This window comes from Mobula birostris, chromosome 6 (genome assembly GCF_030028105.1).
Source record: "Mobula birostris isolate sMobBir1 chromosome 6, sMobBir1.hap1, whole genome shotgun sequence".
Lineage (NCBI taxonomy): Eukaryota > Metazoa > Chordata > Chondrichthyes > Myliobatiformes > Myliobatidae > Mobula > Mobula birostris.
In genome coordinates, this window is record NC_092375.1 from 149058657 (window position 1) to 149130745 (window position 72089).

General features: G+C 41.9%; 1 protein-coding gene and 1 long non-coding RNA gene across 5 annotated transcripts; both read left to right on the forward strand.

Moving 5' to 3' along the window:
- Positions 1–3652: 3652 nt before the first annotated feature.
- Positions 3653–24961, forward strand: ftcdnl1 (formiminotransferase cyclodeaminase N-terminal like 1). Of its 4 annotated transcripts, none has more exons than XM_072259612.1 (6): positions 3653–3739; positions 9007–9148; positions 9220–9333; positions 11382–11537; positions 21479–21670; positions 23863–24961. In XM_072259612.1, exons 2-6 carry the CDS (start codon positions 9034–9036, stop codon positions 24300–24302), a joined length of 1017 nt encoding a protein of 338 aa, XP_072115713.1. In that variant the 5' UTR covers positions 3653–3739; positions 9007–9033; the 3' UTR covers positions 24303–24961. The 4 variants fall into 4 exon arrangements, with proteins under 4 accessions (XP_072115713.1, XP_072115714.1, XP_072115716.1 ...); XM_072259613.1 differs by having other exon boundaries at positions 9238–9333; XM_072259615.1 differs by lacking the exon at positions 11382–11537.
- Positions 24962–36047: 11086 nt separating this feature from the next.
- On the forward strand, positions 36048–48329 carry LOC140198615 (uncharacterized). The gene is made up of 3 exons (XR_011886222.1): positions 36048–36076; positions 46922–47145; positions 47824–48329. It is a non-coding gene; the product is annotated as an uncharacterized lncRNA (long non-coding RNA).
- The last annotated feature ends 23760 nt before the right edge of the window (positions 48330–72089 follow it).

Genomic DNA, 72089 nt, shown 5'->3' on the forward strand with positions numbered 1-72089 from the left:
TGAAAATGATAGGGAAACACCAGACAGGATTGTGTGAGGAATGTCAGGAAGAGGAGTCAGTAGAACATGTAGTTCTGAGTTGCAGGAAGTATGGGATACAGAGAGAGATGATGAGAAATAAATTAAGGGAGTTGGGGATGCAGGAATTCACATTAAAAGGGTTGCTGGGCATGGGTGAGAGAGCACAAGTCCGGGTATTTTTAGCGTTTTTAAGGGGTACAGGGGTTTTTTATAGAATATGACGAATAAACAGGAATAGGATACTAGGATGGTCAAAGATGGGAGGGTGAAGTGTAGGTGTGTGTGTGTGTGTGTGTGTGTGTGTGTAGGTGTGTGTGTGTGTGTGTGTGTGTGTGTGTAGGTGTGTGTGTGTGTGTGTGTGTGTGTGTGTGTGATTGGGTGAAGTGATTTAGAATGTATGTCTAGTGCACATTCTGGAGCAGAGGGTGGCGGTAATGCACCATTAAGCTGGATGCCAACCGCCGTAAAACAAGATACAGACAGAAGGTAAGACCAAGGCGGTCATTCACCCTCATTGAGGTTTTCTCACTACCTGACATAGGTTGGGAACAATGACCCCAGAGATCAGCAATGGTTGCACTCCATTGAAGATCCCTTCCCAGGGCTTGCACTTCCCGTGCACCTTGGGATTTCGCACAAGTAACAGTGTACGCTTCATTGGTGGAGAGAGTGCAGTAAATAGTAACCAAACAGAGTTTTTTATGTCTATCTTTGGTCCAATGCCATAAGTTCATAGAAACATAAACATAGAAATATAGAAAATAGGTGCAGGAGTAGGCCATTTGGCCCTTCAAGCCTGCACCGCCATTCAGTATGATCATGGCTGATCATCCAACTCAGAACCCTGTACCAGCCTTCCCTCCATACCCCCGATCCCTTTAGCCACAAGGGCCATATCTAACTCCCTCTTAAATATAGCCAATGAACTGGCCTCAACTGTTTCCTGTGGCAGAGAATTCCACAGATTCACCACTCTCTGTGTGAAGAAGTTTTTCCTCATCTTGGTCCTAAAAGGCTTCCCTTTTATCCTTAAACTGTGACCCCTCATTCTGGACTTCCCCAACATCGGGAACAATCTTCCTGCATCTAGCCTGTCTAATCCCTTTAGAATTTTATACGTTTCAATAAGATCCCCCCTCAATCTTCTAAATTCAAGCGAGTATAAGCCCAGTTCATCCAGTCTTTCATCATATGGAAGTCCTGCCATCCCAGGAATCAATCTGGTGAACCTTCTTTGTACTCCCCCTATGGCAAGAATGTCTTTCCTCAGATTAGGGGACCAAAACTGCACACAATACTCCAGGTGTGGTCTCACCAAGGCCTTGTACTACTGCAGTAGTACCTCCCTGCTCCTGTACTCGAATCCGCTTGCTATGAATGCCAGCATACCATTCACCTTTTTCACCACCTGCTGTACTTGCATGCCCACTTTCAATGACTGGTGGATAATGACACCCAGGTCTCGTTGCACCTCCCCTTTTCCTAATCGGCCACCATTCAGATAATAATCCGTTTTCCTGTTCTTGCCACCAAAGTGGATAATCTCACATTTATCCACATTAAATTGTATCTGCCATGAATTTGACCTATCCAAGTCACCCTGCATCCTCTTAGCATCCTCCTCACAGCTAACACTGCCGCCCAGCTTCGTGTCATCCGCAAACTTGGAGATGCTGTATTTAATTCCCTCATCTAAGTCATTAATATATATTGTAAACAACTGGGGTCCAGTGACAATGGTAAGGACTTCCATCCTCCCATCACCACAATATAACCTCTGGTGGACATGATGGTCTTGATACCTGCTAATCCAGTGGGGGGTGGGGGATGTTAAAGAGTGACAAAGTGTCATGGTGCTGGAGACATACAAAGGTCAGGCAAAAAAGGAAGAGTGGGCTTCCTTCCCTAAAAAAAAACAGCTGGAGTTTCATGACAATCCAATAATTAGTAACCAGCCTTCTTCAGAGTATTTTTTATTTATATTCTCACAACAGTAGGCCTCGAATTCATGATTCCAAGATTGTTGGTCAGCTACCTAGCCAATGTACCCACCTTCCAAGTGTCAGGAGATTGGATGGAAGCCATGGTGATCTTGATATTTGAAATGGAAATGGCAGTAAGTAACTAAGATATTTTAAAGTAGGTTCTTTTTGCATTTATTGTGACTGTAGAATTAAATTAAAAGCAGCAAGTGCTGCAGCTACTCACCTGCTCAGGTACATCCTGTTTCGGGGGTGATGTCCTTTCATCATAAGTGCTGATGAAACGAGAAGCAAACCCGGGACACGACAGGGTTCCGTTCCTGAGAAATGTTCATAACGTGAGATATATGTAAGTTGGAAATGAACAAAAACAGTGGGAGAGGATCACAGAAAGAGATATAACGGGAGAGCGAACAGGTGCGGGAGAAGCTGCCGCACTGACCCGGTGTCTGAGTGAGACTGTACAGCGCTCCCTCCTCGGCCGCGACTCAGTGATGAGGTGGCCAATGAAGACATACTGAAATGCACCGGTACGATCCACCAGAAGATGCCGGCAGCCCTATAGCTGTTGGCAAGTCCATCCCGCCGGTCTCCCAAACGCTTATTCGGATGTACAGGTGGTTGTGCACAAGTCAGGTGTTCCGCACCCGGGAAGGTCCTCTAAGATACTGTTTCTCCCTTGTAGAGGCCTCCAAAATGACCTGCTAAGTATTGTCATTACTTTGTACTTTTGTTTCAATCTTTCTGTATTTGCAGTATTTTGTAGAATTGTGAACAAATGGAAGAAGGAATACAGCCAGTGAACACACACTGGCTTTGCAAGTTCAGCCCTGTCAGTTCCATTCTATAGGCTCGGATTTTATTTCTTCTCCCATCTTTCTATCCACGTTCTTGTATGCAACAACTGAATCTGCTTCCTTTCGTACCACACGAAGACGACTTTCCTCAAAGTTGCCACTGGCTCTTTTCCAATCACTTCAAGTCTAGGTCCTCTGGCTCCTGAACCCCCTGCGATGGGAACTGTTTCTCCTTTTTATTACTATCTTGTCTAAACTCTTTTGAACATTGCTATAAAATTCTTCCTCAAAGTCCTTGGCTCTGAAGAGAACAATCCTGGGTTCTCCCCGCTATCCGTATTCCGCGTTATCAGGACTATCAAATAAATCCTTTATTCACTTTCTCTGGACTCTTCACCTGCAATACCCGAGTTGCCAGGAAAGATTCAACATAACTTCCTTGCTTCTGTACTCGGCAATGTAAATCTTGCTGTTTCAAAAATGTTTCTAAGCCTATCTGTCAATTTCTTCCATTTGTACTGTATATATTCAGCTCCGTTTCTGCAACCGCTTTCAAATTGTACCCTTTCATCATTTGCTTTTCCCTGTTCTTCCTACCCTTTTACTAACAAAGTAACCGTGCCATTTTGAATTGTGTATTGTGAATTTACCAAATTAGTAATTGCTATTATTGTTGTGTACCATTTCGCGAGGTTATTTAGTTATGAGAAGGTTTCCAGATTCCGTCCTAGATGTCCAAGTACTGTATTTATTCCACATCTGTCCGGAGCCTATAATTTCGAAAAGCAATGCTTTATCAATGCCAGACGGGGGCACCATTTGCTAAAGTTTGGATTGCGTTGCTTGCCATATTCGAAGTCCTGTCTCAGTGGCCAAAGGTCCAGTGCTTGTTTCCACTCTGAAAGTTTTAGTAACTAATTGGTCCTTCTGGACTTGAAGGTGGGTGTGTTAACTTTTTTATTTAAAAATAGCCAGTGTGCATATATGCAAAAGTGTTGGTGTAGTTTCCCCCTCCCCTCAAAAAATAGTTGCAGAAAAACTAAATTAAGCCTATGCACTCTAAAGTGAGTATGAAACCTTTGTCTGGAAGTTAACGATAAATGATCAGTGCGAATGGAATAGTAGGTGTGAAGAGTATTTGAAGATACACGGCTACCTTCTGCGCCGTTCCAGTGGCGAACGCGTTTTATGACATCACCGGCCCGGGACAGATTAATTGACAAGGAGGGGAAAGTCGCAATTCTTCTTGTGAGTGTAATTTCCTCCTCTGCAGAAAGAGGTCCTCGGAAACTGCTCTTTGAAGCAACAAAAGCTGGATACCAAGTGTGTATAGGTCAGCAGCTGTACAAAGTCGAGCTAAAGTTTGGGCTTTCGTGGGGATTCTTGCACTGGACTGTATTAATGATTGACGGTTCGTTAACTTTCAGGGTGCACATGTCAGTACTGTAATCTGTTATTATTTCAGAGTTCTCGTAATTGCGGTCTGTATTTCCTAAATTACAGAAGGCAGAAAAACAAATGGGAAGGGAGGATATTTAAAATTTATTATTTTTTTAAAACATATTTGGGTTCATAGTTCCCATTTTTTGTAGTAGACCAACATTGCCCAATTAAATTAGAAGTTTTTTTTTTGAAAAAAAACCTGTACTGCTGTCACCTGTGGATAATTATTTCTGCTGGTGTTGAAATAAATACTGTACAATGCTTCCACAGGTGTTGTGATCTGACTCCCAACACTGAGGGGTTAACATATTTTTTTAAAATCCACAGGTGGCTTCATAGTGGCCAATATCGTAATTAGTTATTGCAGAGCATGATATTTAGAAAGAAAAGGCAAAAGGGAGACGCTGGGGGCTCTAGCCAGGACAGTAAAGTAAGGAATGACGCTGGTGCAGTATAAGTGGAGATAAAGGACAAAAGCACTAAAGGCAGTCACTTACTGGCTCCTTGATAGCGGTGACAGAGACAGATCAAAATGTGATTGGCAGCAACAAAAATGCAGTAACTGTGGGGAAACTTTAATCCTGCACAGACTGGGCCAGTCAAATTGTAAAATGTAATTTGGATCAAATGAAATGGGTGCATTTTTGAGGAGCAGTATATTAGAGAACAAGCTAAGGGACAGGCAGTTTTAAGCCCTAATGAGACAAAGATAGTTAGTAATCTTGTATCGAGGGATATTCTTGGGAAATAATAGGAATAAAATGGCATGTTATGTTCAGTCCAGGAGGAACACAAAGAGTCTGAAGTGGAGTCTTGAATTTAAATAAAATCAATTACATGGGTATGAGTAGTGAATAGGTCTGGATCTGAAAATTAGATTAAGAAGTTTGCCAATAGATAAAGAACAGGAACAGCAAGCAGCTGAGAATGAAGAGCTGCACGGCAAAAGTGATCTGACTGTGTAACCAATTAAGGATATAGCTAGAATAAAGGATGAAATTTGTGTTGATGAGAAAGTACTAAGCCTGAGGATTCATAATTTTGTGACCTGCGGGTTCACAAAAGAAAAAGTAGAAAAATGTGAAATAAACTAGCAATAAATAGAAACTAGAAACTGCAATTTTATAAGTAAGAAAGAGTGATCAGAATCTGGTTTAATATCACTGGAACATGTCATGAAATGTGTTGTTTTGCTCCACCTTTATATTGCAATACATAACTATAAATTACAATAAGTATTAAAAGATAAGTAGTGCAGAAAGAGAGGGAAAAAAGTGAGGAAGTGTTAATGGATTCTTCGTCCATTCAGAAATCTGATGGCAGAGGGGAAGAAGCTGTTGCTAAAATGTTGAATGTGTATCTTCAGTAACATAAGTTAAGAGAAAAAAAATTCAGAAAGTCTGCATTTTCTCTAGGCAAATTAAACTAATATTCCTATGGGGGGGGGGTTGGAAGGAGAGGATGGGGGGAGGGGGAGGGGGAGAAACCAAAAATATAGGAAATTCTAGATTAGTTAGCCTGATATGGGTTGTTAGAAAAACAGTGCAGTTTATTTTAAGGATGTGTCAATTGAACACTTAGGAAATCATAATGTAATTAGTGAAAGCCAATGTGGTTACATGAAAAGGGAAGTTTATCTGACAAATCTAATAAGAGTTTTTTTTCTGAGAAAGTGAGAAGTAGATGAGCTGAGGGAAAATAGTGAATGTGGTGTTTCTTAAATTTAATAAGGTACAACAATAAAAGTAGTTATTATGAAACTGGGACTCATGGATTTGGGGGTAACAGAGTTGCTTAAAGGTCAAAAGAGTCTGGAGATAACTTTCAAGTTGGCAGGTTGCTGCGCAAAGGGAAATTTCTACTAGGCTTTCTGCTTTCCCAAGTATATTAATAACTTAAATGGAGCAACAGAGTAACACTGCAACACTGAGCGTCATAGGAAGTCATTCCTGTCTGTGGCCATCAAACTTTACAACTCCTCCCTTGGAGGGTCAGACACCCTGAGCCAATAGGCTGGTCCTGCACTTATTTCCTGCATAATTTATATATTACTATTTAATTATTTATGGTTTTATTACATTTAATTATTTATGGTTTTATTACTATTTAATTATTTATGGTTTAACTGTAACGAAAACCAATTTCCCTCGGGATCAATAAAGTATGACTATGACTATACTATGACTATGACTATGATGTATACAAAGCTTGCTGGGAAATTTAGCTGTGAAGAGTCTAAAATGTCTGCAAGCGGTATAGGTGTTTAAGTGGGTAAGAATGCAGGTTTGGTCTGGAAAAATGTGATGAAGAATAAAGAGATTTCAATTGTAAGAGGTATTGAATATTGGTGCACATGGAGACCTTGATTTACTGCTTCACAAAACACAGAGAATGACCATGTTAGCACCACAAGGATTTAAGAAGGCAAAATGTGGGCTGGCATTTGTTGCTAGGCAGCCAGGAGTTCAAGAATAAGGAAGTCTGCTGCTACTCCATGTGACTCTGGTGACTGCACATTTGGAGTCCTCTACAATTATGGTCTCTGTACCTAATCAAGGGTATGCTGGGCCAGGAGGTTGTTCACTTGACACTTGTCAGATTTGTTCCTGGGAGAGATTGATTGATTAAGAATTGGATGATACTTACCAAAGTTGAGAAGAATGTGAGGTGATGTTATTTAAACGTGGATCTTTCTAGAATTGAATGGCAAGGATGACAGGAGAGAACTGATGTGGAAACTACAGACTCGTGAAGAGTCTGCACCAGTTATTCTCAAACCCTACAGACCTTGTACCCCAGGAAGCCGAGTTTGATTGATGGAGAAGCATCTATGATTTAAGAAGACCATAGGAGATACCAGCCTCGTTAAGAGGAGTGTGAGAGACAGCGATCCTGGGAGAGGATAAAGTGTGTAGGAGATAGAGGCTCAGTGAGTTTAGAGCGATGATCATAGCCAGCTGAAAGGCTTCTTCTGGATGAATTCACCTCTGTCAGTACTGTGGGGACCATCATCCCACCCTCGGATCATTGTGGAACACCACACACAACTTTGTGAGTGGCTGGAAGTTCAGCTGCGGTTTTCTGGTTTGAATTTCTGCGTTGTGTCACAAGCTTCAGCAGCACCAGTTGCAGGGACCTGGGCTGGTGGCATGAGGGTGATGACTGATGGCTGGTGATGTTGAGTCCTCACTCGTGGGGAGAATGAGGAGCCAGCAGCTTGCAGAGGGCAGAGGAGAATGGGTGATTCAAGGGGACAAAGAGAAGGTGGGAAATGAAGTTGAGAGGGAGCAGAAAGGGATGGAAGCCAAGAGGTAATAGGGTGGGTCTAGGTAGGGCTTGAAAGGCCTAGACAGAGTAGACATGAAAAGGATATTTCTGACAGTAGGGGAGTCTCGAATCAGAGTGCACTGCCTCAGAATACAAGAACATTCCTTTAGAACAAAGATGAGAAGGAATTTCTTTAGCCAGAGTGTGGTGAATTTGTAGAATTCAGAGCCAAATCATTGGATATATTTAAAGCAGAGATTGATAGGTTCTTTATTAGTAAGGTTACTGGGAGAAGACAAGAGAATGTGGTTGAGAGGGATAATAAATCAGCCATAGTGGAGCAGATCTCCTGTCAAGACAATCTTCCGCGTGCAAGGTCAACCTCTCATTGTAAGAATTCCTACACAGGCAACTTCCATCCTAACAAGATGAAGAGGATTTGAGTCATCCAGAGTCCTGAAGGACTGTCCAAGAGGATTACAAAGAGTAGCTCAGGAAATTAGTCAGGTGTTTGCATTGAGATAGATCTTCCAGGAGTTTCAGATAAATTTCATATTTGAACTACAAAATGGAATGTGCCAGAATGTTTTTTAATTGCATTCTTATTACAGTCAGTTTATTAGTTTGATGCAAAGCAAGAAGATAGATAATAAAGAGCTTGTTCTATGACCTCCTGAGCAACAAAAAAATTCCAATATTCTATTTCCAAAGGTCATCCTCAATCAATGTGAAACCTTTTGTGTACTGATAAAAAGTAACAGCCCTCATCACTTAATTTACTGCCATTTATTGTCTCAGAGTCATTGTTACTTCTGAAATATTTGCAAACAATCTGCGTAGCCGCCAAATATTATTTCTGAAAAATGTGATAGAACTGACGTCACCATGTATCAAAAGCAAAATCTGTAGTCTTTATTCTTCTGTTTTTGTGAAACAAAGTAAGTTCTTTGCCTCTTTCAGTTGTAGGAGTTGGAGTATTGGCAGAGTCAAATGCTCTAAAAGTAGAGTTGGCTTTGTATCCTTTTCTTCCTATGAGAGGTTTTTGACCTGAAATGTTCTACCTTTATTTGTTTCTGTGCTGAATGTTTCCAGGATTATTTAGTTTCATTTTATATCTCAAGCATTCATTAACATGTATTTTCTTGCAATGAGGCAGTGTCTTGGTTTTAAGTTCATTTGCATTTAGATTTGCACTTTGTTGCGCACGCCATGGAAAGTAAACCATGCTGCAGCGAAACAGATGCATCTGACGTAAATGTCTGAAGTCTGCAGAGCTGCAGGGAACAATGCAGAGCAGAATTGTTGCTATTTCCCAGAGTCAAGAGAGAAAATGGCAGAGCAAATCAACTGAATTTGCTCTGTGCTCCTCTATGCAATATGTTATTTGGAGTGAGTGAGGAAGAAGCCCTTCATTTGCTTGGAAAGTTATGAGGATCATCAGGGCAAATTATCTTGTAAAATGTTAGAAAACAAAACTTCCTTTATATTTCATTCAGTTTTAGGCTTCCTCTTTGAGCCAAAGAATGGCGTCGCAAAGGTTAAACCTCCGCTTGGCTGTGTGTTTGCTGAATATCTCTGAAGCCAGAAAGAAAGACATTGTGCAAAGTGTTGCTAAGGCTGCACTCAGTGATAAACAAGGTAGATTTAATTTATTTTATTACCAGTACAATTCTGAGAAAAAGTTCCTTCTTGAAATTCTTATGGATCAGCTTTTGCTTTGATTACAGGACAGAAGAAAATGCAAACAACTGTACTGAACATATTTTCAGATTATGACTACAACAGATCAGTTCTAACTCTTGCAGGTTCAGTTGAGACATTAGGTAAGATTTCATTTCATTTGGCTCTTAAAGTTATATTTTTATTAACTCTAGAAGCAATAAAGTGATTTCTGGGTCGAGGTAAATTCTTGAATGCAGAATTCAAGTTTGAAGCTCAGATCTGATTTCTCCGTGGGATTTAGGTTTAGTATTTACAAATTGGATAACAAAGGGGAAATTTGTTTGGGGCTGTCATGTTCATGAGATGAGAGAAGAAAAAAATGGTCCTGCTGAGTTGATTCTGGGACTCATTATTGACTTTCTGATTGTCATGGGACTATTTCAGTGGATTTCTGAGGGAAGCGTTGTGATTGGAATTCATGAACAAACATCTATAAACTAAACTTAGTCACCTCTTCCAAGAATATGAGAAAATAAGACATAGAGTAAATATCTGGCCTTTGTGCCTCTCAGTCAGATTATAGACAATCTTTACCTGTGGGCAACTTTCTGGCATTAACTCTATATCCTCAAATCACTTAGAATCAAAATCTATCAATTATTATTTTACGTAAACTCAGCTTTCCTGAGTAGACAACTTCTTTTGAAAGAAGAAATTCTTTCTCATCTCTGTTCTGGATGGATGACCTCATATTTTGAGATGGTGTCCCTGGTTCTGGGAAACGCAAACAGGAGAAACATCATCTCTGTATCTAACCTGTCAAGCATCACAAGAATTCCTATCCTCATTCCTGTTCTGACATTTTGGTCCATGGCCTCCTCTTTTGCCACGATGAGCCCACTTTCAGATTGGAGGAGCAACACCTCATATTCCGTCTAGATAGCCTCCAGACTAATGGCATGAACATTGATTTCTCTAGCTTCCAGCAATTATTTCCTCTGCCCTTTACCTCTTCTTCATTTCTCCACTCTGCCCTCTTACCTCTTCCTCACACCTGCCCTTCACCTCCCCCCGGTGCCCCTTCTCCTTCCTTTTCTTTGAGGATCCACTCTCCTCGCCTCTCAGATTCCTCCTTCTTCAGCCCTTTGCCTTTTCCAGTCATCACCTTCCAGGGGGTTACTTCATTACCCCCTCCCCCCACCCCCCTGGTTTCACCTGTCACCTTCCAGCCTGTCCTCCTTCCCCTCCCCACACCTTCTTATTCCTTTCCACTTCTGATGCAGGGTTCTCAGTCTGAAATGTCAACTGCTTATTAATCTCCGTAGCAGCTGCCTGACCTGCTGAGTTCCTCCAGAATTTTGCGTGTGTCACCATAAGAATTTAATGAGAATTGGATCTGTTGGCTAAATGTTTCTTTAAAGGATACTGACACTCCATGCTGGGAATCAGTCTGTTAACCCTTTGTAGCTTTCCTTCTGTTGGGCAAGTCTGTCCCTTGGGTAGGGACACCATGTCAGTAGGCTTTCTGTGTTGTCCTGATTCTAATGAAGGTGAGATGGGATGGAGCAGAGTGTGGAAATATGGCTGCACTTCTGCATTTTGCTTGAGGGACAATGAAAAAACACAAGAAACTTTCAGGGTATAAATAAGGAGCTTATCAGTAATAGAAAACACACAGGAAAAGTGATAGAGAATATATTCTGCCTTAAATATGGGCTTGTGGTATTAAGATTAAGTTGACAAACATTTCAGACATGCCATTCACCAGCCGAACTGCTTGTTTGACATCTTATGCATTGTCAGGGAGTGAGCATCAGGCACCAGGACAATACAGTCAATGGAATGGAATTTTAAAGTCTTTCTTAATTATATCAGTGATTTTTTTTTATTCAAGGAGAAGTTAGTAGTATTCTGTCATTTTTAGTTAAAAAATAAGTTAATTTGCCACTACTAACCCAATCCTTTATAAAAAAAAAGGATTTCTTCAATCTCCAGCCCAGTCAGGTCAATGGGTGAAAACTTTAATTAGCTGATGCATTTATTTTGCAGAACTTTTGACTGTCACTTTAACCAATAAAAGAGAAGGGAGAGGTGCTTGCAAACTGATCCAAAGATTTGAGGGTGGGTCTGTGAAAATTGTTAAGGTGCCTTAAGTCAAAAGAGACAGCCATTGATGTATCTGAAGTTCAAGGCACTTTTCCTCTTACAGGTAACTCCATTTTGTCAGCATGCGTTGAAGCATTTAACTTAATTGACATGAAAGCTCATATTGGCATTCATCCCTGTCTTGGAGCTGTGGACCTTGTCCCCATTTACCCTCTCTCGGAGTCTGTTAGTCTGGAGGAGTGTGGTAGAGTGGCTCGTGGTGAGTTAAGTTCAGCACATGCTTCTTTTTATTCACACTTGAATGAAAGCTCTGTTGCCGTCTTATTATCTGCTTTGATTCAGCAGTAATACTGTCATCTCTCAATTTGGAGCATATAAAAATAGAGTGCAAGAAAGATTTGGCAGGTCAGGCAGCATCTGTGGAGAGAGAAGCAGTTAATGTTTCAAGCTGATCTTTAAACAAAACTTTCCCAAGAGGTGTATAATGTAGGCTGATACATTTTTGCAATACCGAGGAGTCAGGGGTACCACCTTTTGAATGAGATAGAAAACTGAAGTAATGACTGCTGGTGAAACAGACACTAGACATTATATTATACAGGAGGGGGGAATTTCTTTTTGGAGGCCTGGCTAACATTTATCCCTCAACCAGCATCGGTTAAATCATTGCTGTATGTAGGAACATCTTCTGTACGTATTGGATGCTACATTTCTTGCATTAAACAAAACTTCATAAGAACTTCATTTTTTGTAAGGACTTTGGAAAATCCAGTGGTTATGGAAGATGCCATGAACATCACAAAATCATGCAGTTTTGCCGTCTAGGAGAAGCAAATCTGACCCATTAGCTCTGGTTTGCTAAAGTACCAATAGAGTTTGCTCTACTTCCCAATTCTTTTCTTATATTCCCTCATTTTCTGCACCTTGTATATTTATCTGTTTGTCTTTGAACACTTTATTGAACGTTTCCACCACCCGTATCAACTTAGGCTAATCCTAATCATAGATAAGGAAGTTTCCCTTTAGGAATTTCAGATCTGCAGCCTCTAGGTATCAATCACCCAGCCTTTGAAAATGGGTTCTCATTGTCCATTCTCACTGAACTTCTCAAGTCATTTCATGCTGCAGGAACTTGATTAGTCAAGTAGCAACTGTGCAGGCAAAGGAATGGCACCCCACACCCACCTTCATGCAGGGTCTTGATCCAAAACATCAATCATCCTCTTATCTGCACAGATGCTGCTGGACCTATTGAGTTCTCCCAGCAAAAACTAAGCAGAACAAGCTCAGCTTCTACAGATAGAACTTGTATCTGTGATCTATCAGAATCAGGTTTTATATCACAGGCATATGTTGTGAAATTTGCTGTTTTGTGGCAGCGGTACATTGTACAGCATAATAGATATAATAATTAAAAGTTCCAAATAAACCTATTCTCAAAGTACATACACAGTATGTCACCATACACAATCCTGAGATTCATTTTCCTGCGGGCATACACAGTAAGTCCAAGAAACTCAAAAGAATCAGTGAAAGACCACACCCATCAGGATGGACAAGCAACCAGTGTGTAAATACAAAAGAAATATTAATAATAATAAATGAACAATAAATATCGAGAGCATGAGATGAAGAGTCTTTGAAAGTGAGTCCATAGGTTGTGGGAACAATTCAGTGATGGGTGAGTGAAGTTATCCCCTCTGGTTCAAGAGCCCGATGGTTGAGGGGTAATAACTGTTCCTTAACCGGGTGGTGTGAGTCCTGAGGCTCCTATACCTTCTTCCTGATAGCAGCTGTGAGAAGAGAGCATAGCCTAGGTGGTGGGGTCCTTGATGATGTATGTTGTATCCTTGCAACAACTTTCTGTGTAAATATGCTCAATGTTGGGAAGGGCTTTGTTTATCTGTGATGGACTAGGCTATATCCACCTGCTATTTCTCGGCTTTTTCGTTCAAGTGCATATGTAGGCATTTCCATGTCAGGCCATGGTGCAATCAGTAATACACTCTACACCACAGAACATTAGAAGTTTGTCAGAATTTTAGATGACATGCTGAATCTTCACAAACTCCCACGAGATGGAGGCACTGCCGTGCTTTCTGACTGCACTTGCGTGCTGGTCCCAGGACAGGTCCTCCAAAATGATAACACTGAGGAATTTTAAAGTTGCTGAACCTCTCCACCTCTGATCCCCCGATGGGGATTGGTTCATGGGCACCCAGCTTCCTCCCCCATGTCCTGGGTGATGGGGGTCCTTAATGATGAATACCACTGTTTTGAGTCATCACCTTTTGAAGATGTCCTTGATGCTGGGGAGGCTTGTGCCCATGATAGAACTGGCTGAGTTTGCAACTTAAAGCAGCTTTTTCTGATCCTATGCAGTGGCCCCTCCACACCAAACGGTGAGACAACCAGTTTATGTGCTCTCCACAGTACATCTGTAGAAATTTGCTAGAGTCTTTTGTTAACATACCAAATCTCTTCAAACTCCTAATGAATTATAGCTGTTGATGTGCCTTCTTTGTAATTGCATCAATATGTTGGGTCCAGGATAGATCTTCAAAGTTGTGGACATCCAGGAACTTGAAACTGTACAGCCTTTCCACTTCTGATGCCTCAATGAGGTCTGGTGTGTATGTTCTCTCGATGCGCCCTTCCTGAAGTCCACAGTTAATTCCTTGGTCTTGCTGACACTGAGTGCAGGACTGTTATTGCACCTCTGGAACCATTATAGTAAAACTTTCATGTCCATTGTGTGGTGCCCATCATTGGAAAGTACACTAGCTAAGCTCAAAGTATTGTTTTATACAAGTTTAGTATAACTTCCTGGTGTTTGTACTTACCACCTTTGTATAGCAAACCCAACACCTAATTTGCTTTTGTAATTTCTTTCATAAGCCTTATCCTTGCACCTTTGAAACCATTTACTATTTCACCAAGGTGACAATGCAGAAAACAACAATAATTGACCACCATAGATTAATAATCAAACCTTTCTTGGGCTGAAAGTGAAAAAGAAATTGTTTCGTAAGTGATGAGTCTGCAGAAGGGAATGGGCACTGGGAATGTATTCTGCACTAGAGTAGCGTCTGCACAGCCAGTGATTCGGCCACAGGATATTTGGTTTTTATTCATTCTTGTGATGTGGAAATGCTGGAATTTGTAGTCTGTCCCTAATTGCCCCTGAACTGGGGAGGCATGTAAGAAATTTGCACGCGTAGGAATCATACACAGGCCAGGTTGTTGATCCAGCAACTTAACCACTGTGCCTCTGAACACATCTTTGCCTTTGTGAATGCCTGAAAGCATGTTTAGAGCAGAGATCTGCAATATTGATTTGAGAAAGTAAGCCTGAGTCTAAGTTTGCAGGAAGAATTGTTTTAGCTTCACACAGAGGAATTTGTAGCCCACACCTTTGGCATTCTGAAAGAACCCTTACAGATCCAAGACACAAGAAATTCTGCAGATGTTAGAAATCTTGAGCAGCACACACACAACGCTGAAAGAGCTCAGCAGGTCAGGCAGCATCTATGGAGGGAAATGGGCAGCTGAAAGTTTGTGCTATGACACTTGGGGGGGAAATCTGCAGTAAAGTGGGAACCCCAACACCTCTGTTTAAAGGAATTATTAACTATTTGCTGATTAACGATTGGTTAATTTCTTTCTTGTTTTGACAATTCTACAGTAGGTTAGTGTCTTCTAAGTTTAGCTTAAACTGCACAGGTCTACAGGGAATGCTGAGACAGTTACTGAATCACTTCTTGCTGAATTAATTCTGCACCAATTGCTCTCAGCGATGGATGTAGCAGTAGACACTTTCTTTATAATGTTGTGTGACTGCATGAATAACCAGGGAGCTGCAGGCAAGACTTGCTGCTGGAAAAGGAGAAAGAGGAGAAGCTCTCAGCAGGAGGCTGTTGAACAAGAGCTTTGGGTAGCACTCTTCAACTTAAATTCCAGTAAGGAACAATATACTGTATGAGATGTGTGTGCTTCCATGCAGATGATTTCACTGCCATCTTCTGTAGCCAAGACTGTAACGATAGAGCAGGGCAAGGACTGTATTGCCATTGACATTCATAAGCTGATGCTGGAGATACTGGCAATGTATCACATTTTGCCATCCATCTTTTTATGAGGGTTCATTGTGATTGTTTATTTAATGAGAGCTCACTACATTTCATTGTCTTTGCTGGCCAGCAGGTGGATATCCTTCAAAGTTCAAAGTAAATTTATTACCAAAGTATGTATATGCCATCATATCTTGCCCTGAGATTCATTAGAATATAGTAGAAACAATGAAAAACTGCACAAAGACTGAAAAACAACCAGTGTGCAAAAGAAGACGATCAGTGCAAATACAAGAAAATGGTAATATTTATAAATAAGTAAATAAATAATACTGAGAACATGAGTTGTAGAGTCCTTGAAAGTGAGTCCATAGGTTATGGAATCAGTTCAGTGTTGAGGTGAGTGTATTTATCCACACTGGTTCAGGAGCCTGATGGTTGAAGGGTAATAACTATTCCTGAACCTGACGGTGTGGGACCTAAAGCTTTTACTAAGGTTCTTAGGAAGTTTTCAGAGATTTCAAGCTTTACCAAAGGGGCTAGTGGTGTGACTATGGGATATGCACCTTTGTGGTAACATATTTCTGCCCCGTTGTAATCTGGAATGGCAATGGATTCCATTTTCTCAATGTTTATCAGATTTGTAACCATCGATGGAGAATTCCTGGTATCCTGACTTCCGTTACAATGCATTTATTCTGGACCAGGCCATGGTACATATTGTACTTGACCCTTTGCCACAAACCAGAGGGTGGCTACAGGACAACAAGCTGTATCTGCTGACAGACTGGATGAGGCCTCCAGTAGACAACACACACACGCACACTAGAATGCATACAATGGACACCAAGTTTCACACAAATTGTCTGGCTACCCTCTAATCTGATGGTATGAATATTGATTTTTCTTTCCAGTGAACGAAATTAACCCCCCCCCCACATTCCTTTAGTCCCCTCTCTGGCCTTTTACTTTTCATCTACCTATTACTTCCCCTGGGTCCCCTCCTTCCCCTTCTCCGATTGTCCGCTCTCCACTGTCCTCTCCTGTCAGCTTCTTTCTTCTCCAGTCCTTGACCTCCCTCCTCCCCCCCCCCCCCCCCATCTGGCTGGCTTCCTCTTTACCCTCTCCCCACCTTGTAATTCAGGCATCTCCCCCCTTCCCTATCAGCCCTCTCAGTTTAGCGGCCCATTTCAAGTGGCATAGCACCATCATCATGAAGGCCCTACCCTTGGGACAGTTGTGTTCTGAGCAGCTGAAGATGGGAGGAGGAGTGGAGAAAAGAAGGAAGGGAGGAAAGAAGCTAGAGATTTTTTTTCTTCCAAGGCTGTCTTGTGAGGAGTTCATGCATGCATAACCAGCAAATGCAATCCAAACCCCTTGTTCATCTACAATTCAGTACTTCCTCATCTGTCTGTCAAAGATTGCTGCTTGTTTTCTCGATCAGAAGGTAAAAACTAAAGTCTTCTTAAAGTATACGTTTCAAGCCAAATGTGTATGGTAAGTTGTGCTGTATTCCTAACAGAACATGCAATTATCCACAGTGATGTCCTCCTGGTTTAGTGCTCCTGAGCGGCAACATCAATATTGCTGGTGGAAAATTTCTCTTTTCAGCAAGAGGTTAGGCTCCAGATGGCCTTGGATAATGACTCAAGGAACTTGACTTGCTGACAGCACGGCTGGGCATGAATAGCAGAAGTCCAGCTGGTTGCCGTTCCCTGTAGAGTAGCAGGGTGGGAGAATGATTGGCTCCTGCCTGAAAGACAGCGGTAGGTTTGAGCTTCAGAGAGTCATCGCAACTTTTCAGAGCATTACCTCGTAACCCATATTTTCTGTTTGATGCTTTCTACCCCAACATATCAAAAGCTCAGTCATACTAACAGCATGGGTCCTACCTATGTTATGGATGTCTGACTAGCAGTATGAACAGCCTATGCATTTGGGGAACGGTGGGGATGAATTTGTCAGCTGCTGCAGAGCAGCTGGCATCATCTGCCTTGAGGAAGCTCCATTCCTGGTGGCATTTCTGACTTGCAAACTACTTGGGTTATAGCTTTCAGTAACGGAACCTTGCTGTAACCTGGGAATGATGCATATAATTAATTTAATACTTCAGAACACAGCTTTCTCATCCAGGATGACTTGATATAATTACTATTTAATATTTACCTGTTTAATAAGGAAACCGAAACAGAGATTGCAAATGCTGGAGTTCTGGAGCAACAGACAAAGGAGCTAGAGGAACTCAGCAGGTCAGGCAGCATCTATGGAGGGAAATAGACCGTTAACATTATGGTGAACACTCTTCATCAGCACTTCATCACCATGTCACCCAGGATTCAGAAAGCTGTGTTTAGGGACATAAAATCCATTATACAGGTTGTCCTCAGGTTAAGACAGGATTCCCACATGGCAGAAGATGCCTACAGCCCTGTAACAGGACTAAAAAGGAAGCATACTGTATACGTTGTCATTGTAGTGTGTAGTCATAAGTCTTGACTATGGCATCCATGTGAACATACTGGGGCAGGTGTAGCTTGCAGGGCTAAGTGCCAGAGGGAGATCAGTAGGGAGGGATAAGTGGGCAAGGGAGTCAATTGGAGAGCAATCCCTTTAGACAGTGGAGCAGGGGAGAGGGAAGCGGGAATAGTTGTGTGAATGGCATTGCCTTAAGGCTGCCTTGGACTTCTGGGACTAACTGGGTGGACAACTTAGTGGGTATAGATTGGTTGGGCTGAAGGACCTATATTGCTCTTTTGTTTTCCATCCATTTAAATAGAATGCGTTATTGACATAAACTCAATGGCTAGTTTATTAGGTACCTCCTTTACCTAATAATGAGGCCAGAGTGTATGTTCATAGCCTTCTGCTGCTGTAACCCATCCACTTCAAGGTCTTCTGCACACCATTGTTGTAACGTGTGGTTATTTGAGTTACTGTCGCCTTCCTGTCAGCTTGAACCATTCTGGCTATTCTCCTCTGACCTCTCTCATTAACAAGGTACTTTCATCCACAAAACTGCTGCTCACTGGATGCTTTTTGTTTTGCACACTATTCTCTGTAAACTATATAAATCTCAGATCAGCAGTTTCTGAGATAGTCAAACCACCTCTCGGGTATTGACAGTAACTTAGATCACATTTCTTCTCCATTCTGATGTTTGATGTGAACAACAACTGAACTTTTTGACATTGTATGTATGAGTTAGTGCATTGAGTTGCACCACGTGATTGGCGGATTAGATAATTGCATTAATGAGCAGGTGTACTGATGTACCTAATATACTGGCCACCGGCTGTAATGTACAATAATCAATCAAGTCGTCCAGCAACTTGAATTAAATGGATAATTGATAACCTGTAGGCGTGAGGTCACTTTGTCTGTGTCTACCAGCTTGGTTTTGCATACAACATCCTGGTTACAATGCAGATCACCAAGACCATCATTGAAGATGTTCTTGGCAGATCTGCATAGGGGAATTTATTCTGCTTGATGCACAGAGGAAGTTGGTTACTCTGGTTGCTATTATTGTAAATGACACCCTTTATAACCATGATTAAGGCAAGGTATCCAGGCATCTTGACCTGCCTTGTACGGCCTTTGACATGGTTGATCACACCATTATCTGTCCTCTGTCTTCTGACTGGGAGGCATTCTTCCACTGTTATCTGTTTACTCATAGACAGAGAATTAATTGCAATGGCTTATCTTCCTGCATTTACATCATTTCCTCTGCAGTGCCTCGTTTTCCTCCTACAGATCTAACCGTAGTTCCTTCCTCTTGTTTAACTACAAGCTGCCCCTTGCTATCAGAATCTGGAATCTAGATGCCCAATTCTCACCGCTATCATCTTTCCCAATCCTCCAGTGTCAGAGTTGGAATCAGGTTTAACATCACTGGCATATAGTATATCGTGAAATTTAATATTTTGTGGCAGCAGTACATTGCAAATCATAATAAAACAATTATAAATTACCATATAAGGTATATTTTAAAAATAAGTAAGTAGTGCAAAGTGAGGGAAATAAATAGTGAGGTAGTACTCATGGATTTATTGTCCATTCATTCATCTGATTGTGGAGGGGAAGAAGCTGCTCCTGAAACGTTGAGCATGTGTCTTCAGTCTCCTGTACCACCTCCTTGATGGTAGCAGTGAGAAGAGGGTATGTCCTGGGTGATGAAGAAGAAAGCCCTTAACTCCAAGTGGAGTCATCAGGATGCCGTCATGATGGCGATTTTTTAGCAGGCTTTCTTATTTTTATGAGGCCAACCCAGCACGGATGGAAAACATGCAAGGGAGCTGGCTGGATTCGAACTCGGGAGCCCTCGCTCCGAAATCCAGCACTGATGCCACTACACCACCAGCCAGCCTATGTCCTGGGTGATGGGGGTCCTTAATGATGGATGCTGGCTTTTTGAGGCATTGCCTTTTGAAGGTGTCCTCCATTGGGAAGACTAGTTCCTATGGTAGAGCTGACTGAGTTTACAACTTTCTACAGCTTTTTCCAATCCATTGCAGTGGCCCCTCCATACCAAACGGTGATGGAACCAGTTAGAACCCTCTCCATGGCATAGCTGTAGAAATTTATGGGTGACTTTGGTGACATACGAAGTCTCCTCAAACTCCTAATTAAATATAGCTGTTTTCGTGCCTTTGTTGCAATTGCATTACTATGTTGGGCCCTGGATCAATCTTCAAAAATGTTGACACCCAGGAACTTCAAACTGCTCACCCTTTTTACTGCTGATCCCTCAATGAGAATTGGTGTGTGTTCCCTCAACTCCCTCTTCCTGAAGTCTTCCTGAGTCTTCCTCAAGTCTTCCTGAAGATTAATTCCTTGTCATTGAGTGCTAGGTTGTCTGATCTGTCACACGTTTTGTCTGATAGGAAGGCACTTGCTCTAATGAAGCCCTTGTATTTGAATCTTGGTGCAATCTCAGTTCTTTAGCCACTGGCTCCATCCTTCTCCCTCCCTGTGTGTTGTCTATGGGTGAATCATGCTGGTTGCAACTTCAATGTTACATTAGTCCTTCAGTGGGCTTCCAACTGTTATCAAGGTCCATAATTTACAGCTCCATAATATCAACCAAAACCTGTGCTTCAGTTACTTTCTACTGCAGCCCTCATCCATGCCTTAGTAATGCGAGATTCCAATGCTCTTCTGTCTGATTCTACACCAGCACTCAGCCGTCCGTATCCCATCTTGCACACAGTTCTGATTGTCCATCAGGCCTGTGATCACTTGCAAATATTGGATCTTGTATAATAATGACTTGACCTTAAAATATATGATTTAGGATTCTCTTAGGCAGGTTGCTTTGACCAAGTTTTATGCTATTTTCTAAGTTTACTTGCGTGATCCATCTCATGTCCAACTTTGTTCAATAACTCTGCTGTCAAGTACCTTGAGTCACCTCACTACTTTAAATTGCCCTCAGGAACCTTATTCCTGTTATGACGGTGAGAAGAAGGGGTGAGGGCAGATGTGTGGGAAATCGAGATGCAGGTGGGGGCAGCATCGATGGTGGTGGAAGGGAAACTCTGCTGTTTGAAAGAAGAGGACATCTCAGATGTTCTCGAACAACCACTTGGGTGAGGTATCTAATATAGATAACTAGCAAAGATTTATTATGTTAGGAGTGAAAAGGTACAAACGTAATGTGCTCAGCATATGTAATGAGCAGCGTTCAGTGGTACTCTCCTGAGGCAAACTCCCGTGGTGGTAAACAAAGCACCAGAGTGCGAAAAGGGAAGACCTTTTATCTAAAAGCTGCAGAAAATTAATCTTCCTCTGACCATTTTTGTGGATTCTGTTTTACTTTGATTGAGAGCAGAACCTTCTTCATTTAATTAGCACATTGGTGCAAGAGTTAGATACCAGAGCAGGCTCTGTGAGTCGAGGATTTACTTATGTTTTTTTATATGCTCTGGTTTTTACATGCCAGGTCTTCTCTTACATACCAAATATGTACCAGTTAGCAGGTTAATTGGTCCTTGTAAATTGACCTGTGATTCGGCTAGCGTTAAGTAGGTGGGTTGCTGGGCATTGCATTTCGTTGGACTAGATGGGCCTGTTCTGTACTATATCTCTCAATAAAAATATATAAATAAAATACATCTCTTCCTCACAGATATTGCTGAAAAGTTAATAGTCGATGTGCCAGATTGTAGTCTCTTTTATTTTGGATACGCTGATCAACCTCTCAAACGAACTCTGGTCCAGCGCAGGAAAGAACTGAACTGGTTTAACAGGAGCAGCTTAAAGGTGAAGGAAAGAATGCCAGATGTGGGAGCTGCAATTTCTCCCAGATGTGGTTTAACAGGTGGGTTTTCTGAACTGAAATCTACAATTATGTGATTGAAGTGAATAAGTGAGTGTCAGGATTACAGTCAGAAAAACTCTAGGTTCCCAGATGCACAAACACTGTCTTTATCTCCACTGTTCCATCTTGGCATAGCATTATTATGACTTCTATTCATCCCTGCCTCAGTTGATACAAATTGCACCATCTGTCTCTGAGTTGCTTAACTATATTGTTAATGTTCCTGTTCCTTTAAGTCAGGTGGGCTTTACTGTTGCTGATTTTAGCATTTGATTTTAAAATGCTACTTTTTACATCAGAGCTGCACTTTCATCTAGATTTGGAGCTTGCCTGGAAAGTTCTTTGGTTCATATACTACTTTCCCATGACCCAAATAATATCACTGATGTTGAGTATTATCTATTTTATTTGGTAACAGAGACCAGCTTATCAATTGAAAAGGAGTGAAGACTGAATTTCTGCCAGTATAAACTTGAACTTCATGACATCTGAATTCCAAAATATGTTAGATCTATATAACTGAAGTGCTTATAGTTTCTTTTAATGAATGAATTTGCATCACATTCAGCCTTTGAGAACATTTGGGACAATGTGCTGCAAGTGTGGATAGTTGTGTGTTTATAGTTTCATTTTCAGCTTTTGATAAGATTTCAAAGTTCAAAGTTAGAGATATATTTTATTTTCAACGTACATCTATGTCACCATATACAACTTTGAGATTCATTTTCACGTGGGCAAGCTCCACAAACCTACAGAATAGTAACTATAACAGAATCAGTGAATGACTGCCAAACTAGGGCTTTCAACCAGAGTGCAGAAAACACAAACTGCGCACATGCAAAAAAAAGAAACAATAATATAAATAAACAAGCAATAAATATCAAGAACGAGAGATGAAGAGTCCCTGAAAGTGTGTCCATTGGTTATGGGAACATTTCAATGATGGAGCAAGTGAAGTTGAGGATTTAGTCAAGGGAAAGTTGATGCTCATTGTAAGTACTATGTGAATGACAAATCTGTTTAGGATCCCAGGCAAAAATAAAGTGGAATAAGAAAGGAAATTGAGTTTTTTAGGTAATAGTTAGACAGCATACATGGTCATAATCCTGGAATACTCACCCTAAGGGAGGAAAAGAGGAATCTGAGGAATTGGCATCCTATGCCCATCTTCTCTCAAAGTTTGCCTTCCTGCTTTGTTTAGCTACTGTATCTGACCATTTGTATCTCATAAGCTTCCGACCCCCTCATTGGTCCATCACCAATTCTGCAATTTCGTCTTTTCTGTTTCCTCCCCGTTCGCTGTTGAAATTCACAATCATGTCTCTGCCACTTTTAGACAAGCCTGTTGTACTTCACATTGCTTTGATCTCCTATTCTGCGTACTTCGTCAGCCAGACATTATTCATCACATGGCTTGTATTTCAACCTGCTTCTAACCTGTCTTATGTGCATGACTTTTAAAGTCATTTTTAGTGTTTTCAGATCATATGCTTTAACTTTCTCTATCATGACCATTTTCTTTGAAATTCTCCAGCTTTTTAATGACAGTATCCTGAGCATTCTTGACTCTTTTTCTTTGCTACTGGTGACGCTAACCCTTGTTACCCCAAAGTTCCCTCTCTATGTTTTTACACTACTCTACATCTCTTTCCTCTTATCATTTGCAAGAGAAAATAGAAAATGCTAGAAAAAGTTTGCAGTTTAGGTAAAATTTATAGACAACAAAACTGATTTAGTATTTCGAATTGATGAGTTTTTGTAAAAACTCTTTGCAAGTTGTTAATTTTATAACATATCAGGTAATTGCCGTCTTCCAATAGAACAATCCCTGCAGTCCTGTTCCTCTTTTTATATCTCTATACCTCTTCAGCTTGTGTTCTCTCACTCATGCCCATCAATTCCCCTTGAATCCTTTTTGCTATAAACCCACACCTGGGAGTAATCTACCATAGCCAATAAACCTACAAGCACAATTTTGGCTTGCAGGAAAAAATTGGTACACCTGTGAGGACCCAACAGAGTCATGTAGAGGATGTGCACAGGCAATGCCAGAGGTCAGGATCAGTACAGCAGTGGCACTAACTGCTGCACCGCTGTGAACCTGGGAAAGATGAAGATGTAGTTTTAAACCAAACTAATTACCATTTCTGAAAAGTGGCATCCATTAAGAATGTTTTTTTTTGCCCTTTTAGGTATTGGTGCCAGCCCATATGTTATGAACTGCAATGTGACCATAGACACACAGGATCTGAATGTTGGACAACAGATTGCTAGTGCCATCCGTGGAGCAAATGTTGGTGGCCTTAAGGGCATCCAGGCAATGGCCTTTCCTCATGAGGGTACCGTGGAGATAGCCTGTAATGTGGAGAGCTTTAAGGATGAGCCTTTACCACCGCTGGCGGAAGAAAGGGAGAAATATATTTCTTATCGCATTCAGGGTGAAGAATACCCATACTTTTCTCCAAGTTCCATTGAGAAGCAGATTAAAGGACTGGCTAAAAACCTCGGAGTTGCAACAGTGGGCACTGCATTGGTTGGTTTCACACCTGAACATTGCAAGAGTTTGGCAGAACAAGCTTTACGGGAAGGGACTGGAGAGTTCTGGAAAAAGTGCAAGGTCATTACAATGTAAGGGAGGCTTGTTAGTGTGAGGAGCAATGCTGAGCTCATCACATAGACGATCCTCTGTACAATAAAATTGATATTATCAGTCTGGTAATCATGTTCTTGGAAAATGAATAAGAAGATCAATGAGTGGGAACAAATGCTTGCAAAAGTTTGGCATCTGCAATTGATATTGAAAATTTTTTTATAAATGCTGTGAGCTGGAAGATGGATAACCAATTTCCAAAGAAAGCCTGTGCCACTGTTGACACTCTGTGGTTGTTGGGAGGATATGCTTATTTGTTGACCCAGATTTGGTGTTAGTAATGGCAGTAGGACTATCAAGTGTCACAATCGTGGAAAATCCATGCTCAGATTTTGGAATCGGCTTAGGTAAATGTGGAAATCTGAAGATGCTGTCCGTGATTCTGTCTTCCTGGCAAGCAGGATTGTGTGTGGCCTTTTCCAGTGGTATCAAGGGAAATCACTTAACAGAAGCGACATTCAAACAACTCTTGCTGTTACGCAGCCTGCAAATGCTATGCTCTTTTCCCTGAGGACTAATTAAACTTTTAATAATTTATTATAGTTATTAAGAATTCTTAACTTACTGCCAAACAAATTATTTTGCCTTAAATAAAACTGTACTACAATGTGGATTTTAATTAACTCACAAACATTTCTAATATTGTGACTGTTTTTCAAAATTAAATCTTTAAAAGAATTTCAGGTTCTACGTTAATTCTGTGTGTTTATATTTACAATCTGTCACAGGTGTAAAATTTCCCTTCTGATTTACTGTGAGAACTCCTCAATGCCATTGATTTTTTTTAACAAGCTTGATGGTGCAATAATTGATGAACACCATTGATAAATGTGGATAAAGGCCTTACTGGGATGGAAAAGAAGTTCTTGTGACAGATCTTTTGATCTTGTTTTATGGGAAGCTTCCTATGAATTCAGTGCCAAGCACCATTGCTTCACCACTGACCGGAGATTCTGTGCTATGATCTTTTGGAACAAATTTCCTCTTTGCCTGAAGACAGTGGCTCATGATTACTTGGATATTTACAGGTCATTAGAGTCGTAGAGAGTTACAGTTCCAAAATAGATCCATGAGATCATTGAATCCATACCAACCATTAGGAACCCGTATCTGCAGAAATTGTTTTCTGTCTGATTTTTCCTCACTCTATTCTCATCAACCTTCCCATCCCCAAGTTCTACCACTCACCCATACAATAGGGACAGTTTATGATGATCATTTAAACTACCATCCTGCACATCTTTGGGATGTGGGAGGAAATTGGAGCACCTGGGGAAACCCATGCAATCACATGCCAACTCCACGCAGCACCAGAGGTTCACTTTGATCCCAGGTCACTATGCCATGACATTGTGGCTCCACAAGCTACTCCACTGGTCCATACAAATGGTTTTGAAAACTCTTGGATCTCACCAGTGTGTGGCTTGGCAGTTCCATCTGCCGGAGGTTTTACCCAGGATAAAGAGTGTCATTTCCAGTTGCTGAAGAGAATAACAAGTTGTTCAGCTGTTAAATACATTCCTTGACACAGAGAAATTTCATGGAGTAGGTAAAGTGGAGAATCCTTGCCATAAAATGGGTAGGAGAAATGTCTGGGTAGCACCTTGTTTCTTTCAACCCACCCATTATTGAGGCTCTCCAATGGTTGCACTTGCCTTTGAGCACTGTGCTGCTTGGGTGAAGATTTAGTAATAAAATTCCTAGCCCCACAACTCCAAGTTGTAACAATGCAATGCCATGTGTAAGCTTTAGAAACACAGAAAACCTACAGCACAATACAGGCCCTTTGGCCCACAAAGCTGTGCCGAACATTTCCTTACCTTAGAAATTACCCAGGGTTACCCATAGCCCTCTATTTTTCTAAGCTCCATGTACCTATCCAGGAGCCTCCTAAAAGACCCTATCGTATCCGCCTCCACCACTGTCACCGGCAACCCATTCCATGCACTCACCACTCTCTGCATAAAAAAACTTACCCCTGGCATCTCTTCTGTACCGACTTCCAAGCACGTTAAAACTGTGCCCTCTCGTGCTAGCCATTTTACCCCGGGAAAAAGCCTCTGACTATCCACACGATCAATGCCTCTCATCATCTTATACACCTCTATCAGGTCACCTCTCATCCTTCGTTGCTCCAAGGAGAAAAGCCAAATTCACTCAACCTATTCTCATAAGGCACGCTCCCGAGTCCAGGCAACATCCTTGTAAATCTCCTCTGCACCCTTTCTGTGGTTTCCACATCCTTCCTGTAATGAGGCAACCAGAACTGAGCACAGTACTCCAAGTGGGGTCTGACCAGGGTCCTATATCGCTGCAACATTACCTCTCGGCTCCTAAACTCAACCCCACAATTGATGACGGCCAATGCACCGTATGCCTTCTTAACCCCACAGTCATCTTGCGCATCAGCTTCGCGTGTCCTATGGATATTGATTCCAAGATCCCTCTGATCCTCCACACTGCCAAGAGTCTTACCATTAATACTATATCCTTCCATCATATTTGACCTACCAAAATGAACCAGCTCACACTTAGCTGGGTTGAATGCCATCTGCCAATTCTCAGCCCAGTTTTGCATCCTATCAATGTCCCGCTGTAACCTCTGACAGCCCTCCACACTATCCACAACACTTCCAATATTTGTGTCATCAGCAAATTTACTAACCCATCCCTCCACTTCCTCATCCAGGTCATTTATAAAACTCACGAAGAGTAGTGGTCCCAGAACAGATCTCTGAAGCACACCACTGGTCACCAATTGCCATGCAGAATATGATATAATATCCATACAACCACTTTTTGTCCTCTGTGGGCAAGTCAGTTCTGGATACACAAAGCGGTGTCTCCTTAGATCCCATGCCTTCTTACTTTCTCAATAAGCCTTGCATGGGGTACCATATCAAATGCCTTGCTGAAATCCATATACATTACATCTACTGCTCTACCTTCACCAATGTGTTTAGTCACATCCTCAAAAAAATTCAATCAGGCTCATAAGGCATGACCTGCCTTTGACAAAGCCATGCTGACTATTCCTAATCATATTATGCCTCTCCAAACGTTCATAAATCTTGCCTCTTCAGGATCTTCTCTATCAACTTACCAACCACTGAAGTAAGACTCACTGGTCTATAATCTCCTGGGGTCTCTCTACTCCCTTTCTTGAATAAGGGAACAACATCCACAACCTTCCAAACCTCTGGAACCTCTCCCGTCCCCATTGATGATGCAAAGATCATCACCAGAGACTCAGCAATCTCCTCCCTCGCCTCCCACAGTAGCCTGGAGTACATCTCGTCCAGTCCCGGTGACTTATCCAACTTTAACGTACTAAATCTCATGTTAATCACTAGTAGTCTTGTAGACTCATCAGCAAGGTACAGATAATTTATCAAACAGAATTGCACAGATTTCTCTTTTAGAAAGCTTATGAGATGCAGAAGTCAAGACTAAAACAGGAATTTTAGAAGTCGCGAGTGCTCCTTGATGCAGCTCTCTGTTAAAGCATTTGTTTCATGTTAGAATGTTTTGTGCCTTTCAAAGGAATTTTGATGGGGGATTGGTCCCAGCATCACTTCTGTGCGAATTGTTAATTGGCTGATCCATTTCCTTCTCAGGACTCCAGATTGCATCATTAAGGTACAGAAGTTCTCTCCTTTTTTATTAAACCCAAGAGAAGTTAAGTAATTTGATTTCATAAAATTAATTTTATGGAAACCATATTAAATTCACACACCCTACATAATCCCCATAAAATGGCAATATGATTATGCTAATGTGGCAAATATTATTGAAAACCACTAGTGTGTACTTACTTTCCCCATTTTCTCCTGTGTTCTAAACATTCTGACTTTCCAGCGATATGAATCCAGGGATGCCTGGCATCCATTGATAGCTCATCCTGTGGCCATTGTTTATGAATAAACTTGAACACTATCAATAGGTTGTACTATCCTGAAGGGAGTCTCAGCAAGGCCAGAGCTTGTGCTCATATGACATCAACATTTTATACAAAGTCACTGACAATTATCAGGACAAGTGCTGCTGATTTTGTTTTTTTAAATATTCCAACCCCGAGCTGCATAGCTCAGTTGTAGAATTTTCGCTTAGGATCAACAAAGATCTGCTCAGAGCAGGCCGTAAACCCAGGATATTCTCCACCGCACTTCCAGTTAGACCAGTCATTAACTCTTCTTGCTGGGAAAGTAGTTGAACTCAAGAACTGTTGAAGGAAATTGGGATTACCAAGATGCATCCTACTGGACTATAGTACTGTCTGTCAAATGAATGCATTTAATTTGAAACTGTCTAAATGATGTTCTATTACATATTTAAACAACCTTTGTATATTTTAAAATTCTACAATTATAACTTTATTACAACTATCTGAACAAAAGCAGGGATGTAATCGGGACTGGTGGGCTTGGGTTGTAAGGAAAGTCTGGATACTCTGGGACGCTTTTCCCTGGAGCTTTTAATAACCACATAACTGATTTTCAGATTTTTAATTGTGAAGATTTAGTGATATTAATATTTGAAGCTGCAACCTTTTGCACTATACTCCTGCTACGCAGAATACTTCCTGGGTAAAATTCAACTTTAGCAAGGGTGCACAATGGCCAACAGTGGAGTGGCTGGTCTTTTCTTGCTGATGTCACTAAGGTTTGCTGTGTTGCAGATGGTCAATCCAATGTTGTGCATTTTGGAGAGACTGAAATTCTGGAAGTTGCCTAACGTTCACTGTATTATCATTACAAACATATTTGAGTATTGCTAATATTAGCAGAAGTTTGACAGATCAAAGCTGATGTGCAAATTTGCATTTTGGTATGTAGAACTCTGCTTTAGCATGAATGTACCTGTCTCCCTGTTTATAGTAATGCAGAGTTAACAAAATACATCAGACCTTTAAATGTTTACCCTTTGTATGCCCTGACCCAAACCTGATCACTGAAGTATAGCAATCCAGGATAGCAATCTCAGGATTGCTACCAGTGCCATGTGCAGGCAGGCTTAGAAATAGTAAGATAGCACAGATCAACACGTGGCTGAAGACATGGTACAGGAGGGAGGGCTTCAGATTTATAGATAATTGGGCAGTTTTCCAGGGAAGGTAGGACCTGTTCTGGTGGGACGGTTTACATCTGAACTGGAGGGGGACAAATATTCTTGCAGGTAGGTTTGCTGGAGAGGCTTCCATGGATTTAAACTAGATACAGGAGGGAGGGAACCAGAGTGTAGGAACAGATGTAGGGGAGAAGGAAGAAAAAGAAAATAGTAAAGTTGTTTGCACCATTAGTGATGAACAGAGAGTAAGAGGTGGAAAATTTCTTAAATGCATTTATTTTAATGCTAGGAGCATTGTAAGAAAGGTGGATGGGCTTACGGCAAGGATTGATACCTGGAAGTATGATGTTGTAGCTATTAGTGAAACATGGTTGCAGGAGGGGTGTAATTGGCAACTAAATATTCCTGGATTTCGTTGCTTCAGGTGTGATAGAATTGGAGGGACAAGAGGAGGAGGTGTTGCATTGCTTGTCAGAGAAAATATTACAGTGGTGCTCTGGCAGGATAGATTAGAGGGCTCGTCTAGGGAGACTATTTGGGTGGAACTGAGGAATGGGAAAGGGGTAGTAACACTTATAGGGGTGTATTATAGGCCACATAATGGGGAGCGAGAAGTGGAGGAGCAAATTTGTAAGGAGATAGCAGATATTTGTAGTAAGCACAAGATTGTCATTGTGGGAGGTTTTAATTTTCCACACATAGACTGGGAAGCCCATATTGTAAAAGGGCTGGCTGGTTTGGAGTTTGTAAAATGTGTGCAGGATAGTTTTTTTTTGCAGCAATACATAGGGGTACCAACTAGAGAAGGGGCAGTGTTGGATATCCTGTTAGGAAATGAGATAGGTCAGGTGACGGAGGTATGTGTTGGGGAGCACTTCGGGTCCAGTGATCACAATGCCATTAGTTTCAATATAATTATGGAGAAGGATAGGTCTGGACCCAGGGTTGAGATTTTTGATTGGAGAAAGGCTAACTTTGAGAAGATGCGAAAGGATTTAGAAGGAATGGATTGGGACAATTAGTTTTATGGGAAGGATGTAATAGAGAAATGGAGGTTCTTTAAAGGTGAAATTTTGAGGGTACAGAATCTTTATGTTCCTGTTAGGTTGAAAGGAAAGGTTAAAAGTTTGAGAGAGCCATGATTTTCAAGGGATATTGGAAACTTGGTTTGGAAAAAGAGACATATCTACAGTAAATATGTTGTCGTTCGTCCATCGTTGACGTCGATGAGGACCTCGACACCATAATGATGGTGTCGAGACTAGCGCGTGATTTGGATATAAGTGAGGGAGAGTTGCGCAGCGTCAGCCTCTCTCTCTCTTCCCAATTCCCATCTGGGTCCAGTGGCAAGACAGAGTCTAGACAGCTGGAGATGGGACTAGGCACAGTGGATGACCAGGACATCTTCTGTGTCTTGTCCTGCTCTACACGTTCCATGACGCTTGCGGAGACCACCTTCTTGACCGTTGAACCTTCCATTGGTCTCGTCCGCTCAATCTGCCGGAGTCTGTCTTCACAGTAAATATAGGCAGCTTGGAGTAAATGAGGTGCACGAGGAATATAAAGAATGTAAGAAGAATCTTAGGGAAGAAATTAGAAAAGCTAAAAGAAGATATGAAGTTGCTTTGGCAAGTAAGGTGAAAATAAATCCAAAGGGTTTCTACAGTTATATCAATAGCAAAAGGATAGTGAAGGATAAAATTGGTCCCTTAGAGAATCAGAGTGGACAGCTATGTGTGGAACCAAAAGAGATGGGGAGATTTTGAACAATTTCTTTTCTTCGGTATTCACTAAGGAGAAGGATATTGAATTGTGCAGGGTAAGGGAAACAGGTAGGGAAGTTATGGAAACTACGATGATTAAAGAAGAGGAAGTACTGGCGCTTTTAAGGCATATAAAGGTGGATAAGTCTCCAGGTCCTGACAGGATATTCCCTAGGACCTTGAGAGAAGTTAGTGTGGAAATAGCAGGGGCTCTGACAGAAATATTTCAAATGTCATTAGAAAGGGGAATGGTGCCGGAGGATTGGTGTATTGCTCATGTGGTTCCATTGTTTAAAATGGGTTCTAAGAGTAAATCTAGCAAATATCGACCTGTGAGTTTGATGTCACCGGTGGGTAAATTGATGGAAAGTATTCTTAGAGATGGTATATATAATTATCTGGATAGACAGGGTCTGATTAGGAACAGTCAACATGGATTTGTGTGTGTGGAAGGTCATGTTTGACAAATCTTATAGAACTTTTTGAAGAGGTTACTAGGAAAGTTGACAAGGGTAAAGTGGTGGATGTTGTCTATATGGACTTCATTAAGGCCTTTGACAAGGTTCCACATGGAAGGTTAGTTAGGAAGGTTCAATCATTAGGTATTAATATTGAAGTAGTAAAATGGATTCAGCAGTGGCTGGATGGGAGACACCAGAGAGTAGTGGTGGATAACTGTTTGTCAGGTTGGAGGCCAGTGACTAGTGGTGTGCCTCAGGGATCTGTACTGGGTCCAGTGTTGTTTGTCATATACATTAATGATCTGGATGATGGGGTGGTAAATTGGATTAGTAAGTATGCAGATGATACTAAGATTGGTGGCGTTGTGTATAATGAAGTAGGTTTTCAAAGCTTGCAGTGAGATTTAGGCCAGTTAGTAGAGTGGGCTGAAAGATGGCAGATGGAGTTTAATGCTGATAAATGTGAGGTGCTACATTTTGGTAGGACTAATCAAAATAGGACATACATGGTAAACGGTAGGGCATTGAAGAATGCAATAGAACAGAGGGATCTAGGAATAATGGTGCATAGTTCCCTGAAGGTGAAATCTCATGTGGATAGGGTGGTGAAGAAAGCTTTTGGTATGCTGGCCTTTATAAATCAGAACTGAGTATAGGAGTTGGGATGTAATGTTAAAATTGTACAAGGCATTGGTAAGGCCAAATTTGGAGTATTGTGTACAGTTCTGGTCACCGAATTATAGGAAAGATGTCAACAAAATAGAGAGAGTACAGAGAAGATTTACTAGAATGTTACCTGGATTTTAGCACCTAAGTTACAGAGAAAGGTTGAGCAAGTCAGATCTTCATTCATTGGAGCGTAGAAGGTTGAGGGGTGACTTACAGGGGTATTTAAAATTATGAGGGGAATAGATAGAGTTGATGTGGATAGGCTTTTTCCATTGAGAGTAGGGGAGATTCACACAAGAGGACATGAGTTGAGAGGGGGCAAAAGTTTAGGGGTAACATGAGGGGGAACTTCTTTACTCAGTGAGTGGTAGCTGTGTGGAATGAGCTTCCAGCAGAAGTGGTAGAGGCAGGTTCGATATTGTCATTTAAAGTAAAATTGGAAAGCTATATGGACAGGAAAAGAATGGAGGGTTATGAGTTGAGTGCAGGTCGATGGGACCAGGTGAGAGTAAGTGTTTGTCACAGACTAAAAGGGCTGAGATGGCCTGTTTCCCTGCTGTAATTGTTATATGGTTATAATGCTTCCCTAATTCTCTGAATGTGCAGGATTACTTAATGGAATTGTATTTCATATTTTTGTTCTGTTAAACAATATCTGAATGTAAACTGGAAAATTGTGTATCTGTTAAACTCATTAATAGATGCATAGGGCATATTCTGGTTAAAGCAAGTTTAACTCTACTTCCTGACACATATAATAATTAACTGGCTTTATGGTGTGCATGACTATCATGTGGTCCATATCCACCTTCAATCTATAACCTTCCTTAAACAAGGGCATTCAGTTTTAAAAAGTGTTCTTTTTCACTTTTTAAGTTTTGTTTGGTATTTTTGCTGCAATTTAGTCCCGTGGCAACTCTACTAATTGCCAAATGTAAACACAAAATACTCTGCAGATGCTGGGTTAGTGTTGCTACTAACAGCCAAGGTGGAAATGTGTAGGAGCATCAGTGGGCCTCCATGCCCCTCAAGTCTGGCCTGCTGTTCAATTTGATCGTAGATAATCCATGCTGGCCTCAACTCCTCTTCAGCACCTGTTTTCCATAACTCTGATTTCTTCGATCACTCCAATGTATATGCATCTTTAACAACACACACAAAATGCTGGAGGAACTCAGTAGGTCAGGTAGCACCTATGGAAATGAAAAAACAGTCAATATTTCAGGCCGAGACCCTCCTTCAGGAGTGGAAAGGAAGGGAGAAGACACTAGAATAAAAAGGTGGGTGGAGGAGGGGAAGACAGATAGCTAGAAGGTGATAGGTGAAGCCAGGTGGGGAGGAAAGGTAAACGGCTGGAGGGAAAGGAATCTGATGGGAGAGGAGAGTGGATCATAGGAGAAAAGGAAGGAGGAAGGGACCCAGGGGAAGGTGATAAGCAAGAGAGAAGAGCTGAGAGGCCAGAGTGAGGAATAGAAAAAGAGGGGAGAGGGAGGCAAAACATTTTTACCATAAGGACAAATTGATATTCATGCCATCAGGTTGGAGGCTATCAGATGGAATATAAGGTGTTGCTCCTCCACCCTGAGGGTGGCCACTGTGGCACACGAGGAGGCCATGGACTGACAAGTCGGAATAGGAGTGGGAATTGGAATTGAAGTGTTTGGCTACTGGGAAGTTCTCCTTTTGGCGGATGGAGCAGAGATGCTCCATAAAGCAGTCCCCCAGTTTACGACTGGTTTCAGCAATGTAGAAGAGGTTGCATTGGGAGAACCACACACAATAGATGACCCCAGCTGATTTGCATGTGAATTGTGTTGCCTCACCTGGGAGGACTGCTTAGGAACTGAATGGAGGTGGGGGAGCTGGTGGATAGGCAGGTGTAGCACTTTTAGCCGCTTGCAGGGATAAGTGCCTGGAGGGAAATTAGTGGGGAGGGAAGAATGTGCAAGGAAATTATGGAGGGGGCCACCTCTGTAGAAAGTAGGGTGGGGGGGTAAAGATATGTTTGGTGGTAGGATCTCATTGGAGATGGCGGAATGTGGAGAATTATGTTTTGGATCCGGAGGCCCATGGAGTGGTAGGTAAGGATGTTGTTAAGGTGGCAGGAAGATGAGGTGAACATAGATGTTTGGGAAATGGAGGAGATGCAGGTGAGGGCAGCATCAATGGTGGAGGAAGGGAAACCCTGTTCTTTGAAAAAGGTAGACACCTCTGATGTCCTGGAATGAGAAGCCACATTCTGGGACCAGATGTGGTGGAGATGAAGGAACTGAAGATAGGGAATAGCGTTTTTACAGGAGACAGGGTGGGAAGAGGCATAGTCAAGATATCAGTGGGAATCGGTAGGTTTCTAAAAGATGCCATTTGACAGTTTGCCTCCAGAGATCGGGGGAAAGAAATGGACCAAGTGAATTTAAGGGCAGGGTGGAATTTGGAGGGAAAGTTGATGAAATTGACGAGCTCAGCATGGGTGCATGAAGCTGCACCAATACCGTTGTCAATGTGGCAGAGGACGAGCTGGGGAGCATTATCAGGAAAGGCTTGGAACATGGACTGTTCTATGTAGCCATCAAAAAGGCAGGCATAGATGGGAACCATGTGGGTGCCCATGGCCTCACCTCGAGTCTGGAGAATGTGGGAGGAAGCAAAGGAAAAATTGTCGAGAATGAGGAGCAGGTCTGCAGGGGGGGGGGGTGGTTGAAGGGGAACTGGTTGGTACTTCTTTTGAGAAAGAAGCAGAGGGCTTTAAGACATTCTTGATGGGGGACAGAATAGGGATTGGACATCCATGGTGAAAATGAGGCAATCAGTGGTTGAGGAGATCAAGAGCATGAGAAGTGTCATGGATGTAGGTGGGAAGGGACTGAGCCAAGGGGAATAGAATGGAGTTGGGGTATGGGGACACATGTTCAGTGGGGCAGGAGCAGGCAGAGACAATGGGTATACATGGACAATCAAGTCTGTGTATCTTGGGTAGGAGCTAGAAGGGAGCAGTGTGGGGTAAGGGAACTGTGAGTTTGGTGGTGGTGGATGGGAGTTCTCCAGAGTTGGTGAGGTCAGTGATGATGTCATTTTTCTGATGGGGCAGGAGTGGGGTCCCCTTCAAGGGTAGGTATGAGGAGGTGTCTGAGAACTGCCGCTTGCCTTCAGCAAGGTAGAGGTCAGTCTGCCACACTACAACAACACCTTTTTGTCTGCGGGTTTGATAGTGCGGAGAGGGTGGAGGGCAGTGCATTCAAGGGTAAGATTCGAGGGGGAGAGAGGAGTTCAGAAGGGGTAAGGTTTGAGGAGGAGAGAGGAGAGATCCATCTTTACCTCCTATGTATCTACTGATCTGGTCTCCAGCATTCTTACTGAAGGCTATTGGAGTAGTAAAGTCTAATAGCTAGGACGAAGGGATGTGGATTCTTGTGATGTGGTTACAGAGAACCACAGACAAAGCCTAGAACTAGAGACATGGAACTTCACTAATTATATTATAGTCTGCACCCATTGTTGTAACAGAAAATTGAATTTACTGTTAGATCTGTGGATAATCATTTTATTCTGTAATCAGTACCTAATCTGTTACTTAATTAAGTCTTCCTGTAGCCACCATTCTGTTATCAAAGTGTAATTTACTGGTTATCTCATTAACTGAGAATGTAAAAACTGTACCAAATTCATGCTCAGGTAGATAAGCTTTGATTGGTCTCCTGGTACACACCAGTTTTTAACAAATCACCGATTATTTTGAATGCCAACTCTGTGTGTCCTTTCAGTTTGCTCCTACGATGGGAAGGATGTGAGGACTACGGTAAGGATTCAGAAGCAAGTTACCAGGATGCTGCCTCAATTAGAGGGTATGAGTAGAAGGGAAGGTTAGACAAACTTGGGGTTTTCTCCCTAGAGTGTTAGAGGCTAAGGGGAACACACACAACATGCTGGAGGAACTCAGCAATTCAGGTAGCACCTATGGAGAGGAATAAAGAGTTGATGTTTCAGGCTGAAACCCTTCATCAGGGCTGGAGAGGAAGGGGAAAATGTCCCGAATAGAAGGTGGGGGAGGGGGAGGAATACCATCTAGCAGGTGACAGGTGAAACCAGGTGAGGGTGAAGGTGGGTGGGTGGAGAAGCAGAAGGTTGAAGTAAGAAGCAGGCGGGTGTCCAGTAAGAAGCAGGAAGCTGTCCAGTGCTGTATTGTTCTATGTTCTGTTTTATTTTCAACTGTGCGATGTTCTGTTGGGTGATGTGAAAACATTTCTCACCCACAACTGAAGCAGAACAAGGTTTATTTTTATATTTCTAATATCCTGGTCCTTTCATCAATGTCAGTAAAAATATGATCTGATGATTATTTGATGACTGTTACAGGGAATTTGCTAAATGCAGTCTGTAGCTGCGCTGGAACAGCCCTCGTGCAATTTTCTTTCTGAATTGTCATTGCAAATCAATAATTTTAACTTGTAGCTGAAATTATCAGCCTGTTATGACAACTCAGAAGCAAGATGTTCATGTTGTAAATGGTTTCATGATGCAGCCTCTATTTATTTTTAACATTATTTTTGCTTGATAAGCCCTTCCTATGATATACTACAGCTTTCCATTTCACAACATGGACAAATTCTGCTTTCACCCCCAACCCCCCCCCCCCCCGAAACTCTGAGTATCCATTGGACACGGTTAATGGAGCTGATTGTCAGAATGGTTCAGAGGCTCACTCAGACGTTTCACCTGCCGGTCAGCTTTTGCTCCACATATTGGGCATAGTTCTCGATTTGCCTCCATTAAAATTCAGTCCAGTGGCCTTCTGCATCATCTCGAGTTCTCAATAGGAAGGGTGAATAAGGAGCAAACAAAACAAAAAGTTGAAGAAATATAAAAGAAAATTAGAGAGTATTAAATTTGTGAACTGAGCAAAATAAAGGTAACAGTAAAATATTGGAACCTTGCCTTCATTTTTTCCCTCACATGCTTCTAAATAAGTTTTCCTTTAGATTCAGATTCTCCATTGTGGCTTTACATATAACCAGTTGGATTAACTGTTAAAGAATCTAGTACAGTCATAAGTAAAATACAGAGGCTAGCACACAATATAGGGTTAGGTACATATTACTATTTAACTATTTATGGTTTTATTACTATTTATTATTTATGGTGCAACTGTAACGAAAACCGATTTCCCCCAGGATCAATAAAGTGAGACTATGACTATGACTATGACTAAGTGAGAGATAAAATAAACTCAAAGCAATGCTTCTAAATGATCCTCAGAATAAAGTAGGAGGCTGAAATTCCAAAGTTTGGTCTGTGACACAGGCCAAGAAATAGAACATAAAGAAAGACCAGGAACAGTATAGCACAGTACAGGACCTTTGGCCCACGTTATTGTGTCAACCTTTTAAACAGTTCCAAGATCAATCTCATACTTCCCTCTCACCTAGCCCTCCATTTTTCTTTCACCCATGTGTTTAAGAGACTCTTAAATGTCCTTAATATATCTGCCTCTATCATCAACACATGTACCTACCACTCTCTGTGTAAAACACCTATCTTGCCATCCCCCTTATAATATTCTCCAACCACCTTACAATTCTGCCCTGGGCAAAATGTGCAGGCTGTCCACTCTATCTATACCTCTTATCATCTAATACACCTCTTATAAGTCACCTCTTAGCCTCCTTCACTCCAAAGAGAAAAGCCATTGCCTTTCCACATAAAACATGCTCTCCAATCCAGGCAGTATCCTGGTAAATCTCCTTTGCATCCTTTCTAAGGCTTCCACGTCCTTCCTATGATGAGGCAACAAGAAATGAACACAATACTCCAAGTGGTCCAGCTATAGTTTTATAGAGTTGCAACATTACCTCACAGCTCTTAAACTCAATCCCAAAACTAATGAATGCCAACACACCACACACCTGCTAACCCCCCAATCAACTTTGAATGATTTATGGATATCAACCCGAAAATCCCTCTTGTCCTCCACGTTGCTAATAATCCTGCCATTAACCTTGTACCTGCCTTCGTCCGACCTTCCGAAGTGGTTCACTTCATAGTGATCCGGGTTGAATTCCATCTGCACTTTGCATCCTGTCGATATCCCGCTGCAACTTATGTCAACCTTCTAGTGTCCGCAATACCGCCAACCTTTGTGTCATCTGCATGCTTACTAATCCACCCTTCCACTTCTTCATCCAATTCATTTATAAAAATCACAAAGAGAAGGTGTTCCTGAACAGATCCTTGTGAAACACCACTGGTTACCACTTCCAGGCAAGATATGCTCCACCTACTACCGTCATCTTCCTTCTGTAGTCAAGTCAATTCTGAATCCATTCTGATATTCTGAATGAGCCTACCATGGGGAACTTTCTCAAATGCTTTATTTCATAAGTGGTGTTTAATCTATATACATTCAGCAATTTGTTTTGTCACTCCTTCGAGGAATTCAGTCAGGCTCATGAGGCACAACCTGCCCCTCACAAAGCCATGCTGACTATTCTTCTCCAAATGCTCGAAACCCTTTCCAATACCTTACCCACCTCTGATGTCAGGTTCAACTGGTCTATAATTTCCAGGATTATCCCTATTACCTTTCTTCGGCAAGGGAATAATATTTGCCATCATCCAATCTTCTGGTACTACTACTGTTGGCCAGTGAGATCATCGCCAATCTCTTGCCTCACTTCCCATAGTAACCTGGGATATATTCTGCCAGGCCCCAGGGACTTACCTATCCTAATGTTTTTCAAAAATTTCAGCACATCCTCTTTCTTAACGTCAACATCTTCCAGCATATTCGCCTGTTCTACGTTGTTCTCACATTTCTCGAGGCCCTTCTCACTGGTGAATACTGAAGCAAAGTATTCATTAAGGACTTCCCCTATCTCCTCTGACTCCAGGCACATTTTCTCTTTTATCCCTAATTGGTCCTACCCTCACTGTAGTCATCCTCCTGTTCTTCATGTACCTTTAGAATGCCTTGGGGGTTTTCCTTAACCCTACCTGCCAGGGCCTTCCAATTCTCAGCTTTTCTTCAGTTCCATCCTGGCTACTTTGAAACTATCTGGAGGCCTGTCTGATCCTTGCTGCCTAAACCTTCAGTAAGCTTCTTTCTTCACCTGTCCCCTAAACCGCTTCTTAACCTCCTTTCTGAGTACCTTATAGCTCTCAATAGCCCTGCAAAGAGAAAAACACAAGAAAAATATTTTTCTATGCAAAAGCCGAGTAATAGAGGTAAGGTCTTCCCTTGAAAGGTGTCTGAAGCTGGGCTATTAACCACATTTACCAAATGGGTGCAAATTCAACAAGCAATTGTAAAGTTGTTTTTCAAAATTCTGAAATTAAGTAAGTTATTATTTTAAGTGAAATTATCTGGAGATTTCTGTGTTTCTAAATGAACTGGGCACACAATATGTTTAAAGATCAAAGTCCTCACCTAATTGCCGACCGAGATGTCCAATCTACCACAGTAATAAGTAAAATATAGAGGCAAAAATGCTTATAAAAGGATAGACATTTCATGGTTAGAGAAAAAGTAAACTCAAAGCAGTTGTCCTAGATGTTCCACGACAGAGATTAAGAAGCCACAGTTCCAGGAACCAGTCACAAATTGAATACTCTCAAACTGTGAATGTAACAGTTCATGTGTGAATAGGAACTGGTCTTTCACTTAGCAATGTAAACATCCAACAATCAATTCCTAAGTGATCAAATCTAAAGGAGCATATCCTATGAAGAATCCAACTGGTGTAAAAATTATCTCTTGGACACGGGTCTTACACTTCTTATCTTTAGTGCAGTCAGAGTCAGATCATCAATTTGAGACCAAAGATTTATTGCTGCTATTGTGTTAAAGGAGTTTCACCATCACAGGGAGAGGTAGTCGTATGGTTGAGGCACTGAGATATTAAATGACTGAAGAGACTGCAGTACATTAAAAAAGGAAATGTTTTCTGTTACTCTGTCCTATGTATGCTGCATCTGACAATGGGAAGGTCCTCCACTGTCAGGGCCCATCATGTATGTTGCATTCCAGCTGCCCAGATACGCAACCCTGGGCAGTACAATATGGAGAGTAAGCTGTCGCCAATGTAGCAAGCCCCCCCCCACCCCGCCCACCACCACACATGAATCCAAAGGTACAGCAGAGACCAATACAGTTTGGCAACAGCAGCATCGCAGGAGTTGCCAGTCAGCATTAAACTCAGCGTAGGACTGCCTTATATTTTTTTTAATTGAGATATTGCACGGAACAGGCTCTTCCGCCCCTTCAAGTCTCTCAATTTAACCCTAGCCTAATCACGGGACAATTTACAATGATCAATTAACCTATCAAAGAGTATGTCTTTGGACTGTGGTAGGAAACCGGAGCACCCGGAGAAACCCCATGCAGTCAAGGGGAGAACGTACACACTCCATATAGGCAGTGACAGGAATTGAACCCAGTTTGCCTGTACTGTGCTGTGTTGTGCTAACCAGTATGCTACCAGCTCTGCATTTTATTTCCTCAGGGTTTACTCCCAAAGCCTTCCCCGTGAGTGAGTGGGCATAGCCACAAGGCAGCAGAGGTTTGAGATCGGAGTTTTCCTTCTCCTAGATGAGCTGCCAAACATGGACGAGCCCCATCTACCAAAACAATTGATTTAAAGACATCAGTAACCCCTCTTTGCCCCTTCTCCTGTCAGTGGAAACAATTCCGCCCGGCTTAGTAGCTAAGCCACTCTTGAAGGCCAGGAGCTGGACTTGATTGTCAGAAGCTATTTGAGGTACATGCCATTGGGAGCATTTGGTAGGTAGTGGGAATTTGTTCCCACTAACTCCCCAGGCTATAACACCCTTAAGGACAATAGAGAAGTTAGGTGGATGTTAACAAAAGCCAAATAGTAAATATTTGAATTAAAACAATGAACACTGGAAATAATGGAACTGATCAGGGCAGCATGAGCGGAGGGTGAAACAGAGTTGACGTTAAAACAAAGTCAATGACCTTTCATCAGGACGTGTGTTGTTTGTTGGTTAGTTTGACCATCATCCTCCTCTCTGCCACTAATTACATGTTAGGTTAACCAGGAAAGATCAGCAACCATAATGCACAATTAAATGGGTCTTTCTGGTCAGTAACATACTTTTCATTTTTAAAATAATTTTCATGGTGGACACAAATGTAGCCTACCATGAATACAGGGTCAAGCAAATATATTTTTTTCGTTCCATGGTTATAATTTTCATTCCTGATTTAGGTATGCTAATTAATATGTGCTGCTGCTTCTTATTTTTGCACTAGTGTTTGCTTTTAGTTTAGTTGAAAAATATATGTCTATGGTGTTTTGTATCCTTCTCAGATCCTACCCACTTACAAAAACAGGATTCTGTAATTAAAGCCCTGAAAAATACAACAAAATAGTAATCAGATTGTATGCTTGATATTCACTGGATATAAAGTAAGTAGAATAGTTCATTTTAAACTGGAAATGAGATCAGCATTTTATAATGGTCATATTGCTAAAAGGTATTTAGTGCGGTTAAGAAATAGAGTTCAACAGCTAGTCATCTATTCAGGTCAGATTCAATAGATCCCATGAGCACTGGAGATTTTAGTTTGTAGGTCACTTAACATTTTCATTGATGTTGCTTAATGGTGTCTGGCATTGCTGTGTTCAGTGGATGACCAATATTCTAAAGTATCAACAAGCTCCTGAAAAAGTCATCGTTGCCTTGTGCAATTGGGAGAACACTACTTGCAACCATTGACTGGAGGAGCCAGGTAAAGCATGGTGCAACTACAAAAGACAGAGCCACTAAATGGCCCAGAAGTGAGCTGGGAAGCAGAATGTGCTCCACCATCCATCTAGTAAGCAGACATTGCCATTTCAGGAAGGTCTGAGGGGGAGGCCTTTGAGGCAAGAATAGAGAATCATGATTTGCTTTGAAAAGAGTCAGGGATATCATTGGAATATTCATCTTCTTTGGCTTCCTAGATTGTCTCTAGAAGTCCCTTCAGAGACTCTATTTGGCCCAAGAATGACTGTCAAATAATTAATTCTGCGTTCCACACCTCGCATCCGGTCTCTGTTAGCAGACTGAAAAATATTCCTCCAGGTAGCCTGCATGTGTGGTATGTTTTGAACCATGATTTTGGAAATTGTTCAGCATCACGTTCCAGAGCAAGGAACCGTCATCACTGGGTCTAGATGGTGAAAGTATAAATACTATACGCCTGCCAGGCAGCTCTTGATGCATTGACCATCCAGGACAAAATGTTCTGGGAACTATCTAATTGAAGAAGATGTCATTTGTAACTAGATAAATTTCTATATTTGTGTTCTCCTCTAGTACCATGTTGGGCCTGATCCACTTCAACAAGAACCCAAATATCTCCTTCTATTGTTGAGGGAGATTGAGGAGCACGTGACACTCCCCATTCATTTCCTGAGAGGTTCTTTTCTCTGTGCCCTGTGCCAAGTGATATATAGCTATTAATTCAGATACTTATTTAAAGCTGGAATGGAAACTAATGACCTGTCTTATATTCATTCATATTATTATCACATTAGTGCCCATAACGACTTCCTTGTTACATTACTATCCAGTGACAGGTTCATTTGTACTGGAAGTTTTAGACACCAATGATCATACTTATTAAAGACAGTAATCAGAGTGTATTTAATACTGTCATTTTACAGGGAACACTATTAATCTGTTTATTGTTATTTGATTAAAATTGAAATTGTGGTCTAAATTGATCTAATTAAGGAGATAAGTGATTTACCCGACATCAGATTTGCACTTCATTGCCACATTTATGTTGATTAATCCAAGTTATTTGCTAAATTGAGCTAATGCATTACATTGAATTAGAGCAAAAGCGTCAATGTAGTTTGTAGCACCAGAGGTCATTGGGCCTATTGCAGCTGTGTTGTTATTTTGTTTGTATAACTTCAAACTAATCCCACTCGAGCCCCTCCGTTCCATCCACCAAAAGAGGAATTTCCCGGTGCAAAACTTTTAAATCTCATTTCCCAGTCCATGGCCTCCTCTTGTGCCACAACGAGGCCACCCGCAGGCTGGAAGAGCAACACCTTATATTGCGTCTGGGTAGCCTCCAACTTGATGGAATGAATATCAATTTCTCCTTCTGGTAACTTCCCTCCCCCCTTTTTCTATTCCCCACTCTGTCCTCTTACCTCTTCTTACCTGCCTATCATCTCCCTTGGGTCCCCTCCTCCTTTCCTTTTTCCTATGGTCCACTCTTATCTCCTATCAGACTCCTTCCTCTCCAGCCCTTTACCTTTCCCACCCACATGGCTTCACCTATCACCTTCTAGCCATCCTCCTTCCCATCCCCCAACTTTTTATTCTGGCATCTTCCCCCTTTCTTTCCAGTCCTGAAGAAGGGCCTGGGTCAGAAATGTTGATGGTTTATTGATTTCCATGGATGCTGCATGACCTGCTGAGTTGCTCCAGTATTGTGTGTGCATTGCTTTGGATTTCCAGCAACTGCAGAGTTTCTTGTGGTTATGATTAACTAATTCCACTGCCTTTCTGTATTTAGACATTTTGCTTATATTATGAATAGTTCTAAAATTTGGAAGTAAATATGCGATATATGCCCTAACAAAAACCAAAACTATTCCTCATGTCCACTTCTCTCCTCATGCTGAAGTAATTAACCCCCGTAGACACACATTGCATGTTAATAGCAATTGCTTATGTCAAAAAGAAATACAGAAATGATTGATTATCAGTTTAAATAAAAAAACATAGTGCTGGAAATAGACAATGTATGTGTCAGCATCTGTAAAGTAAAAAAATAAGTTAATGTTTCAGACTTAGACCATTCATCAGAACTGATTGAATGGTCTACACCTGGCATATTAAATTGCCTCTTTACAGATTTTTAAAATCTGCTATTTAGTTCTAGATTTTCCTATTTTTGTTGGGAGACTTGAAGTATTTTTATCTTCTTTCTTCTATTGATGTGTGCTTATTCAGTTTTCCAAACTAAAATATAATTTATATCTGTAAATGGATTTTTTGAGAATTGGCTTTCACCTTTACACAAGGTAGTTTTGCAAGTATTTAGGGGAAAAAAAGTGAAACGTCCAGGTATTTACTGGAGATTAAAATTTTGAAGCAAGAAAACTCATTATACTAACTCTGAAGAGGGTAGACTTCGGGCTGTAATGATCGTATTGAAATAAATTGACAGACATGTTTTATTTCTGGTTTAAAGTGTGATCAGGACAGAAGGGTATAAGCAAATTGTCTGATAAGAGGTTTTATCACAATATTATCAATGCATGCATGAAATATAACACTTAAAAGTTTTTTTAACATGAAACTGCATGTCAGAAATCATCTTGCAATCTAAATTGTCTGGAGCTATTTCCCATTGTCACTGACCTACTGCCAATGTTTGGGGAATGCCACAGGATTGCTGTAATAACCAGAAAGTAGTAACCTGTAGTAACCAGAAATAAGTACTTTAGAAAAATATCTGTAAGAATTCTCTTTCACTTTTTTCCAAAGGATTTGAACGTTCTGATAAAATTAGAGAATATTGATTTTGAAGGATTTCAAAGGATTCAAAGATTCAAGGTAGATTTATTATCAAAGAATGTATAAAGCACACAACTTTAAGATTCGTCGGCTTGCAGGCAAACACAAGGCTTGCATGGGATTGAGTTTAAGAGTCAAGAGGTAATATTACAGCTATATAGGACCCTAGTCAGACCTCACTTGGAGTACTGTGCTCAATTCTGGTCACTTTTAACCAATTTCCCCCGGGATCAATGAAGTATAAGTATGACTATGACTATGACTCACTACAGGAAGGATGTAGAAGCTATAGAAAGGGTGCAGAGGAGATTTACAAGGATGTTGAGGAGCATGCCTTATGAGAATAGGTTGAGTGAACTTGGCCTTTTCTCCTTGGAGTGGCAGAAGATGAGAGGTGACCTGATAGAGGTGTTTAAGATGCTGAGAGGCATTGATTGTGTGGATAGTCAGAGGCTTTTTCCCAGAGCTGAAATGGCTAACATGAGAGGGCACAATTTTAAGGTGTTTGGAAGAAGGTACAGAGGAGATGTCAGGGGTAAGTTTTTTACACAGAGAGTGGTGAGTGCGTAGCATGGGCTGCTGGCAACAGTGGTGGAGGCGGATATGATAGGGTCTTTTAAGAGACTCCTGGATAGGTGCATGGAGCCTTGAGAAGTAGAGGGCTATGGGTAACCTTAGGTAATTTTTAAGTAAGTACATGTTCGGCACGGCATTGTGGGCCGATGGGCCTGTATTGTGCTGTAGGTTTTCTATGTTTCTATGTTATAAAGCAATTTTAATGAAAGACAAACTTATTTGAGGATTGATATTGTTTTCTGGGTGAATGAGAAGGCTCCGAATCACCAGGGAAGTGGTTCTACTCAGTCCATTAAAAAACTTACTTGGGAGGAGGACGTTTCAACAATCCAGAGAAGAAAAACAAATGCAGTGTGAGGCAATCACATGTCATTAGTATCAAAGGAAAATTGACCAGTTTCCATTCATTATGTTTAATTGGAAGATATTTAAGTACATATAAATTATCTCTCTAATCCAAGGAAAAGTAAATTGAAAGAAGGGTGGGGTGAAGAAACTATGGTTGATAAGAGTACTTCTGGTCAAGATGGCACTGAGCTGTGATGTCTGTCGTTGTCATGGCTCAGGCTGAGTTGTTTATTAGGGTGTAGGGATGGTTTTGTGGTCAGTGCAGGGAGTTAGGAGTCAGGTTGGGGTTTAGAGACAGGGATGAGAGAGTTAGATTTCAGGAGCAAGAGCTGGTGTTCAGAGTCATGTCAGAATGCTCCGCGCTCGAAGGTCAGTGACCCTGGAGGTCAGATCTGCAGGTGCTGCTGAGGAGACAAGTAACCCAGTTGGCGAGTTCCATGCAGGCGGAAGCCATGAGGTCAGGTAGCACCCCTCCTCCCCCCCCCCACCCCCAGGTTACTGGGGTCGGAGGTCCATGCACGTCCAGCCCTTGAAGGCCAAATGTCAAACCCGTGATCAAGTGTCCTGGGGTTGATACTCAGAGGTTTGGCGAAGTCTGGAGGGCAAAGCTGAAGGTCAGTCCAGAGCTCAGTGACTCTGGAGGTAGAAGCACAAAGGTCAAAGACCAAGGTCAGGACATAGAGGCCCAAAGGTCGAAGATCCTGATTGGCTTGTCTGGAGATCAGAAGTCTGATGTCTGTGACTCTGTGAGTCCAGGCTAGGGACTAGAGGTTGAACGTGAAATGTGGGTGGTATTGTGGATAGTGTAGAAGGTTGTTGGAGTTCACAGTGGGATATAGACAGGCTGCAGAGTTTGCTGAAGAAGTGACAGATGTAGTTCAATTCAGAAAAGTGTGAGGTGATAAAGTTTTGAGGAATGAACATGAAGCAGAGTACCAGGTTAATATCAGGATTTTTAGCAGTGTGGAGGAACAGAGGGATCTTGGGGTTCAAATAGAAGATCTTTCAAAGTCGCTATGCAAGTTGAGAGGGTGGTTAAGAAGCTGCATGGTGTGTTGGCCTTCATTAGTCGAGATATTGAGTTCAAGAGCCACAAGGTTATGTTGCCTTTCTTCAAAATTTTGGTTGGACCACACATAGCATACTAAATTCAGTCCTGTTTACCACAATGTAGGAAAGATATGGAAGCTTTAGAGAGGGGGCAGAGAAGATTTACCAGGATGTTCCATGATTAGAAAGCATGTCCTACGAGAAGAGGTCGAGTTAGCAGGGGATTTTATCTTTGGAGTGACAAAGGAAGAGAGGCAAATTGGTCGAGGTGTACGAACCCATGACGGTGGACAGCCAACACTTTTTCCCAGGGCAGCAATGGTCAACGCCAGAGGATATCCATTTAAGGTGAGTGGAGAAAAGTTTAAGGGAGATGTCAGACAGAGATTTTTTACACAGAGTGACTAAAGTGACTGGTACACACTTCCAGCAATTGGTTATAGAAGCTGATACAATGGGAATATTTTAAAAATTCTTAAATGAACACATGAATGTAAGAAAAATGGAGAGTTTGGACTATGTAGGAGGGAAAGGTTAGAATGATCGTGGAGTATGTTTATATATGGCATACAACATCCTGAGGTAAAGGGCTTGGGCTCTGCTATGTGTTCTATGTCCCGTGTTTTAAATATAAAGCCTGAATAGCTGAGTGAGGTATCTGTGCATTGACTGGAAATTGGAGAAAACCTTACAAGTTCATTATACTTACACATGCAAATACACACACACACACACACACACACACACACACATCATGTACGTTATCTCAACTGTGTAACTATGAAGCAAAAATCAAAAGATTTTGGATGATATGCCCAATTACTTTATTGGTCAATTTTCTTAAGAGATTTACTGTAGTTAATGCTGTATGAGTAAATGCAGGTTGTGGGGTGCTGGCTATTGCTTTCTGTTCAGTTGCCGGTCCAAATTTGCTTTGGGTAGAAAGAAGGAAAATAGAACTCAGAATCTCTCAGCGGAAAGGAAAACATGATCTGACTCTCACCGTCTGTTATATTTCCTCTCCAGATTGAGAATTTCTCCATGTGCAAAAATTGAATCAAAGGAATGTCTTCACACACAACCATGTAACACCTAAGGGCCTAAAATGAATTGAGTATGCGGATTCTATACTGGTATGCTGTGTCCAGCTGAGCAAAGCAGATGTTGTTTGACACTCCTGGCCTTTTGACGTTTTTTTTTCTCTAGAAACATGCTCGAAACCAGTGAACACCACACTCAGCTGTTTTCCTAATGGCATCTAAAAGATGGTCTGGACTGATTTTGAAGACTACCTGAAATCACTTGTTTGTCTTGGAGCTGAGGTTTTACAAACCCAAGAAGAGCTATTGAATCAATCTGCCTTCCCGATGCAGAGGCAAGGAACACAATGATCGATCCCGTGATCAGGTTAGGGTTAAGTCAGGGTTATTGGGGGTTGCTGGGATGGTGTGGCTTCAAGGACGGGAAAGGCCTACTCGGCACTGTATTGCTAAATTTAAAAAATAAATAAGTAAGTAAATAAATTGATTGGAACACCTCAAAGATTCACTACAGAGTTTCAAACAAGACTTGTTAACTTTTCAACTTCACATTTTTATCATTGCTTCCAAAACTCTTCAGTCTATTTTCATAAGTTCTAAAGCTCACTACATCTATTCAGATATTACTCCCCTCCTGATGTACGTGGCCAGGGTTTGCTCTTGGCAAGTTCTTCTCTGACACTCTCAGTGGCTGGTCTCTGGAGATGAACGAGCCAGCTTCACCTTGTAAGGAACCTTTTATACATTTCTTAACATACCTCCCATACATTAATCAATCCCTATCTGTGTGAGCCCGTGTTTGCTTCATTTCTTCAAACCGCTGTTGCTACTATCCTCCACTTCTTTAAACATATGGATCCTAAATTACCCGACTATTTACCTGAGATTTGTAATCAGAGAGTCCTTTTCAGGATCAGAATTATTATCACTGTCTTACACAACATGAAATTTGTTGCACTGCAACAGTGGAACGCAAACATAAAATGTACTACTGATTCTAGAAATAAATACTGCCAGAAAGGAAAAATAAGACAGTACTTATGGGTTCGTGGACTGTTCAGAAATTTGATGGTGGAGGGTCAGAAGCTGTTCCTAAATTATTCAGTATAGGTCTTAAGTTTCCTGTGTCTCCTCCCGGATGATAGTAATGGGAAGGGAGAATGTTCCAGATGGTATCAACGCTTATAGTATTGGATACCCACTTCTTGAGGCACTTCCTCTTGTAGATGTCCTTGATGGTGGGGAGGGTTTTGCCTGTGATGGAGTTACAACCCTCTGCAGCCTCTTGCAATCCTGTGCTTCGAAGCCTGCATATCAGGCTGAGGTGCAATCAGAATACTCTCCACCATACATCTGAAGAAACTTGCAAGAGTGTTTGGTGACATATCAAATCTCTTCAAATTCCTAACGAAGTACAGCCTCTGGGCACACCACCTTCATGATTGCGTCAATGTGCTGGGCTCAGAGTAGATCCTCTGACATGTTGACACCCAGGAACTTCGAGCTGTTCACCCTTTCTACGCTGACCCTTCAATGAGGAATGATGTGTATGCCCCTGACTTCCCCCCCCTGAAGTCCACAGTAAATTCCTTGGTCTTGCTGACATTGGGTGCAAGGTTGTCGTGACACCATTCAACCAGCCAATCCCGTACACCACCTTACCACCGTCAGATTCTGCCAACAGTGATGTCATCGGTGAGTTGCTACAAGATGTCACACACCACTAACTGGTTGTTTTGTCTTTCAGATAGCTTACTGTAGGATGTTGACAATGGGATAGTCCACAGGGTTGTAAAGCTGTCTCAGCTTGCCCTCAGTTGAGACTGACGAGGTGTCGATAACCCCCTTCCTTCATTGTGATTTCTTTGTTCTGCCGTTTCCAACATCCTGTCCTAGGCAGCAGAGTTCCCCTCCCCCCTAAAAGCCTGATGGGATACTTGACATCACTCTGGCTGCTACAAATATACTGAGCAATGTCTTTCATCCAGCTGAAGTTACACAAATAAGCAGGAAGCCAACAGAACTGCACCCTAAGATTCCTGCCATCCTGCTGTTGGTGGTTGGGGGTGGGGTTGGTAGAAATCTGTGCCATATTGTAAGCAAATGGTATATAATAGCTGGTAACGTTTAATGTGGATGCACAGAAAACAGTCGAGTGGACAGGATGTACTCCAGTGGGACGGAAGGCTATGAATAGATACTGCTCTGCAGTTCTGACAGCTGAGATCAGTGGCTGCAATGTAATTCATCATAATTGCTAGGAAATTAAATTGGCATTTGAATTCATTGCTATTTTAGATGCAGTTTATTACACTAAAATAGTGTTGGTTCCAAATTTGGTTCCTCCACTGGAATTCAGGATACTTTACAATACAACATCTTTTGATATTCTATGTTGAAGTTTGCAGTGATTTGAAATGAAGGTAGCTCTGTGATTAAAACAACGCAGTGGTTATGTTTTTCTACAATTCATTCCTTTAATAAATACTACTTTACATTTTCTTATATATGGTTCTCAGTCAGAATGATATTAAGCCCCTTGACGAGCACCACTGTTCCTGCTCAACTGGCAGGAATACCAGATGGTCAGAACAAATTGTTCTATGTCTGCTCCGTTAGTTGTTTTAAGGCAAGCCAGCCTGTTGTCGAGTACATCAGTGCACACACTTCTAACACCTAATAAGAGCATGCAAGAGGAGAGAACAATTCCATCTTGTTCCAAGCTGTGCCTTTGCTCTGAGGTGTTCATTTTTTGTTCTGAGATTTCTGATCGACGTGTCCACATGTTTACTCCCACGTCCCTCCTTTTGTCCCAAAGATGCTGACTCTTGCTGGAATCTTGTTCCGACGGCAGTCGACCATTCAGCTCCTGATCCACATATATTTGCAGCATAGACCACTGAGCTTTACACCTGTGACTGGGTGGCTGATCACAGCTCCAATGCCATTTTCAAGTTTGCTGATGACACCACTGTCGTAGGCTGAATCAAAGATGGTGATGAATTGCCGTGGGAGGGAGGGGGAGATTGAGATTTGGCTGAGTGGTGTCACATCAACAACCTCTCACTCAAAGTCAGCAAGACCAAGGAACTGATTATAGACTTCAGCAGAGGGAAATCAGAAGTCCGTGAGCCAGTCCTCATTGGAGGATCAGAGGTGGAGACGGTTAGAAACTTTAAATTCCTGGATGTTACTGTTTCAGAGGACTTGTCCTGAACTCAGCACGTAAGTGAAATTGTGATAAATGCATGGCAGTACCTCTAATTTCTTAGGGGTCTGCAGGCATTTGGCATGACGTCTAAAACTTGGATGAACTTCAGTGGATGTGTGGTAGAAATTATATAGTCCATCATGGCCTGGTATGGAAACATCAATGCCTTTGAATGGGAAATCCTACGAAAGGCAGTGGATTTGGCCCAGTACAACATGGGTAAAGCCCTCACAACCACTGAGCACATCTACATGATATGCTGTCATAGTAAAGCAGCATCCATATCAGAGATCGCCACCACCCAGGTCACGCTCTCTTCTTGCTGCTGCTATCAGGTAGGAGGTACAAGTGCCTCAGAACTCCCATCACCAGGTTCAAGAACAGTTACTACCCCTCAAACATCAAGCTCTTGAATAGAAGGGGATATCTACACTCACTTGCTCCATCACTGAAATGCTCCTACAACCAATGATCCCACTTTAAGGACTCTTTATCTCATTATCTCATGTCCTCATTGTTTATTGCTATTTATATTTGCATTTGCACAGTCTGTTGTCTTCTGCACTCTAAACGATCTTTCATTGATCCTGTTATAGTTGCTATTCTACAGATTTGCTGAGTAAAATGAATCTCAGGGTTGTATATGGTGACATATAGGTACTTTAATAATAAAATTTACTTTGAACTTTGACCATGGTCTGAACAGTTTCCTTTTGTCCTACTTCACACATAAAATATTCTTAGCTGCAGTGCTGAGATCTGTAAGTTCTACATAGACCATGGTTAAAAAGTGCAAGTTACTTGGTTTCTCAAATGGCAATTAAAAGAAAAAAAACTAGTAATTAGCTGTTATTACATCTCAAGTAGGATGAAAGTCCAGAGTTTGAAGATTTGTTCGAAGGCACCATAGTCCAAAGGTAGAACAATGGAAACAAAATCAATGGCTGGGATTAGAGGAGCAAATATGTCTCATTCAGGGCAGGAGGGAATTACAGAGGTGGAGAGAGCAGAGAGCATGAAGCGATTCAAACCTGAAGATGAAAATGTTAAAGGGGTGAGATAAATAATGTGGTTAAAAGGCAATGTAGGTCACAGTGAGCATTCAGTAATGGGTGATAGGAATTTGCATTAATGGAGAGTGATAGATGGGACCTAGCCAGTAGAACATTGGATTAGTTGGAACAGTATAGCACAGGAAATCAAAGTTCAAAGTAAAACTTATAATCATAGTACATACATGTCATCACATACAACCCGAGATTCTTTTTCCTGTGGACATTGCAGCAAATCTATAGAATAGTAACTGTAAACAGGATCAATGAAAGAGCAAGAGCATAGAAGACAACCAACTGTGCAACTGCAAGTATAAATAAATAGCAGTAAATAATGAGAGCATGATAAAGAGTCCTTAAAGTGAGATCATTGGTTGTGGGATCATCTCAATAGATGGGTATAGTTATCCTCTTGTGTTCAAGGGACTGATGGTTGTGGGGTAGTAACTGTTCTTGAACCTGTCACTTGCACCTTCTACCTGATTACAGCAGTGTGAAAAGTTTGTCAAGGATTCCGCAGACGTCTAATGAAGTAGACGTGCTGTCATGCTTTCTTTGCAATTACATTTATATGACAGGTCCTCTGAGCTAGTAACACCCAGGAATTTAAAACTACTGACCCTCTCCATCTCTGATCCTCATGAGGATTGGCTCATGGACTTCTGGTTTCCCTCTCCTGAAGTCTATAATCAGGTCCTTGGTCTTGCTGAATTGAATGAGAGGTTGTTGTTATGACACTACTCAGCCAAATTTTCAATCTCCCTCCTATGTGCTGATTCATCATCAGCTTTGATACTGCCCACAATACTGATGTCATCAGCAAACTTGAATACGGTGTTGGAACTGTGCTTAGCCACACAGTCATAAGTGTAAAGTGAGTAGAGCAGGGGGCTAAGCACATGGTCCTGTGGTGCACCTGTACTGATGGAGATGGTGGAGGAAATGTTTTTGCCAATCCAAGCTGACTGGAGTCTGCCAATGAGGAAATTCAGGATCCAATTGCACAAGGGTGTATTGAGGTCCAGGTCTTGTTGTTTATTGATTAGTTTGAGGGGATGATGGTATTAAATGCTGAGCTGTAATCAATAAAGAGCATCCTGATGTATGCATCTTTGTTATCCAAATGTTCCAGGGCTGTGTGGAGAACCAATGAGATGGCATCTGCTGTGGACCCACTATGTCTGAGCAAAGTTGATTCAAGTGGTAACTAATGCCTATTATCAATTCATTAGTTTACCACAGGGAGTACCCATGCTTCGACTCTTTAAAGTTTAAACAAAATTGGAGATTTTGAACACTGCAAAGTGTTACCTAATCATGTGTTGAATTATAAGTGTTTTAATCCAGTTCCAATAAACAGAGTGCAAGAATTAATTGGATCTTAACCAGGACAGAAGCTCACTATTGCATAAAATGAGGATGTGAGAGTAGCTTCATTGCTTCGTGAATGGAGAGCAGGTTGCTCACAGCGGGTGTTCATCCAGTCTGCTCAGACACCCACTGAGAACCCTCGATGGCACATAAACTGATTGTGTTGTGGCAAGGTGCGGTAGATTGAGCAATAAACTTAAAAACTCAAGGCGTTCGTTTAAAGTTTGCTTGTCTGGCTGCTGTGGTCTGATAGAAGTGCCCATAGGTTGCAGACTATTTATCTTTCTTGATGGCAATCAAAGATAATAAAGTGTCTGAAATCTGTGTCAGTTTACTGGCTTATATAAGGCAAGGTCCTAATATCAGAGTACCCCAGCTAATAAAGTAGGGACTATGCTGCTACAGGGAAGTAACAGCCCACACACTCACGCGCTCTTGCAGCCCTGGAATATTACCCCATGTCCTGGAGCTCTATATATTGAGGAGCCAAGTTTGTTTATACCAATTGGTTGCCACAGTTGAAAGCCAGAGCACCTTTGTTCTATTTCTCTGCTGCCAGAATAGCAGAAGGGCCCTACGGAGCTGGTAAATGTTTGAGAGATTAGCTAAAGTTTGATTCTGTTTGTAAAGTAATAAACAACAGTCATCGCTGTAGTGAAAGGTCACTTTGCACACTGCATTAACCTAATTCTATAGAGTTTACACCTATTGCCCCAGATCTTCCTTATGTGTAAGGAGTATTATATACATTTATTCCCCAAACTCCTGGGGATAAGAAAATTGCAGGAATGGTGGGAGTTTTAGGAATGGGATACTGGGGGGTAAGAAACTGTGTGCATTCAAGGGATACTGACAAACCTCATACAATGTGTAGAAATGTAACAGTAAACATAGGCGATTCTGCAGATGCTGGAAATGCAGAACAACCAACAGAAAACGCTGGAGGAACTCAGCAGGTCACAATACACCTATGGAGAGGAATAAACAAGTGATGTTTCTGGTTGAGATCCTTCATCAGAGCTCAGCTTGACCTGCTGAGTTCCTCCAGCATTTTTATTTGTTGCTCTAAAAATGAAATGGATTTGTGTCGCAGACTCCCATTTCCCAAAGTTGGTTGGACTAAACCTTTTTGCTCTCTTTTGGTCACAATTACCAGTTCCAGCTCAGCTGCTCTGTGTGGACCACATACCAGCTTCAAGGAGATGTTTTAGTGCTTGCAGATATTGATAAGATGACCCTGACTATTTTGAACCACTGTGAGTTAGGGGAGGCAGACCTGAAATAAACATTGCGAAGTCAGCTGAAAGGGTCATCTTCAAACAGAGTCCAGAGAACAGCCAGAGAGCAGGGCAGGTACAACATTAGTTGGGAGAGTGAAAAGAGGAAGCCAAACATAAACATTAATTGCTGCGGAGTCCACAAAGGGAATTTTATGTTTATTGTTCCTGAGGCCTCCTTTTCAGAAATGGTCTATTTGTTATACAGAGAAGTATTGATGAGACGTGTGGGTTGAATCAGGCCATCCAGACATTTCACCCTAACCCCAGCCTCCATCTCTCAGTCCCCAGCTTCCCTGGCTTTTTACCATCCACGGTCAGTCTGCAGACATTGTCAGCCTTTGAGGGTATGATTTTTCCCTGAACTTGGTGTCATTAATATTTCGGTTACTGTGGAATAGAATGTGGGACCAAAGTTCAAAGTCAATTTATTATCAAAGTACATGTATGTCACCATATACAGCCCTGAGATTTGTTTTCTTGTGGGCATACTCAGTAAATCCAAGAACCATAATAGAATCAGTGAAAGACTGCACCCAACAGGGAGGACAAACAACCAGTGTGCAAAAAAAAACATTGTTTAAAAACAACAGAAAAAAAATAATAAAAGTAAATGAGCAATAAATATTGAAAACATGAGATGAAGAGTCCTTGAAAGTGAGTCCGTAGGTTGTGGGAACAGTTCAGTGATACAGCGAGTGAAGTTGAATGAAGTTATATAGTGATTCCCTGCACCCCCCTCCAATTCATGAGCCTGATGGTTGAGGGGTAATAAATGTTCCTGAACATGGTAGTGAGAGTCCTGAGGCTCCTATGGCTTCTTCCTGATGGCAGCAACAAGAGAGGAGCATGACCAGTGTGGCAGGGGTCTCTGATGATAGAGGCTGCCCTCCTGTGATAGCACTTCGTGCAGATGTGCTCAGAGGTTGGGAGGGCTTTACCGTGATGGACTGGATTGTATCCATTACTGTTTGTAGCCTTTTCCATACAGGGGCTTTGGTGTTTCCATACCAGGCTCTGATGCAACTGGTCAATATACTCTCCTCCACACATCAATAGAAGTTTGTCTGGATTTTAGATGACATGCCAAATCTGCACAAACTTCTAAAAGAGGTGCTGTGCTTTCTTCATAATGACACTTCAATGCTGAACCCAGGACAGATCCTCTGATATTCTAACATCAAGGAATTTAAAGTTGTTGACACTCTCCACATCTAATCCCCCATGAGGACTCACACATAGGCCTCCAGTTTCCTCCCCCTGAAGTCAATAACCATCTCCTTGGTCTAGCTGACATTGAGTGAGGTTGTTGTGGTGGTGGCACCCCTCAGCCAGATTTTCAATCTCCGTTCTATATGTTGATTTGTCAGAAGCAAGGGACAGCTGCAGATTCTTGAGGCCTTGACATGGAGTAACTACAGGTCCTCTCCTGGTTACAAATGCCCAGCTTATGTACAGCTCATACGTATGAGTGAGCATTTGGGAGACCAGAGGGATGGAGAGGGAGAGGGTTAGATGTGCCAGCTGTTGCAGAGCTGCAAGGATGGGAACAGGGCCACTTCCATGTGCCTTCTCTCTGCCTGCTCTTCTTTGAGCTTCAACAATCAGGGCTGAGTCAAAACGAGCAGGGAGGACTGGGCAGGGTCACTTGCTCACCCTTTGAATCAGTGTGGCCGGCTAGCAGCCCCTCTGCCTGCACCCGCTCAAAGTCAGAGTAAATTTATTATCAAAATACATATATGTCACCATATACTATCTTCAGATGCATTTTCTTGCAGACATTGAGGAAAATAAAGGAATACGATCAAATTTATGAAAAAATATACTTAGACAAAGACCAAATAACCAATGTTCAAAAGACAAATTGAGCAAATGAAACAAAAATAATACCGAGAATATGAATTGAAAACAGACAATAGGTGCAGTAGGCCATTCAGCCCTTCGAGCAAGCACCACCATTTACTGTGATCATGGTTAATCATCCACAATCAGTACCCTGTTCCTACCTTCTCCCCATATCCCTTCACTCCACTATCTTTAAGAGCTCTATCCATCTCTTTTTTGAAAGAATCCAGAGAATTGACCTCCACTGCCTTCTGAGGCAGAACATTCCACAGAACCACAACCCTCTGTGTGAAAAAGTTTTTCCTCAACTCCGTTCTAAATTGTCTACCCCTTATTCTTAAACTGTGGCCTCTGGTTCTGGACTCACCCAACATTGGGAACATGCTTCCTGCCTCCAGCGTGTCCAATCCCTTAATAATCTTATATGTTTCAATAAGATCCCTTTTCACCTTCTAAATTCCAGAGTATACAACCCCAGTCACTCCAATCTTTCAACATATGACAGTCCCACCATCCTAGGAATTAACCTCGTGAACCTACGCTGCACTCCCTCAATAGCTAGAATGTCTTTCCTCAAATTTGGAGACCAAAACTGTACATAATATTCCAGGTGTGGTCTCACCAGGGCCCTGTACAACTGCAGAAGGACCCCTTTGCTCCTATACTCAATTCCCCTTGTCATGAAGGCCAGCATGCCATTAGCTTTCTTCACTGCCTGCTGTACCTGCATGCTCACTTTCAGGAAAATGAGTCCATAGGTTGTGGAACCAACAGGAATTCTGCAGATGCTGGAAATTCAAGCAACACACATCAAAGTTGCTGGTGAACTCAGCAGGCCAGGCAGCATCTCTAGGAAGGGGTACAGTCGACGTTTCAGGCTGAGACCCTTCGTCAGGACTAACTGAAGGAAGAGTTAGTAAGAGATTTGAAAGTGGGAGGGGGAGGGGGAGATCCAAAATCATAGGAGAAGACAGGAGGGGGAGGGATGGAGCCAAGAGCTGGACAGGTGATTGGCAAAGGGGATATGAGAGGATCATGGGACAGGAGGTCCAGGGGGAACGAGAGGGAACGAGAATGTGTGTATATAAATAAATAATGGATGGGGTACAAGGAGGAGGTGGGGCATTAGTGGAAATTAGAAAAGTCAATGTTCATGCCATCAGGTTGGAGGCTACCCAGACAGAATATAAGGTGTTGTTCCCATAGGTTGTGGAATCAGTTCAGTATTGAGGTGAATGAAGTTATCCATGCTGGTTCAGGAACCTGTTGATTGTCGGGTAATGTGAAGAGAGAGGGGGGAAAAGTTTAATGGTTCATGTGGATGACCTATCAGCAGCATACTCTGAGACATGATAGAGTCTGCCAATGCTGTAAGTACAGAGTAAGGCTCACAATATGTTGGAAGAACTCAGCTCATCAGGCAGCATCATTAGAGGGGAGTAAACAGACAATACTAAGACCCTTCAGCATGATCCTTCACCCACTTTAAAATTTGTATAGATAGATACTTTAAATATATGAATTTGCTTAATATTCAGAAATTTTTGCCATTTACTCAAGATTTCCAGATGCAGAAATATGAGTTCCAATGGAAGGTCTCAGCACAAAACAGCATCAGTTTCTTTTCCTCCAAAGTTGTTGCCTGACCTGCTGAGCTGCTCTAGAATTGTGTGTGTGTTGCATTGGCATATTCTATGTTATTTTAAGTCACTGGCTTATGCAGTGCTTCACCTCAGAGCTCGGGGTTCATATCCTGCTCTGGCTCCTCGTGGCCCTCATTTATCCCCTCCACTTTGGGAGTATCTTTTCCTTGGATTTTTCCTGTAGATACCTTGTCCCAGTCAGCCAATTCCCTACGCTTTAGGATGGCTGGAAAATGTATCTCAAATACGTGCAGGAATTTTCAAAGCCAAAAGAACACCTGGTGCCTTGTGTCCATGCATTTGTCAGCAACCCCACACAACAAAGTAGTTTTTATATCAGGCCCTCTGGGGTCTACCCATAGACTTATTGACAAGTTTCTGGTACTAGCCTAAATGAATGATCTTAATTGGTATTGTTAGGAAGAATAATTTCTACTTCATAAATCAAAACTTTTAATATTGGAACTAGAAAACCAGTTTCTATTTTATGTTCCCTTCTCCACCTCAAAGTCAATGTAAATTTATTTTCAAAGTATGTGCAGTATATGACACCAGATACACCCTGACAGTTATCTTCTCACAGGCATTTACAGGAAAATGAAGCAGTACAATATACTTTGAGAGAAACTAAACAAAGACTAACAACCACCCTATGTGTAAAAGACAAACATATAGATACTGAGAACAAGAGTTGTGGAGTCTTTGAAAGTGGGTCAGCAGGTTGTGCAATCAGCTCCTAGTTGTGGTGAGTGAAGCTATCTGCATCAATTCAGGAGCCGGATAACAGTAGGGTAATAATTGTTACTGAATCTGGTGGTGAGACCCAAGGTTCCTGTACCTCCTACCCCATGGTAGTAGCAAGAAGATCAGTGGCCATTCAGAACCACACAGAATAGATCCCCTCTATTGCTAAGACCAGGAGCTAATATTCAAAGGGCTTCCCTCCTCTGCTTCATATGTTCACAAAAAAAAAAACCCACACACACAGATCCTGAGCCAACCTGGCAAGCCTGATGGTGATGGTTTTGATATGCATCACTAGTCACCGGCCGTAAGAACAGGAGAGTCAAAGTGCACCACAGGCTGTGCCACAGTGAGGCAGGTGACATCACTGTGCCTTCCAATTCAACAACTGCTCATTGTTGGCAAGAGCCTAGCAACCTCAAGAGCAATTGTTACTGTGACTCATCAGATGTTCCTGTACATTGTAAACACATGCTTCCATAAAACCATACCTGTTCTCCTAGGCAGCTGGAGTATTCTTTTTGGTTACTTATTGGTTACAGCTGTAGCTGGAGAGTGTGAAGGCCCTGGCTTTACTTGCATGCAAGTGCTCCCAGGGAGCCAAGGAGAGGACAGGCTGTTATGTGCAAACTATCCATTAAACATCTATCATGGTGCTCTGAATAAAATAACTTCATTAATCCTGAAAGATTGTGCAAGCAGATACAATGCACTAGGGCTAAGCAGATAAAAGTGCTAAAAACTGGCACAATTAAACTTTTCAAACAGTATACTCTCAGCCTTCTAGCACCTATGTGGAGCAGGGGTGAATGTGCTGATTGCATGAGAATTGTTCAGAAAAACTTTACATAATGCACTAATATTCAATACATAAACCATTAAATACATTGCCAAACTATAGTTTATCACTCTCAGAGTTCACAATGATTCCTTTAGCTTTCCACTTTGTAATTTAGTTGTCTAAAATTGTGGAGGATCCAAAGTTGTATTCTTTCATTAAAAACCTTAGTTTCTTCTACTTCATTTTTTTACATATTTTCATTTTCTGTTTCAATGTTAGAACTACACTTTTCCCCTTTGTACCCTTTCCAGGAACATTCTTTTCTGACATAGTGGATGTTTGAGAGAAATACTGTACAGTTTATGAAACACTCCTGGCTTGGCCATGGTAAGAAAAGGTGAGCCAGCATTGTGATCCACCCACCATTTGAATGCCACATCCCTGCAACACAGCCAACTGAAATGTAATGGATGATGTCACAACAATGTTTGTTTAAGGATGGTATTGGAAAACTCAAACATATCAAGGGTAAAATAGTGTCAAATGAAAATGCCACACCCAAGTTTTACAAAGCTCATCCAATTCCTTATACCATCCATGACACAGTAGCCAGTGAGCTAGATTGCATGAAGGCAGAAGGAATTTGTTCCAAGGTTGAGTGGAGCCTATATGTAGTGCCGGTGGTCCCAGTAGAATGGTTCTGTTGGGATCTGTGGTGATTTTAAAGTCACCATGGACCCAATACTGAAAGTAGATCAATAGCCTCTGCCCAGGAGAGAGATATCTTTGCAAATCTTTCTAGACTGAAAGTGGACTTAGCTGAGGCCTACCTACAGATAGAGATGGAAGAGTCCAATATATTTCTCAACATAAACACTCAAAGTACTTGATTACTATAATCAGCTTATTTATGGAGTGTTGCCCACATGTGCACACTGGCAGAAAGCTCTGGACCAGGAGCTGCAAGGCTGCCCAGGCCATCAGTGTTAGCTGGATGACATCATTGTTATCAGTGAGGATGACAAGGAACATCTTCAAAACCTCAAGACAATGTTAAAATGATTAGAAAATTATGGCTCAGGGCACAATGCAACACATGTGAATTATTTAAACCAAGTATCACTTACTGTCGCAAACACAAGGAATTCTGCAGATGCTGGAAATTCAAGCAACACACATCAACGTTGCTGGTGCACACAGCAGGCCAGACAGCATCTCTAGGAAGTGGTACAGTCAATGTTTCAGGCCAAGCCCATTCATCAGGACTAACTGAAGGAAGAGCTTACTGTGGTCACACCATTGACACACAAGACCTACATGTGTGCTGAGAAAATCCAAGCAGTGGTGGATGCCCCAAGGCCAAAGGACATGGCACACTTGCAGTCCTTTTTCAGATTAGTTAATTACCATGATAGGTTCCTTCCAAACCTGACTACTGTGCTCCACCCCTTGAACTCATTACTACAGATCAGGAAGACTTAGCAATAGTCAGAGCATTGTGAGGTATCTTTCCAAAAGGCAAAGGAAATAGTGTCATCAGATACTATACTCACACATTGTGATCCAGGTTGTCCAGTGAAACTTGCCTATGTTACCTTGCCTTATGGTATTTGTGCAGTCATATCACTAAGAATACTTCATAGCCTTTGCATCATAATCCCATACCATTGCAGAGAGAAGTTATGCACAGATTGGTAGAGAGCTGAGCCTGGTTTGGGCTATAAAACATTTCAATCAGTACTTGTATGAGAGAAAGTTCACCTTTATTACTGATCATCAACCACATGTGCCCATTTTCAATTTACAGAAGATTGTTCCTCTAACAGCATCATCATGAATCCAGAGGTGGGCCCTGTTTCCTGGAGGACACAATTACAAGATCAAATTCAAGATGACAATTAACCCTAGAAATACTGAAAAAGTATTCCTGTAAAAGGAAATACCTGAAAAATTTACAAGAGGACACTCCTCTTGACATATTCTCATTAATGTAAATTGAAAGTCTCCCAATTACAGAAGAGATGATCCAAAGGAAACCAGAAAAGGCCCTGCACTGATTCAGGTCTAAATAACCACTCAAAATGTGCAGCACAAACTCCAGATCCCCCATTTTACCAGCACTGGGATGGGCTGCTGGAAAAGTTTGGCCAGTCTAAAGAACAATGTCAGTATTAACACTGAATCACAAGTTTGCTAATTTTCTCCCTGTATATGACAGGACACTGGAGCAGGGATCCAATGGCAGACCCAGTACTGTGCACACAGTGATATTAATTGAGTAACAAATCCCAAGGTGCAAACAAAGTCAGCATCAAAATTCAGGCAGAGATTAAAACATCCAGAGAAATCCAAGAACCAGAATCAGGAAACAGGCAGAGTCAATATTCAGACAGACAGAGTATAGATACAAATACTAGAAAGGCTCAGGGAAACTCATTGGCACAATCTGGCAACAAATGGCTGACAACACAGGACTGAAATACACGGAGCAATAAACAGAGAGGCAGATGATAGGTGGAGCACAATGAGACACAGGTGGCAGCAATACAGGTAAAATAATGAGAAACAGATGAGAGATGGAGGATTCAGTAATACAGGGGCTGGAGTAGAGCAGGAGTGGGGACAGGAGCACATAGCAATATAAAACCACACACTGACAGGTAGGGGGAAACACACAAAAAGACAGAGTTCAGCTGGAGGTACTGACAGCATATCACAATGCAGCACACTCTAGAGCTAACAATTTACCAGCTATGCTGCTCCCAGGCCAGCCCCTGCGCTCGTGTTTGGATCTCTTCAAATCCAATCTCAGAGGGAGTATGCAGGACAAACAGCGGAGACAAACTGAGGGCTCCTCAATCAAAGCGGTTTGATGTTTCACTCCCGGACAAACAGTCCTGCAAAGGACTACACAGGTGATCAAAAGTGAGTACTTGGAAAGAACTTGACCTCTCTCCCACACTGTGGAGATTGTGTCTGATACCCTCTGGAGACAACAGGTTATTCAGCTGAGGAGAGCAGAGTCAATGGTTAGAGACAAAAGGTGTCCAGAGCTGTCAGGACCACTTCCTATAGTCCCAGTGTCAACTCCTGCAAGTACCATGGAGGAGGCCCCAGAACCTGAAAATGTTTCACAGCCACATGTCTCACCTGCCAAGCAAAGTGACACAATTGTAAGGAAAGACATTATCTCACAAGAGCAAGAAATCCTCCACAGTAACTAAGTCTTTAGGCCTGAATGGGATCATTCAAAGTTTACTGTGTAGTGGATATCTATCTCGTAGTTGTATGGCAGTATATTAGGAGAATGGGTAAAGAAGTGGCAGATGGAATATAGTGTCAGGAAGTGTATGATCAGGCACTTTGGTGCCACGAATGGCAGAGATGCTTCACTGCTCAATGCTTTGTATGCTCGCTTTGAAAAAGAGAATAAAAATACAGCTAAGTGGATTCCTGCAGCACCTGGTCACTCTGCAATCTCTATCTCAGAGACCGATGTCAGGCTGTTTTTCAAGAGGGTGAGCGCTCGCAAGGCAACAGGCCCCGTAGGTATACCTGGTAGTGCTATGAAAACCTGTGCCAATCAACTGGCAGAAGTGTTCAAATACATTTGTAATCTCTCCTTGCCACAGTCGGAAGTTCCCACCTGCTTCAAAAGGAAGATTATACAAGTTCCCAGAGAGTGGTGAATCTGTGGAATTCTCTGCCACAGGAAACAGTTGAGGCCAGTTCATTGGCTATATTTAAGAGGGAGTTAGATATGGCCCTTGTGGCTAAAGGGATCAGGGGGTATGGAGGGAAGGCTGGTGCAGGGTTCTGAGTTGGATGATCAGCCATGATCATACTGAATGGCGATGCAGGCTCGAAGGGCCGAATGGCCTACTCCTGCAACTATTTTCTATGTTTCTATGAACAGGGAGAGCTGCCTTAATGCCTATTGTATAGTAGCACTTACATCTACAGTGATGAAATGCTTTGAGAGTTTTGTTATGGACAGAATTAACTCCTGTCTCAGCAAGGACCTGGACCCACTGCAATTTGTCAATTGCCACAATAGGTCTATAGCAGCCACAAGCTCACTGGCTCTTGGATCACCTGGACAATACAAATATCTATGTCAGGATGCTGCTTGTTGACTATAGTTCAGCATTTAACACAATCATTCTTATAATTCTGACTGAAAAGCTCCAGAATCTGGGCCTCTGTACCTCCCTCTGCAACTGGATCCTCGACTTCCTAACTGGTAGACCACAACCCGTGCAAATCAGAAACAACATTGCTATGTTGCTGTCAATCAATGTTGGCACTCCTCAGGGATGTGCGCTTAGCCCACTACTCTACTCTTTCTACACCCCTGACTGTGAGGCTAGGCACAGCTCAAATGCTATCAATAAATTGGGTGATGATACAAACGTTGCTCGCAGAATTTCAGAAGGCGATGAGAGAGCATGCAGGAGTGAGATATAAGAGCTAGTTGAGTGGCATTGTAGCAACAAATTTGCACTTCACATCAGTAAGCCCAAAGAACTGATTGTGGACTTCAGAAAGCATAAGACAAGAGAACACACACCAGTCCTCGTAAAGGAATCAGAAGTGGAAGGAGTGAGCAATTTCAAATTCCTGAGTGTCAACATCTCTAAGGATCTAACCTGGATCCAACATACTGATGCAGCTACAAAGGAGGCATGAAGGTGGCTATATTTTATTAGGAGTTTGAGAAGATTTGGTATGTCTCCATAAACACTTGAAGATTTCTACAGATGTACCATGAAGAACATTCTAACAGGCTGCATCACCGTCTGGTATGGGGGTGTGTGGGGTGGTGGCTACTGCACAGGTTCAATATAAGCTGCAGAGAGATGTAAACTTAGTCAGCTCCATCATGAGCATGAGCATCCATAGACTCCAGGATATCTTCAAGGAACAATGCTTCAAAAAGGCAGCATGCATCATTAAAGACTCCCATCACCCAGGTCATGCCTTGTTCTCATTGCTACCATCAGGAAGGAGGTACAGAAACATGAAGGCACACACTCAATGATTCAGGAATAGCCTTCCTCTCTGCCATCTGATTTCTGAATAGACATTGAACCTATGAACACGACCTCACTACTTTTTTATTTGTATTTTTGCACTACTTATTTAATTTAATTATTTTATATATATATATTTACTGTCATTTAGTTTTTTCTCACTATTATTATGCATTGCATTGTACTGCTGTCGCAAAGTCAATAAATTTAACAACATATGCGGGAGATATTAAACCTGATTCTCATTCTGAAGGAACAAAAGCATAGACAATTTTCTAAAGGAGCAGAAAATTCAAAAATCCGAGATGCAAAGGGACTTGGGAGTCCTCGTGCAGGATTCCCTAAAGGTTAACGTGCAGATTGGTGGTGAGGAAGGCAAATGCAATGTTAGCATTCATTTCAAGAGGACTAAAATATGAAAACAGGCATATAATGCTAAGGCTTTATAAAGCATTGGCGATGCCTCACTTGGAGTATTGTGAACAATTTTGGACCTCTTATTGAAGAAAAGATGTGCTGACATTGGAAAGAATTCAGAGGAGGTTCACAAGAATGGTTCCAGGAATGAGAGAGTTAATGTATGAGAAGCGTTGGATGACTCTGGGCCTGTCCTTGCTGGAATTTAAAAGAGTGAGGGAGGATCTCATTGAAACCTATTGTATGTTGAAAGGCTTAGGTAGAGGATAGTGGAAAGGATGTTTCCTATAGTGGGGAAGTCCAGGACTAGAGGGCTCAGCCTCAGAATAGAGGGAGGTCCATTTCCAACTGAGATGAGGAGATTCACCAGAAGGTGGTGAATCTGTGGAACTTGTTGCCACAGGTGTCTATGAAGGCCAGGTCATTGGGTGTATTTAAGGCAGAGGTTGATTACTTCTTGATTGTCAGGGTGTGATAGGTTGTGGGGAGAAGGCAGGAGAAAGGAGTTGAGAGGGAAAATGAATCAACCATGATGAAATGGTAGGGCAGGTTCAATGGATGAATGGCCTGATTTTGCTCCTATCTCGCTTATTATGATTTTGCTCCTATTATGCTCGCTTATGGTCTTATGGTCTTCTTTGGTCATTTAAATAATTCATTATGAGCTATACGTAAAAATACTTTGCCAACGTGTCATATACATGCACCTCACTGAAGTAAAACAACATGTAAATGAGTTATTCCCAGCTCCCATGATTTTCTTTCCATGAGTTTTATGTATTGAAGTTACAAAGCAAAACATGTCAGCCCATCTAGCCCTAATTTCCTCTCATGTTAACAGCACAATGGGTGTTGTACTAATAATTTTGTCTGATCGCTGGGCAATGGCAGGGTATAATGAATTATTGACACCTGCAGCAAATTAAGACCACAATTAGATTTCTGAAATTCAAGCTGCCAAGAAGAGGGTGATAAGTGAGGATATTTTAACATGACTTGCCTTTCAGTTGTCAATCCCCTCATTAGCTTCCCCAGATGCTCTTTGATGAAATAGGAAGGAAGTCTCTGTTTGTGTGAGGCCACAAACCTTAAAGTAATACTTTAAAAGATAAAAGCCATACCGCACTGATGTTATGCTCTTAGTGGCCACTTTATTAGGTACCTCATTAATGAAAATATCTAATCAACCAATCACGTGGCAGCAACTCAATGCATGAAAGCATGCAGACATGGTCAAGAGGTTTAGTGTTGTTCAAATCTAACATTAGAATGGAGAAGAAATGTGCTCGAAGTGATTTTGACTGCAAAATGATTGTTGGTGCCAGAAGGAGAGGTCTATGAACCTCAGAAGCTGCTGATCTCCTGAGATATTTATGTCTAGAGTTTAGATAGAATGGTGTGAAAAACAAAAAACATCCAGTGAGCGGAGGTTTTGTGGGTGAAAATGCCTTTTTAATTAGAGAAGTCAGAGGAGAATGGCCAGACTGGTTCAAGCTGACAGGAAGGCGACAGTAACTCAAATAACCACACATTACAACAGTGGTGTGCTGAAGAGTGTCTCAAAATACACAATACGTCAAACCTTGAAGTGCATAGGCCACAACAGCAGAAGACCACAAACCATACACTCAGCGGCCACTTTATTAGGTACCTAATAAAGTGGCAACTGATTGTAGAGTGTGAAGGGCCTTAAGTGGAGAACAAACTCCAGTAGAGGCCAGTTCTGTTAAACTACCTGTTTCTGCTCTGTGAAGCTCTAGAGAGAAAAATTCTGTGGCAACAGTGTGAAATGTAGAAGGGCAAAAGATGAGTTTGTGCTCAAGGACTGATACAATGTATTTCTGACTTCTATCAAATAATTAGAGAGAGCATGAACTATCTTATCAAAACATTCAATAGTCAACTGCCATCCCCTTCCCTCTCTTCCTCTGTCTCCACCGCATCTGTCCTCAGGATGAAACATTTCATTCCAGAACTATTGAGATGTCCTCCTTCAAAGAAAGGTGCTTCCCTTCCTCCATCATCAATGCTGCCCCCTCACCCACATCTCTTCCATTTCGCGCATGCCTCCCCTCACCCTCTCCTCCCACCACGCCACCAGGGATAGGGTCCTCTTGTCCTCACCTACCACCCACTAGCCTCCGCATCCAGTACATAATTCTACTTAAGAACATAAGAAATAGGAGCTGGAGTAGGCTATCCGGCCCATCGAGCCTACTCCACCATTCAATAAGATCATGGCTGATCTCCACCTACCTGCATTATCCCCATAACTCTCAATTCCCCTAACTTTCTCTGTAACTTCCACCATCTCTAATGGGATTCCACCACCAAGCACATCTTCCCCTCCCCTCCCCACTTTCCATTTTCCACAGGGACTGCTCCCTACACGACTGCCTCATCCACTTGTCCCTCTCCACTGATCTCCCTCCTGGTGCTTATTCTTGCAACTGGAACAAGTGCCACACCTGCCCCTACATCTCTTCCCTCACCACCATTCAGGGCCTCAAACAGTCCTTCCAGGTGAGGGGACACTTCACCTGTGAGTCTGTTTGGGTTATCTACTCTATCCAATGCTCCCGGTGTGACCTCCTGTAGATCAGTCAGACCTGACGTAGATTTGGAGACCACTTCACCAAGCACCTATGCTACGTCTGCCAGAAACATCAGGATCTCCTTGTAACCACCCATTTCAATTCTACTTCCAATTCCCATTCCGACATGTCAGTCCATGGCCTCCTTTACTGCTGCGATGAGGCCACACTCAGGTTGGAGGAGCAATACCTTATATTCTGTCTGGTAGCCTCCAACGTGATGACATGGCCATCTGGTAATTACCCCCACCGTTTACCATTCCCCGTTCCTGTTTCCCTCTCTCATCTTATCTCCTTACCTGCCCATAATCTCCCTCTGGTGTTCCTCCTCCTTCTCTTTCTTCCATGGTCTTCGCTCCTCTCCTATCAGATTCACCCTCCTCCAGCCCTGTATCTCTTTCATGAATCGATTTCTCAGCTTTTTTCTTTATTTCACCCCTCCCTCTGTCCTGGTTTCACCTATCACCTACCACCTGGTACTTCTTCCTCCCCTTGCCCCCCCCCAACTTCTTCTTCTCATCTTTTTTCTCCAGCCCTGATGAAGGTTCTCGGTGTGAAATGTCGGCTGTTTGCTCTTTTCCATAGATGCTGCCTGGCCTGCTGAGCTCCTCCAGCATTCTGTGTGTGTTACAACAGCAAAGCAAGCTCCTTTCCCCCCCACCCACCCACACAGATTGTCCCCCACCCCCAGGACAGGCAGCTGGGCCTCTGGCAGACTGGTGGACAACAGCTTTCCCAGTGGACTTCAGACTCATGACTCAGTCACTGGAATGAACAAAGTATTTGACCAGATCCCATTGTTCTCAGAACTTGGTTCTTCTCCAAACCTGTGTATGAGCAGATAATCAAACAAAGGATTACAGCAACGAAGAGTCAGTTGTGTGGGAATACTTTCTCACTTACATCCATTCTCAACTATTTCACCTCTCCTTGCTTGTGGTCCTTCCAATCAAACTAATGCTCAGCCTGAACATCTGGGACCATGGTGGTTGAAATCATAAAGCACAGGCTGTATGGGAGGAGAGTGAATGCTCCTGCCTTTGATTGTTCCTCTGTTGCATCCTTTTTGAATTCAGTCCTGTTCAATCCCTTGGCACTCTCAGCTGAGAGGCTGGTGCTTACTATTACTGTTCCACCTCTGCACTCACCAAAGGTTTTCTTTTCCTTTCGACCAGATATTGAGTAAACACTTCCCTTCAGGTCTTACAGGCACCTGAGCACTTCAGCTCCACAGCTTTCCTGGTCAACCGCGCTAAACGCAGAATGTAGTGGCGACTTTGGAAATTCCATTGTATTGACATCACGGCAATGTACTTTAGGGGACAAATACCCCAGCTGGTGGTTTACTAAAGGGTGAATTTCCAGGCATGAGTGTTTTCCCATCTCCCAGCTCAGGTTAAGCCCAGAGGTGTAAAGTTTGAGTGCAATGCCGGGCACTGGGCTCAGCTTTCTTGCCTGCAGTGTGACCAGTTGTTCATTACACCGTTAGGAATTTTGCCTGATTTCCACATCTTCCTCTCCTCCTTGCACTTCCTAATTTGAAGCTTAAGTACTCCAATGCTCTCCATGGCCATCTGCAGCATTTCAGTATCACATGCACAATGCCTGATGGTGAATGGTCCACAGTTCACAGTAACAACAGGAATGTTTGATGGGATGTTGGGTTGGGGAAAGAATTGCACATCTGTCAGAGAACTCCCCAAGACTTCCACTAACTCCATACCAATCCAATAACAATATCAAACCAATAATGTAGAGCTTGTCACTTAAAATATGTAGAAACATATTGATGTGCTGTGCACAATTTTGGTCTTCTTACCCAAAAGGATATACTTTCCAAAGAGAGACTGCAGTACGGATTCACTCGACTAGTTGCTGGGATGTATGAGGAGAGACTGTGTATGCTCTAGAGCTCAGAAGAATGGGAAGTAACTTCACTGAAACTTACCAAATTCTGACAGGGTTAACAGGGACTATGTTTCCTCCATCTGAGAAACCTGGAACAAAGAACAAAGTGCCAGTAAGTAGGCACCTTTTCCAATTGAGGTGAACGTGACAAATCTTTGGAATTCACTATCCTGGATCCCTGCCAATTTCTTTTAATATTCAGATTGGCAAGCCCTTTGCTTAGAGGTAGTGACTCTGGGTTCCAAACAACCCAGTCAGGGTAAGCATCAACTTTACACCTACTCTGCCCTCCGTCCTTTGTAACTATATCGTTTTTACTAGAAGAGACCAGACCTTGACACAATATTTCAGGGGTGGCCTCATCACGGCTCTGTAATAATTGCAGTAAAAAGTCTTTGATCTTGTTTTCAAATCCTCTTGCAAAATAGACCAATGTGCCATTTGCTTTTTGAAACTGTTAGCTGGCTCTGCATAACTTGCTTTGATTTGTTTACCAGTTCAGCTATTTGTCTCTGAAACTCAAAATCTTTTAAACTCTCACCAGTTTGAAACATATTTTGTTGTTCTATTTTTTTTTCTGAACCCAAGTGGATGGGCTCACTATTTTACTCACTTTATTCCATTTGACAAATCCGTGCCTTTTCACTTAACCTGTCAAATGTCCCCTTAAACTTCTCTGCATCCTCTTTGCAATCCACACCACCATCTAAAGCTTAATGTCATCAGCAGCCATGGAAATATTATACTGGGTCTCCTCTTCCAAAGCATTAAACTTGATTATCAACAGCTGGATCCCAGTTCCAATCCCTGTAGCACTCCACAAACTTCAACCTCCCAATATGAAAATTACCTGCTAATTTCTGTTCTCTGCTTTCTCAGTCCATACCAGTATATTACTCCCAATCCCAAGTGCTCTAATTTTCTTTAATATTGTTATGGGTAATGTTAGCTACAACCACAAAAAAATGTCAAACTTGATTTCCCATCCTTAACTCGATTCTGACTTTCTCAATCCTAGTTTATTTAGGTGCAATGCAAAAATTATTTATTATTTTGACTACCATTTCCTCTCTGCCAATGTCAGGCTAACTGCTATCTGGTTCCCCATTTTCTTTCTCCTTCCTTTATAAGTAATGTTGTTACTTATGCAGCCTTTTCCTGTCTGTGGGAACTACTCCAAAATCTGCAGAATTTTGCAAGGTGACAATCAGGCATCCACTATCTCCATAATCACCTCTTTCAAAACTTGACTTGCAGTAGTCCTAAGGATTTACTGACTTATCTTAATTTCTCCTCTATTATTTTGATACCAATGTTAACTACCTTCAGCTCTTTGTTCATTCTAAACACCAACACCTCTACTTCCTCAGGAGGCAAAAGAAATGTTACTTGTTGCCTTCAACACTGATTCACTATAGAAGGCATCCTGAGTGGATGCATAGCAGGTTGGTATGGCAATTGCTCTGCACATGACTGCAAGAAACTACAGAGAGTTGTGGACACAGGTCACCACATCACAGGAACCAGCCTGTTCTCTGTAGGCTTTGTCTATAATTCTTACTGCCTCAGCAGAGCAGCCAGCATAATCAAAGACACAACCCATCCTGGATATTCTCTCTTCTCCCTTCCCCCATCAGGTAGAGGATTCAAAAGCCTGAAAACATGTACCACCAGGCGCAAGGACAACTTTTATCCCAATGTTATCAGACTCTGAAACAGACCTGTTCAACTATAAGATAGACTCTTCGCCTTACCATTTGCCTGGTTATGATCTTGCACTTCATCATATACCTGCACTGCACTTTTTTGTTGCTTTTACACTTCATTCTGCATTGTTACATTTTTTACATTATTCTGGTAATGATTTGATACGTATAAACAATATGCAACACAAGCTATTCACTGTATCTTGGTCCATGTAACAACAATAAACCAATAATAATCATAGCTTTTTTTCCACTGTTTGCAAGAAAGTTTCTGTGAATTCTTCCGTCAAAACAGATGTTGAAAATTTGTTTAATGACTTAGCCATTTCCGTATTGTCCAATGTAACTTCTCCTTAGTCTGTATGGGATTCAATTGAAATTTTCCCAACTTTTTCTTTCTTACAGATTAATTTTATGATTGCTACTAAGCAGTAAGCTGCCTAGCATTAAAAAAAGGGTACTGATTGTGGATGATCAGCCATGATCACAGTGAATGGTGGTGCTGGCTCGAAGGGCTGAATGACCTACTCCTGCACTTATTGTCTATTGTCTATTGTCATAGCATTGACAAAATGGTACATATTTATTTGTGATCCCCAGTATTTACAAACTGGAGCATGCACTCTGATGTTGTACTGAACCCTGAAATCAAACAGCCTAATTGAAAGGC

Bases quoted from the DNA above. Each gene is read 5' to 3' on its own strand.
- ftcdnl1 (XM_072259612.1), top strand. From the start codon at position 9,034: ATGGCGTCGCAAAGGTTAAACCTCCGCTTGGCTGTGTGTTTGCTGAAT. The intron at 9,149-9,219 runs GTAGATTTAATT...CTTATGGATCAG, and splicing joins TGCACTCAGTGATAAACAAG to CTTTTGCTTTGATTACAGGA. The intron at 11,538-21,478 runs GTGAGTTAAGTT...TCTTCCTCACAG, and splicing joins GTGTGGTAGAGTGGCTCGTG to ATATTGCTGAAAAGTTAATA.